Consider the following 69,176-nt stretch of genomic DNA (forward strand, 5'->3'; position numbering starts at 1 on the left):
CCTTTATAGTCCACCCAGTTACGGGTGACGTTTGACGAAACCAAAGTACATAACTCCTTATGTAGGGATCCATGGTGACTTCAGGTCCAAGGACTAATAGTCATACTAATAGCCACATGAGAAAGTATATGACACTCATATAACGATCCATGATACTTTCTCATGGCGGGTCATTCAGTATACATTCTCCAATGTATACTCATGTGTCAGCTTGATATCTCTATATCCATGACTTGTGAGATCAAGTTATCGAACTGACCTACATGCTAGTCTTATTGCATTAACATTGTCCCTGAATGTTAATACTCGACTAGGAATGATTTAGAGTAGTGTTCCCTATATCATCTCACTATCGATTCAACTAATCGATTGATATAGGTATGAACCTTCTACTCAAGGGCGCTATTATACTTAGTCTATTTGGCACTAATATAAATAAGTATAATAACCAAACAAATGCCTTTATTAATATACAAAAATATGATATACATGAGTCCATACAATCATCAAAATGATTGGCTCTAGGGCTCTAACTAACAATCTCCCACTAGCACTAGTGCCAATCAGTATAGGCTCTAAGGCCTAAAGACCTAGTGTGACCATCATGCTTCCTCTGTGCCAAAGCCTTGGTCAAGGGATCTGCGATGTTAGCCTCTGTAGGTACTCTGCAAATCTTCACATCTCCTCTATCGATAATCTCTCGAATGAGATGGAAGCGTCGTAGTATATGCTTGTTCCGCTGGTGTGAGCGAGGTTCCTTCGCCTGTTGTTGTCACAATAGAGCTCAACTGGGTCAGCGATGCTAGGAACCACCCCAAGTTCAGTGATGAACTTACGGATCCAAACTGCCTCCTTTACTGCCTCTGATGCAGCAATATACTCGGCCTCTGTTGTAGAATCAGCTATTGTGTCCTGCTTCGAACTCTTCCAGCTCACAGCACCACCATTTAAGCAAAACACGAACCCTGACTGCGATCGGTAATCATCCTGATCGGTCTGGAAGATAGCATCACTGTAACCCTTTACAGTTAGCTCATCATTACCTCCATATATCAAGAAATATTCTTTAGTCCTTCTTAAGTACTTAAGAATATTCTTGACCGCTATCCAGTGACTTTCACCTGGATCTGACTGGTATCTGCTCGTCATGCTCAAAGCATACGAGACATCAGGTCGAGTACATAGCATGGCGTACATGATCGATCCTATGGCTGAGGCATAAGGGATCTGATCCATGCGGTCTCTCTCCTCTCTAGAAGAGGGACCTTGAGTCTTCGAAAGACTCACGTCATGTGACATCGGTAGAAATCCCTTCTTGGAGTTCTGCATGGCAAACCGAAGGAGTACCTTGTCAATGTATGTACTCTGACTTAGGCCAAGCAATCTCTTAGATCTATCTCTATAGATCTGAATCCCTAGAATGCGGGATGCCTCACCTAAGTCCTTCATTGAGAAGCAACTCCCTAGCCAGGTCTTGACAGACTGAAGCATAGGGATGTCCTTCCCAATGAGTAGTATGTCATCCACATACAATATGAGGAAGACAACTATATCCCCTACAACCTTCTTGTAGACACAAGGCTCATCTTCGTTCTTGATGAAACCAAACTGTTTGATTGCATCATCGAATCGAAGATTCCAGCTCCGAGAAGCTTGCTTTAGTCCATAAATGGACCTATGCAGCTTGCATACTCTGCTAGTATGCTGTGGATCTACAAAACCCTCAGGTTGTGTCATGTACACATCCTCGAGTAGGTTTCCATTCAAAAACGCGGTTTTGACATCCATCTGCCATATCTCATAGTCATGGTAGGCTGCAATAGCAAGCATGATCCGAATAGACTTAAACATCGCTACTGGAGAAAAGGTTTCATCATAGTCAATACCATGAATTTGCTTGAAACCTTTAGCTACCAAGCGACCCTTATAGATAAGTCCATCCATGTCAGTCTTTCTCTTAAAGACCCACTTACACCCAATGGGTTTTACCCCTTCAGGTGGATCAACCAAAGTCCATACTTGGTTGGTGTACATGGAATCCATTTCGGATCTCATGGCTTCTAGCCATTTCTCGGAATCTGGTCTCATCACAGCTTCCTGATAGGTGGTAGGCTCATCCTCTATGAGCACAACGTCATCATGGTCAGACAAGAGAAATGAGTATCTCTCAGGCTGATGACGTACCCTATCAGACCTGCGAAGAGGTATGTCTACTTGAACTGGTTGTTGTTCCTCAACTCTTTGTGGAACAACATCATCCACAACACTTTGTGGTTCCAGTTCAACTTCCATCGAGGCATCAGTGCTATTGTTTGCATCTTGAACTTCTTCAAGATCGAACGCGCTCCCACTAGTCTTTCTAGAAACAAAGTCCCTTTCTAGAAAGACCCCAGTCTTTGCCACTATTGTCTGGGCATGTAGAAGTAATATCCCTTAGTTTCCTTGGGATATCCGATGAAATAGCACTTGTCGGATTTGGGTCCTAATTTGTCTGAGACTTGACGTCGTACGTAAGCCTCACAACCCCAAATCCTCATGAAAGACACCTGAGCATCTCTCCCAGTTCATATCCTATATGGTGTCTTTATCACGGCCTTGGATGGAACTCGGTTGAGAATGAAAGCTGCCGTGTCTAGAGCATATCCCCATAGATATGTCGGAAGATCTGTGTGACTCATCATAGATCGTACCATATCTAATAGGGTACGATTCCTCCTTTCGGATACACCATTCCACTGTGGTGTTCCAGGAGGAGTGAGTTGGGATAGAATCCCACACTCAACTAGGTAGTCACGAAACTCATGGCTTAAGTATTCACCACCTCGATCTGATCGAAGTATTTTAATACTCTTGCCAAGCTGGTTCTGTACTTCATTCTTGAATTCTTTGAACTTTTCAAAGGAATCGGACTTATGTGTCATCAAGTACACATAACCATATCTACTAAAGTCATCAGTAAATGTGATGAAGTATCTATAACCGCCTCTAGCAGCAACATTGAAAGGGTCACATACATCACTATGTATGAGTCCTAACAAATCAGTTGCTCTCTCGCTATGCCCACTAAAGGGGGTCTTGGTCATCTTGCCTCGTAGGCATGACTCGCATATCTCATATGATTCTAAATTAAATGAGTCCAGCAAACCATCCTTATGGAGCTGGGATAAGCGCTTGTCATTTATATGACCTAAGCGACAGTGCCAGAGGTATGTTTGGTTCATGTCATTTGACTTGAACCTCTTGGTACTAATGTTATAGATAGGGCTCTCAAGGTCTAGAATATAGAGTCTGTTTATTAGTGGTGCACTACAATAGAACATATCTTTCAAATAAACAGAACAACATTTGTCTTTTATTATAAAAGAGTATCCTTTCTTGTCTAAACAAGAAACTGAAACTATGTTCTTAGTAAGAGCAGGCACATAACAACAATCATCTAAATCTAGTACAAGCCCAGAGGGCAGAGATAGCTGATAAGTTCCTACAGCAACAGCAGCAACCCGTGCTCCATTGCCTACTCGTAGGTCCACCTCGCCCTTTTCCAATGCTCTGCTATTTCTCAGTGCCTGCACATCAGTACAAATGTGAGAAGCACATCCAGTATCTAATACCCATGATGTAGAAATAGATAGATTGACTTCTATAACATATATACCTGAAGTGGAAGTCTCACTTCGCTTCTTCTTAAGATCCTCCAAGTTTACCTTGCAGTTCCTCTTCCAGTGCCCGGTCTGACCGCAGTAGAAGCAGGTAGCATCCTTGGCGACCCCTCCTTTAGGCTTCAGTGCCTTGCCTTTGCCCTTGGTTTGGGACTTTCCCTTATCTTTGGGCTTGCCCTTGCCCTTGTGCTTCTGGACCATCAGAATGGGCTTAACCTTCTTAAGGTTAATCTCAGCAGTTCGTAACATACTAAGTAGCTCGGGCAGTGGCTTGTCAATCTCGTTCATGTTATAGTTGAGAATGAATTGACTATATCTATCCGGCAAAGACTGCAAGATCAAGTCAGTGGCCATCTCTTGGCCAAGTGGGAACCCCAGTCTTTGTAGGTTCTCTATGTACCCAATCATCTTGAGTACATAAGGACCTACAGGAGCCCCGTCTGACATCTTGCACTGAAACAGTGCCTTCGAGATCTGAAATCTCTCATGCCTCGCTTGTCCCTGATATAGTTGGCGAAGATGCTCAACCATATCGAAAGCACCCATCAACTCATGTTGCTTCTGAAGCTCTGAGTTCATGGTCGCGAGCATTAGACAGGACACATCTAATGCGTCGTCTTGATGCTTCTTGTAAGCATCTTTGTCTGCTCGCGGGGCATTGGCAGGAGGAGCCTCCGGAATGGGCTGCTCCAGAACGTACAGTTTACGTTCCTGGGTGAGAACTATTCTCAAATTCCTGTACCAGTCCAGGAAATTCGCTCCGTTGAGCTTGTCCTTCTCAAGGACAGATCGCAGGGAGAAGGAATTCGTGTTTGACGTCATGGTCATCTTTAAAAATCCTTTAAAGATGCTCCCACTGAATACTATAATTCATGTGGGACAAGATCCACATCATACTAACCCTTGAGTTAGCTTTGGCTAATACGCTCAAGGCTTAGTATGATCGGTAGGTAACGATTACCAATTACATCTCTATGCAACTCTTGTTTATAGAATCAATATCTGCATTTATATTAAAACTCGAGTTAGCTTTGGCTAATACGCCCGAGAGTTAATATAGATGTGATTTTGACCTATCTTTTCCAACCGTTGGAATAATGCCTATAGTTGACTCGATCCAACCGAGTAACTAGGAATACTCAATCTAATTGAGTTTGTATTCACCCATGCGTTGATAGGCGGGACCAAGATTGTCCCTCCGTACCCTACCAAGATAATATGTATTGCTCTGCTTTGGCAGATTCAACAATACATGTGATCGAGGTAGTGATAGGTATCACGGCACGGTTAGGCATTTAGAGTTGGTTCGATCTAGATCTAATCTAATCGAGAAGGATGCATCTTGTGCATGACTTAGATCTAATCTAATCGCAAGGGTGCATCATGTGCACGACTTAGATCTAATCTAATCGTTAAGGCACTAATTAATTAATTAATTATTAAACATGCATCATATACATAACAATTAATTAATTAATCTATTTGTGATTTAGTCATGGCCCTACTACGATCTTCTCAAGCTAATGAGAAGATCGATTGGTCAACCTAGGGTCAACAGCTTCTCCAAGCTCCTCCCTTTGACCACCTTGTGTTGCTCGTGCCCGCCTCGGAACTCCGTCTCGTGTGGACCCTCCACCGCTCTAATTTGTACATTACAATTTGAAACTCGAGTTACATTCGAGTCTAAATCTAATTTACAACCAGAATAAGAGAAAGGCACGACGCGCAGACCGTGGGAAAAAAAAATAAAAATACAGCACACACAATCATATGAAGGCACGCATGCCGTATTATGAATTACAACACAAATCCAATCTTATTGGGTATTTTGGGCCATGACTATCACAAATTAATATATAATTCAAAATTATATATTTTTATAATTTTTCTGTAATTTTAAAAATAATTTTTTTATAATTTTTATAAGTAAAATTTTCCGGCGGTCCCGTTTAGCGGTTTCGAGCACAATCGCGGAACGGATCCCCTTGCGGGGCCCAGGGGCAGCGCCCCTACCCGCGATCTAACCATCACGAGGGTTCCTTTGCGATCCAACAGCGCCTAAACCCGCTGTCCCAAAACGATTTGGGTCGAGACATTGCCGTTTTGGAAAAATCTTCCCGGCGGGTTCGTTTTTAGCGATTTCGGGTGCAATCACGGAGCAAATTCCCTTGCGGGGTTAGGGGCAATGCCCCTACCCACGATCTAACCATCGTGAGTTGCTCCTTTGCGATCTAATGGCACCCGACCCCGCTGTCCCAAACGAATTTGGGGCAAAACGAAGCCGTTTAAAAGAAAACTTTCCGGTAGCCGAAGCCTACAAGTGCCGAGACACTTGTGCTTCGCTTCTACGGAAAAATTACTCATAAAAACTCTAAAAACTCAATTTTTACAGAAAATCACAGAAGGTATATTTTTCATAAAAATACAAACGAACTCGTACAAGTCTTCGGGCCGCGAAAATCGCTTTTTCGCGTCGCGGAAACCCCGAGTCACCCAAAGCCATGGATCTCGTGCAAAGATTCGTAAACAAAACTTTTCAAAAAACCTTTTTCTTGTATGAGTTTGTAAAAACTTTAGATCTACACTAAAGTTAAGATCATTACCCTTGTAGCGAAGCCCTTCGCGTTCCCGCTCGTCCAAGGTGCCGGATCTCTAGACCGTCAAGTGTACGGTCCTCTAGAAGTATCCACACGAACAATCCTTGATGGAGAAGACCAAACAAAGGTGTGCTAGCACCTTGTCTTGTTCGGCCAAGAGAGGAGGAGAGGGAGAAGAGAGAGCTCTAGAGGAAGAAGATGACTTAATCACACTTGAATGAAAAATGAATATTTTCATTCCCCACTAGAGTGGCTGGCCACATCTTGGAGGTGTAACTCTCCACATTAATTCCAATTAATGTGGAGACCATTAAGAGTTGTAACCCCCATGAGGTGGCACTCTAGGATGATGTGGATCAACACTATTGGTCCACATCTTGCCACATCACTAAATGACATGGCAACAAGTGTAACATCCTCATTTAATGTGGGCCGGCCACATTAAATGCTATGGAGGCTTGTAACCTCCATGAGGTGACACACATTGATGATGTGGAGCAATCCTATTGGTCCACATCTTGCCAACTCACTAGTGATGTGGCAAAAAGTCAAGTCAAACATGACTTTTTTCTCTTCCTCTCAAATCAAGTCAAACTTGATCAAATCTCTCTCATGGTTGATCTAATCCAACCATATGATTCAAGCCAACTTAATATAATGAATCTAATTCATTAAATTAAGTTGATTTAATGAGTCATAATCTAAATTAGACTCATTAAATGCATGAATCAACTTGAGTCCAACTCAATTAGCCCAATTTGGATTACTCTTAATCCAATATGATTCATCAAATGAATCTAATCCTCTTGGTTCATCATATGAATCAAATCTCCATCTAATTGTCCTTAGTGTGTGACCCTATAGGTTCTTGTAACGTTGGCAATGCCCTAAACCCATTTAGGAGCATAAGTAATGAGCGGTATCTAGCAACACATCATTACTACCCAAGTTACAAGAATGTCAAGATCCGACATCACCTTGTGACTACCAATTGTGACTCCTCACAAAATATATGACATTGTCCTTCTATCCTAGACATCTAGATTGATCAATGTGAGGCATAGACCGTGTCATCCTCTAATCAATCTAAATCTTGAACTCCAAGTAGACTCACTCGATCAAATGAGCTCAACATCTAATGTTGACTCATTTGGGCATGGCCATGCACTTAGTGGTCTCACTCTATCAAGAATAGCGATGTCGCTCCCGTCATATGGGAGGGATAGATCCCATCTACATCACTCACATCCCTCTGCATAATTCGTTACATACCCAGTAATCGTCTTTATAGTTCACCCAGTTACGGGTGACGTTTGACGAAACCAAAGTACATAACTCCTTATGTAGGGATCCATGGTGACTTCAGGTCCAAGGACTAATAGTCATACTAATAGCCACATGAGAAAGTATATGACACTCATATAACGATCCATGATACTTTCTCATGGCGGGTCATTCAGTATACATTCTCCAATGTATACCCATGTGTCAGCTTGATATCTCTATATCCATGACTTGTGAGATCAAGTCATCGAACTGACCTACATGCTAGTCTTATTGCATTAACATTGTCCCTGAATGTTAATACTCGACTAGGAATGATTTAGAGTAGTGTTCCCTATATCATCTCGCTATCGATTCAACTAATCGATTGATATAGGTATGAACCTTCTACTCAAGGACGCTATTATACTTAGTCTATTTGGCACTAATATAAATAAGTATAATAACCAAACAAATGCCTTTATTAATATACAAGAATATGATATACATGAGTCCATACAATCATCAAAATGATTGGCTCTAGGGCTCTAACTAACACTTTTCACTGCGCATACTTGTGATTTTAAAATCGACAAAATGAGTTTTTAAAAATCACGTGATTCACCCCCCCCCCTCTCTCATGTGCGATCGATCCAACATGCTAGACACTTGGACTTACACCACTAGGGCTACATACTTGGACTTCATCATGTTGTACATGCATATTGTACACTCACAAGCACATATCAAATATAGCAATAACCTAAATTAAATCTTTGCCCAAACATTGAAACCTAGGGTCACACCGGCTGCTCTAATAAGTTAAACCCTTAGTCTCAACAATGTGTTTTCCTTGGTTATAATAATTTGCATCATAAGTATCGTTAGCTACATATATTAACTGAGCGGATATATATTTTTCAATATGTTACTTTTGATGAGTCTCTCTTTCCATTTACGGTTGTTCCCTCAGACACTCCCTCAAATAATCAAGGCATCTTTCTGATTTCTCCTAATAGTATAACAAAACTCTCATAGATTGCTCCAACAAGACATACTCAAAGTCCTGATTCTCATCAAATCTTGCAGACTCAACATCTAGCAATGTTTCACTCTTTAGTCCTGATTCTCATCAATCTGACCACTCTTCTCCCAGTAGTTTCGATGATAATACTCATCGTCGTATGATTTCTCTAAGCGAGATTTATGTTCAATGCCCACCAGTTTCCACCCGCTATCCTCTTCCACGGCTCTAATTGATTCTTCAAGTTTTGTTGAACTAACTAGTTTTACACAGGCAGTCAAAGATCCAAATTAGCATGCTGCAATGGCTACAAAGTTTGATGATCTTTTCTGTAATGAAACATGGATTTTAGTTCCTCGTACTCCGTCTATGAATATTGTGGGCTCTAAATAGGTTTACCGAATCAAGTATTACGTAGATAGATCAATTGAACGTTGCAAAGCTCATCTTATTACAAAATGTTTTAGTCAACAACCAGGTATTGACTTTAATGATACTTTCAGTCTTATCGTCAAAATTACAACTATCAAATTGTTACTATCTATAACTATTAGCTCTAATTGGTTGATACAATAATTAGATATTTCCAATGCTTTCCTCACGGTCAACTTGAAGAAACTATATTTATGGAGCAACCGCCAGGCTTCATTTACTTGCAACTTTCAACACATGTTTGTAAACTTCAAAAATCTATATATGGTCTTTGACAAGTTCCTTGTGTGTGGTTTCATCGTCTATCTAATTAGCTTCACATTCAGGATTTTTTTTGGATCAAAATCTAATTCTTCTCTATTTTATAAATGCAATGGAAAAGTTACCATATTTTTTCTAATTTACGTGGATGATATTTTAATCACTGCAGTGATCAAGAAGACATCACTTCTTTCCCTCATCTTCTTTTTAATCAAGAGTTTCCCATTCAAGACCTCGACAAGCCTCATATGCTATTATTATTATTATTATTATTATTATTATTATTATTATTATTATATGTCATATTTAATATTTCTATTATTAATTAAATAATTTGTATAAATAAGTCCTTTGGTTTTATCAATAAAATCATCTAGAAATAATTATTCTCTATTTTCTTTATTTCTATCACATTTATCACCTTTACTCGCCTAGCTAAGAAACGTCAACTACGATCGTCAAATCTGCACATTAATGTATTTGTTACACACTTAAGTAGGTAACAAATTGAATTTGGGTGGCAAACGTAGGTTTGATTCGTTTAAACAAATTTTACCACAACTGATTTAGTATTCAACATGTCGTGCTCGCAACCTAGCATACGTTGTTTATGACAAATTGAGCATGTACCCAAACATTATCACAGAAAGGTCCGTTGAGCGGAGGGCATAACAAAGAGAAAGAAAATGAGGGAATGGAGGTGAAAGACTTCTACATCTGCTTATTATCTTTTTCCCTGCTTGTGGTTGCAACCTCCTTATATAGGAGCTCTAAATAAAGAGTCCATCTAGCGAAGGGCACGACAAAGAGAATAAAACTTAGGGAACGAAGGTGGAAGACTTCTACATCTACTTGTTGTGTTTTTTTCTCTACTTGTAATTGCAACCTCCTTATATAGAAGCTCTGGATAAAGGGTCTATCGTCTCCGGGGCTATGATGTCGCAGTAGGACATCCAAATTGTCACCCAAGCACCCGCGGTTCGATCCCTAGCTATGTCGTATTTGCAGTAATTTTTCCTCCAAATAGGGGGCGCAATCAAAGAATGTCGGGTTTCTAGACTGGCCACCGTGCGTACTTTCTGATTTACCTTGGTGACGTGTGGAAAACTTCCGTGAGACCAGACCAGTCATCCCGAGAGAGTCAATAAGACTAATTGCGATTATCATTTTCTCTAAATAAAGGGTCTGTCGAGCAAAGGGCATGACAAAGAGAAAGAAAATGAGAAAACAAAGATGGAAGACTTCTGCACCTGGTTATATAGGAGCTTTGAATAAAGGTCATTTATCGCTTTACTCACTCGACTAAGAAATGTCAATCACCGACCATCATCAGATTGACTTATCATGTGACAAAGGTGATTCGTTCGCTCCCAGCGCCCCCGTCAACCCGTCCCTAGGCTAACAAGGAGGAGGTAAATCACGGGTGGCTACTAGCTATTAGTGCAAATGGCCAAGACATGGGGGAGGTTATGCTCAGTCACACCGAGTTTCGATCCCAAGACCACATGTGGCAACACCCCATGCCTTAACCATCGCACCGCCCCGAAGAAACTCAGATTGACTTATCATGCTCACACACAAGTCATCTTAATTTAGTACCATCTGAGCTCTAAATTTGTGCATCTCTCCTCCAGGCAAAAGCTTCATATATATGTTCACAACTTTAAGTATTGTGATTCAATATCAACCAACCTCATAGCTCTCATGTACATGGGAGACCTTTCCATCCTCTCTTATTTTCATTCATGCTTCCAACAAAATATATACGTGTGTGAGCACAAAGAAAACTTTGAAAACTGCTAATCTTGTAGCATCATCTGACTACGAACCCTCCTAATGAACACATCGGCGACGTTGTCGATCTCATCCTCCAAGATGAACTCGGCTCCACCATCCTCTCGTGAGCTCCGGACCAAATTGATCGCCAAGCACGCATCATGATCATCATCGCTCCGGCCCTCCTCACCGCCGTTGCCGTCGTCAGCGTCGTCTTCCAAGTCAAAGAGGCAGTGGTTCAGATACTCGTCTTCCTCACTCTCGTCAACATATTCCACCTTGCCGGGGATCCTGCCAGAGAACCTGCCGGAGATGGTCCTCATCAGCAGCTTTTTGTTGGGGAGCAGACCAAGGAGCGTGACCCTGGGCTTGGCTTTGAGCACCATTGCTGCAACCACTGTGCCAATCTGCTTGAGCAAAGAGACTGCCCCTTTCTTCATTATTTTCCTCAAGAAATTGAATATAAAGAATTGTATGCTTCATAGTTAGTATTTGTAGCAACCACAAGAAATCTTTTCTTTGAAAAAATTATAAGAAACTCGTGAAAATGGAGAAGGCACTAAAAGAAAGATGAAAGTGAGAGGGAAAGTAATTTGAATTTAAGCATGAGGACTGAATATGAATATAAAAACATAAAAAGGAGCATGAAAATTAGGTTCTAGTGGCATGTCTCTTAGTGATTGCTCATCTTGAGAGGCAAGTGGATATACCAATAGCACAATAATGAATCTTCTTTATTCGTTGAAACATCATCTAAATTGTCTATCATATATATATATATATATATATATAAAATTCAAATTGCAATTAATTAATGAATTTTACCCTTTAGGCATATAAGTTTAGTTGAATCATAAAAAAATAGGTTAAAAGGTGGTTAGACCTTTAGTGAGTAATAAGTATTTTCTTTAGAGATTTGATAGGGGGTTTAGTTTTCCGGTATGACAATTGAGAATATTGAATCAATGGATGTAGTAAAGTCTAGGTAGCACTTTAATTGGCGAGGAGAAAAACAAGTCATTGTATATCAAAGAAAAATAATGAAGAGATATGAAGATAAAAAAACAATTAAAACCACCAAATAATTCAAGAAAATAATGCCTTCCATATGACACAAAATGTTGTGTAAAAACTAGATGTTTATTTCTATACTTCATGACAAAAACTTTTAAGTAATCTTTGTAAAGGCCATGCACCTCTAAAGGCTATGTGGATTTTTATGTAATGTTTAATCCTTCCAAATTTTTGTGTATGTGTTCGATCACAAAATGTTTTTAAGATGATGTTTTCCACAAATATAAACTTCCTTTAATATTATGGTTCTTTAAATTTAAAAACGACTTGAACATTGTGAAGGACTTGTGATCTAAAAGGAATCTATGGCTTTTTCGAAGGCGCACTAAAGCCATGTCTTTGGCAAATTCTTCCTTTTCGACACACGGGATGGGAAAGCAAAGGAGATACTCATGTTAGAGTTATAATTAAAGATGAAAGAAAGTCACATTTGGGGCTTAAAGCATTCCATTAGGGTTGTTTACTATAAGTTTAAGTTTGGTTGGGTGATTAAATAATCTAAGTGGAGGTTTTCGTACGTGAAGATATGAATCATGAACTATTCAGTGATAATAATAACGATAGTCTAGAATTCATATTGGCCAAGATATTATACCTCTACTTTAAAAGTTAGAAATACTAATAATTAAGAGGAAATTAGTCTAATTATTTTTGCTAGGAATAACTTCACATAAAATTTAATGTAGCACGAAAAGATCTCAGTTCAACTAATAATAAACAAGGTTCTCCATGCACTGAGCTTTCGCATATAAGATTTATGTAGCCAACTTCGGACATTCATGACAAACATAATTTAATGATGATATATTCCTCCTAAAAAGCATAGAAGCACCCTATCGATCGAAACTTTGTCTGCCCTCTTGGTGTAAAAATGTTAAAATTGACTCTAATAGTACCAGTAATTGTTCTAGTTTTACAAATTCATTCCCAAGGGATTCAGTATCTTGAGTATTAATTGCATTGGTCAATTGCTGAGTTGCAAATTACAGTCTCTCAAAAGAATATGAAACATGTATGAACCTAAAGAAACAAAAGAGAAGCTATCTAACTATTCACGTATTGCTCTGAATTTTATATGCCCACAAGATTAGTTTGAAAACCCAATCTTCGAGAATAAACCATTGTTACTGAAAATATCTCCAATGAATTCTTTGAGACTCGCAGGCTCGTTGTGCATCATCATTAGTCATAGCATAAACCCGACGAGTAACAAGCTCCTGTGATGGTGCATGCAAGGGCATGTGTGTTAAAAGGGGTTGCATTAGGACCTGAGCATGCTGAGTAGAGTAGGTATATTGGGTGGTCAGATATGGTGGTGTGTGTTGCGGTTGGAAGTGATATATATTTTGTGCTCGAGGATGTTGCGGCCATGTGGTTGATGTCTCTGTTGACTCCTCTGTTGATATTCTAATGATTGTCTTTGTTGTGTCTGAAGTCTTTTAGACTCGTGTTGTGCTCGTAAAATGCAATTCCTACTCAGGTGTCCAGGTAGCATGCAGTAAAAGAAAATAATTTGATCCAGATGACATTGCAAAATTCCATGTCGGTTCTGTCAACAGCAATAACATCAACTTTGACCTCCAATCCTTGGATCACTTGGTGTCCTACTCTGTTGAGTTTTGGTTAGTATGAGGATTCTTGGAATGATGTATTTATGTTCCTAGCCCTTTTCTTAGGTTGAGAGAAGTTCATGGTGCTTCCTCCAGCCTGAGCCTGGTTCTGGGAGTTCTGTTTGTTGAGTTGGCCTTCTTTTCCGCGACATTGGAACTGAAATTTATTGTGGTATTGTTCCTTTTCCATATTTAGTCATTGTTGTGTCGCTTCAATAGAAATGGCCATATCTAAGGACTCCTTAAAACTTGTGAAAGTCAATTCAGACATCCTATTCTGGATATATGGAGTGAGCCCATGGATAAAATGGTTACAGCGATCAACATCAATGGCTACTAGATACAAACAAAACTCTGCCAACTTATCAAACTCTACACAGTGGTCAAATACGCTGAGATCTCCTTAACGAATGCGCAAAAATTCTTAGCGCCTTGCATCTCTAAATGCCTTTGGACAATACATGCTTTCAAATGCCTCCTTAAATTGATTCCACGAGATAGGTCCCGTCTCAAAAGTTTGTCTCATAACACGCCACCAAACCACTGCCTTGCGCTTGAAAAAAATAAGTGGCCAATTGTGTCTTTTCTCATCCTTAGAGGCTATACAGTCAAAAGTGTACTCAAAATCTTCTAACCATCCATGAGCCTCCCATGGATCAATGGTACCGTGGAAAGTAACAACTCGCTCTATCACTAACTTCGCAAGTTGTAATATTCTGGTCTTGTCAACTGAAAAACTTTCAGCGGGTGTGTCAAACTCAGTGTTGGGCTCTTATGTCAAACTAGTCTGCGACCCACCCCTTGCTTGGTTGGTTGCTCTAAAACTTGACCTATCTGAAGATCAGATGTAACATCTTGTACTAGAGAGCGTAATTTCCCTTGCTTGGGCTCTCTAATAGAGGGAGTACGTTTATGATCATCACCACAAACTCGAGAAGATCATCCTCGCACCATGATCTGCAATGAACCAAATGATAAGACACAATCTTGACATAAAATATATATACAATACAACAATATATGACTAAATTTTTGCTAATAGACACTCGACCATGTTTGAAGATGACTCTATCCAAAGTCATGATTTGAAAATAAAAACCATAAAATACAACAAACCATAACTTCTCAAATTCAAATAGTTAATCATGCTTTAATACCAATAAATTTATTGTGATGACTAGAAGAGGACTTCATCCTTCTATAAGGGATAGCCTCCTTCCTCATGACACCATCCATCTATGCATCATAATCATAGAATGACACCACTAAAGATGCATAAGGTTGTAATAATAATAAATACTAACAAGTATAAAAATATATCAACAGAATGTTTGACTCATAATGAAGACATAACTAGAACCATCTTGACTAACAAATGAGAAACTACACAAAATATAATTCATGAACACTAATGGAACCATTTCCAATATTTTCATTGAGTATCTCTGAGCAAGATGATCCTATAATACTATTCAACCTTTGATGATCGACTCAACTCTACGAATCTCGAGATCGAAGAAAAAGGGAGATAGCATATAAGTACAAAGTGGAGTAATAAAATATGTACATGATAAAATATCATAGGAGGCAACAACAAATCTCTACTAATTGTCTTCATGTTCTTTAGCATCACTAATAATTTTTCATTATACTTTTTTCATTTCCTTTTTAAATGGTTTCTTCAATTTATCCTATGTTATCTCTTTTACATTATTACAAAATTTTCATCTTATTTTAGAAAAGAATCAGCATAATTTATAAAGAGAGTAAATAACAACAATGCATCCATTAAGATATGCATCATATAAAAAAGATGAATAACTCATAATCCATCCACTTGATATCAGAATGCATCATATGTAAAATATAAAAAGAGGGTGAACAATCCATAATCCACCTAATAAGGTTATATTGTATATAAGAGTGGACGTACTACAATCAACTCACTATGAAATGCATTCTGTGTGTGTGTGAACGACAATAAATTACATAAATAGGTCTCCTTTCCCAACAACTTAATAATTATATCATCTACTTTTTAAACTTAGTCAATCACGAGGTAAATACACTGAAATAAGCAAGAAACACCCATGTGATCGAGAACCTAGATCACATCAATCCACCTTAGGAAACTCTACACTTCTTTTACAAATTACCCACTCGAAATAAAATATTCGTATAGAAAGAAAGAAAGAATAAACTACGAACACTATAATATACTAGGTTTCATACCAAATAAAGAATAGCACCCATGCTAGCCTTCCCATCTTATTGCCTTTAAAGCTACCACAATAATCCATTCAAATAGAACCATTAGCATTCATAATGTGACAACAAACAGTGAGCACAAATAATTTCAAAGGTCTTAGACATGGAAGTTGATCCTTTTTCCTCAATAATCAATCCATATAGCGAAACATACCTGTTTTGGTCTCAATATAGACAAGGATAAGCAGCGATACTGACAATAGATCTCTCAGTGTTTGTTTTTTAGATGTAAACTGACCTGATAAGTGACAAGGAAAGGAGGCTACTAAAACTGAAGCCTCACGGAGAAGATGGGATTGCTCGGCTGGGCTTTCAAGTGTAGGAATCAAATGTAAATAGAGCAGGCAAAACCCTATCCTGACTACTGGGGAAAGATTGCGATCAGGAAGGCTTTTACGAGAGAATGAGAGAGAAGGCAAAAGGGGCGTCAGCAACAACACTGGCCGCGACAGACGGCGGTGACGACGTGGGCTACGGCATTGGTTTGGAAGTAATTAAGTTCGCAAATTTGTAGAAATCACAACTAGGTCGTTTGAATAATCGACCTCATTGCTTCGAATCTACGATCGGAGAAAAAATTGCTCATCAATAAGCAGCAGGAAGCGGATTACTTCAGAAGAAGATACGAGGAAAATTTTTAAAAATACGACCTTTCTGGGAAGCTCCAGTTTGGCTTCGTCTTCGGCGGCGGAGTTGTTCTCGGAAGGCGAAGATATCGACCGATCGGAGAGAAAGAAGGGACAAGGAGCGATCCCGAACTATGGAGCCGTTAGAGGTAAACCGAAGCGAGTAGGGTTCCTTATTCGAGAAAATTCTCATTTTGATCCCATCATACTTTAGTAACTTTATTATTTCACCCTTGTACTCTAAAATATTATATTTAGACGCTTCAGTACCTCAATTACTAAACTCCTTTTGCTCGCGCTTCAACGAAGACGAAGCTTCAGAGATCGATGTCAGAGGCCACAATTCGATCCATTGGCTATATCCATGCACGTAAAAGCAAAAGCGAAGGCGACGCAGCCAGTGCTCGACGCTGCTGCTAGCAAGCGTGCGTGCGTGCAAAGGCAAGGCTGCGCCGCCCGTACGGCTCCATGCCCACGCCGGTACTCGCCGGCGCCGCTTGGAGTAGTTTATGGCGATTCAATTGGCTTTCGTCGTGGTCAAATCTGGATGAGTCTCCGTGATAGCTTCCAGACTTGCACTTTTCTTTTCAGTGCTGTGGATTCTCTTCTCTCGAACCATTCGCTTTCGTTGATCAACGCAGAGTCATCAGCCAAACGCTCCCCCCTCGCTGACAAGAGCAGAGATAGAATCGAACAATATTTGAATCTTTGAATGTTCAAGTTTCGTTGCGAAAGTTTTAATTAATACAAAATTTCAACTGCACGATTTCCCAAATTGCTGGAGAAACAATAAAAAAATTGAAATAGCAGCAAAGCATGCACGGCTCGCTGTGCCACGACCAACGATAAGGCTGGTAAAGGCTGTCAACGAATCGCCGTACAAGTTACGCATTAAACAGTAAAAGAACTGACGGTTCACTGTACAGTGACACTTTAATTGAGCCAAATCTAGGTTCTGTTAAACAGTATGCAGTACGCTGAGATTCAATGCTTAGTTGCAACAATGAGGAGCTAGCACAGGAATAGTGAAGTAGTGAGAATTGGAGGGTGCAGTGTTTCACTGCCTCCTCGCATATATAAAAACTGAAGGGGACGGCAGCAGGAGGGACAAGACAAGCCCACTCGGCTGCTCCCCCGCTGTCCCTGATACGCAGTTGATTCCCACGGCATTCCCATCCGGACAAAGGGACAACACCGTCAGCAGAATTCCGTGCGTGCGTGCTGTCGAAAGTGTGTGTATATATAAATGATGATGCACAACAGGGGCAGCCATTAGGAAACGAAGATCAGTAGAGACAAGAGGTGAGTGTAAGTCGCCAAATGCTCTCTTATGTTTTACTTAACCAAACTCTGGTCTCTTGTTTCTTTGCTACTTCTCCTCCACTTCGTGCCCATGGCGCACACAAAAAAAGTAAACGTGATGTGAAGTGAGACCACTAGCAGCGAGCTGCTGCTGCTGTCCATTCCATTCCTCGCTGACAAGCAAAGCAAAAGATGGAACGGTCCTTATCGGCATAAAATAACCTGTTAACTACCTGTTAAGTTGGCTTCAATGATGCACAAGCTCGGGTCTTGCAGGGGCGAAAGCAAGGAGGGAGGAAGAAGATGCTGGCCTGCATTGCTTGCGCGAAGCACGACCCGGACGGCGGCGGAGAGGACGGCGACGGGCGTCGTGCCGGCAAAGAAGCCGTCAAGAGCCTCTCGTCGCAGGTCACACTCACTCTTTCATTTAGCTGCTTAAGTTAATTAATTAGGGTGTGGCAGATCCCAAGAGACAGAGATGTGACGCTTTCTTTCGTTGTGTTCTGTTTCTGCGAACGACAAGTACTGTGAGAAGATTTAGACAGAATCCTGCTGGTTTATGCATAATTACCGGTGCAAACTAAACGCGATCTTATCGCTACAAAGAACCTTTGATAGCAAATCGCGTACAGTCGGCCTTGAAAGGAGAGCCTGACAGAAAGCAAAGTTTTGGATAGGAATTGTTCCTGTAGATGGCAGGACACGGTCGATTCTTCGATGAGTTTTCTAATCCCGGTCTCCATGCGCGCAGATAAAGGACATGGTGTTGAAGATTTCCGGCGCGACGCGTCAGGGCAAAGGGAGCGGAAGCTCCTCGCTCTCTTCTACATCGTTCAGGAGCAAGAGCTTCCGCGGGGATCCTCGCCGTCGGCAGCGGCAGCACGGTTCCTATACTTACGAGGACGCTGCCCACTACGCGGCGTGGGATTTGACGAAGGAGGAGGGCGTGGTGCTGGAGGACGACGGCGAGTCAAAGGAGTGGGTGGCCCAGGTGGAACCCGGAGTGCACATAACCTTCGCGTCGCTCCCCGGCGGCGCCGGCAACGATCTCAAGCGGATTCGATTCAGGTGCAGTTTTTAATAGCTGTAGATCTCTATGTTTTGTCCAGACGAATCGACGATCTTAAGTCATGATCGGTGCTGTCTGTAGTCGGGAGATGTTTAACAAGTGGCAAGCACAGAGATGGTGGGGGGAGAACTACGACAGGATCATGGAGCTGTACAATGTGCAACGCTACAACCGCCAGGCTCTCCAGACTCCGGCGAGATCTGACGACGGCGAGGTCAGTAATAGATTGATTTCTGCATGGTTTTGTAGCTTTAATTCCGACTTATTCGGGTGTCATTCAGGGAGAATCCTCATGGTCGAGGGTTGGCTCGACAAAGGAGAGCCCCATTGCACCGCCGCTCGCAACAGAGAGGCAACTCATTAGAGAGACCAACAAACAGCCCTCTGCGGGCGCCGGCGAAGGGTCTTCCGGTGTCAAGGCTGAGGCCACCACCCCATCGAGAGATGAGGCGTCCATCTCCGCCAGCAATGCTGGCGACCTCGAGATAGCGGAGTGGGTGGAGCAAGATGAACCCGGCGTGTACATCACCATCCGGGAGCTAGCCGACGGCGCCCGGGAGCTCCGGCGAGTGCGATTCAGGTACTATTTATACATATGTAGTTTTTAGCTCATCTCAAACTTCTGCGTACCTTCTTCTCGTGTCCTAATAAGAGCATGATTTGGTGGTTGGCAGCCGAGAGAAGTTTGGGGAGGTAGACGCCAAGCTGTGGTGGGAGGCTAACAGAGATAGAATCCAAGCACAGTACTTGTAGACAGTAGACCTCTACGTACGCACTGCATGAACAAAACTCCTGTATACTCCTAACAACTGCAATTTAGAAAAGAAAAACTAACTGGGAAATTGTGGGTCTTAATTTGTAAAAGTAGTTTCATCCTATCAATGTCATATCTGGTTGGATTTCATCTACATATTTCCTCTTCATGCAATGCTTACAGATATCCTAGATAGAGTTCATCCCTTTGAGGGACTGAAATTGCTGCAGTGCAATTTCTTTTAAAAAAATGCACAATATGTAAAAGAACTGGTAAATAACTGGCACCTATGAGGAGAATCAAGTTCCATAGCTGTCATCCAATCAGAAGAAAAGAATTCAGTATCATAATGCAAAGGTATGAAAAGAATAGTTAACTACATATAATCTAGTTTAACAGATAAATTACAATAAAACAGGATGCAGAAAGATAATAAATCACCTAAATTAAACCATCCAATCAACAAAAAAAACATCATCATAGCAGTCTTGTTGCGGCTCAGAACCTATTTGGTCTTTTTTTTTCCAATCTCATCTGATAATTTCATTAAAAAAATCAAACAAGTAAATATTTCCTCATTATTTCGTTATATTTCTTACTTTCTTTTTATCTTGCATTCTCCAATCCTCCAAAGGAATTACCTACATCCTGAGCTCTTATCTTTACACTGCAGGAGGACAATTCTGAAAAAGAAAAGAAAATGTCTGCCTAGAGAGTATCCATTGGTTCATAGTCTCTGCAATTCAAAAACTCAAATCAGATATCAAAATTAGGAATAGAATGGAGCTCCATAGTGTTATAGAAATTTGTGTGAGTAACTGGAAACAATGTCTGCCATGAGTATCTGAATTTCCAACTAACTTCATCAAAGAGATCAGAACCACCTTCGAAGCATATGCTTGGAATCAGTTAAAGGCTCAGTCGCCATCTAAATCACATATAACAGTTATCAAATAGAGGAGAAACAGAACGTATTTCTTAATGACTATTACCCAGACAATTGTGAACATGGATCAAATAGATGGAGTTTCAGATGTCTAAAATTACATGATCGAAACAAAAGGCAAAGACTAGTAATCTCATTTAGTATATCTCGTCATCAGGAATTTCTGGTGTCAAAAATTTCTCAGGATCTTTATACATCTCCTCGTAATCGAATCTAGACTTCACTTTTTCTGGCACTGGTGCAAGAGGAATTATAGAGTCTCGGTCAATAACACCATCAATGATTCCATACTCAACGCCCTCAATAGGTGACATGTAACGATCTCTATCAATATCTTTTTTAACTTGCTCAATTGTACGGCCTGTAAAACCTGAGATAATTTTTATAACATTGTCCTTACTATGCATAATCTCTTTGGCCTGAACCTCAACCTCTATGGCTTTCCCACTAGCTCCTCCAAGAGGTTGGTGTATCATTATCCGTGTGTTGGGCATTGCAAATCGCTTTCCCTTGGTACCACCACCAAGGATGATAGATGCTGTAGATGCTGAAATGCCAAGTGCAACTGTGGAGACATCGGCTCTCACAAGCTGCACCACATCATAAATGGCCATTGTAGCACTGAAAACAGATGAAGTAAACAGTTACAAATTAGAATGCCTTAAGAAAATATACAGTTTATGTATTTGGGAGGCAACAAGTGCTGATGAATAAGAGGGAAGAAAGGAGGGGGATGGCAAACAAGCGGAAAAAAAAAAGCACTAGTGGTCATTTTTCTTATGTGCAAAACTTGTTCTTTCCTTCATTCTTCTATTCATCTAACCAAGTAAACAGAAGAGACTATTATTATCCAAGTAATGCCATGTGCAAAGATCAACATAATAATAAAGCAGAATAAATGATGACATTCATCACGATCTGAACTTAATTATAAGGAAAAGAAAATATTTGTATACAACATGAAAGACTGGGCAATTTAAATCAAACATAGAAACTTGAGCAAGTTCAATGTTCACCCACACAAATACTAGCTGATCAGCTCTCTAGAAGAGCAAATTTCTAAACAAGGAAAGAACAGAGCAGTTAAAGATTTAAACAGGAAAATTTTTAGAAACTTATTATGTTTCATATATTCATCTATCAATTATCCAGTCAACCTGTTTTTGGTTCCTGGTGTGCAGTGATCCCAGAATAGAAGATCGTGGTTAGATGATTTCAAAAATGTGGAACCGCCACATCAGCGGCTCCCCGAGAACTGGGTGGTTGGATGATTTCAAAACATTATGGCTCGTGTTCAACCGAACATTACTTGGATATATACAGGAGAAATTAGTTTCAATTTCTAAGTTCCAGTGTAGCAATATATACAGGAAAAAATCGTCAATATCAACCGAACGTTTTATGAAACATTGGAGAAGGTTCCAAAGTTACAAATGGATAGCACTTCAAGTTTTTCATGAATGGGTCCACAGATCCAAGTGGAGAAGAAAATAATGGTCACAGATGACATCCAAAACAAGTGCCTTACCTAAACAACAAAAATCCTCTCTTATTCTGTGTAACAGGGGTCAATAAACTACATGCCAAGCACAACTAAGCAGAAAACACACACTCTAATTGTTGGGCGTTACAGGAGATGAAGGGAAACGGAGACCTTTCGTCTTTCTCGTTGCTGCAAACGCCTCTTTGCTGCAAACGCCAAGGAGACGAAGGGATGTCTTTTCCCCTTCGTCTTCCTTAACCTTCTTATAAAAGGAGCGTCCAAGCAATGAGAAGGGTGCTGGTGAAGCGAAGGTGATCAGAGAGAGGGCAGAAGCATAAGGGTGAGGCGACGGTGATTTGGTCGAGCAAAGGAGAACGTCCAGAGGCTGGGGATTTGGCTCGTGAACCTTGAAGCACTTTCCGGTTACCCGTGATCGTGCTTCCGACAGTCGCAAACGTCCGGCGGTTCTTCTTCGATTTCTTCGGGAGATCACTGTGAGTGATTACCGCTTTGATTTCGTTTTGTTTCATGCTCTCAAAGGACCAACAATGGTATCAAAGCACGTAAATCGAGTCATGTAAATCCCTGTGGCTGAGAAATCGCGAAGTTGTGTTTTCTGGGATCTCTGCCAGATCCCGTTTCTGCGATTTCTACCCGGAATCGCATAATCCTCGGCAGCATAGAGTCGCGGCAGAGGAGTGTCGGCGACCGTGTTATAATCCCGGTGAAAATCAGTGAAAATCAACGTGAGAAAGCCTCACGTTTTTTTGTTGCCGCTGTCGCCGCGAAGAAGATGAACAGTGCATTTTTTTTTTGTTTTAATCGATTACTCAATCGATTCATGCATTTTGAATCGATTGAGAAGGAAATTAAATCGATTAAGTTCACGGCACAGTGACTTAATCGATTCATCAATCGATTGAATGAGATGCACAGTGAATGAATCGATTGAAGAGAAATTCAAATACGTGAACAGTGCTTCATTTTTGACGAAGCACAGGGCTTAATCGATTTATGAATCGATTGAGAAAAAAAACGAGATACACAGTATGTTTTGACGAAGCACCGTGCATATTTAATTCGTTTTTTTTCTTCACTTATATAAACCTGCATATGTAAAACTTTAATTAAATACATAAGGAAATGTATTATTAATTAATAAATAAATATTTAATTAATTTATGGTTCAATTTACAGAAAATTGAACCAGACCAACTTGTCCAATCAAATCCAGGTCTGGTTTAAATTATTAGTTGATTTAAGCAGACCAGTTTGATTCAATAATACCTAGATCTGGTTCAAATTATTTGTTGGTTTAACCAGTTCGGATTATTATTGAATTAATTGGGGTGATCTTGATTACAGAAGTTGGGTTGATCAAATATGACCAGATTAGTTCTGTTGTGTCATATTTGATCAAAAATAGATTAGATTTATTCTAATAAGTCAGACTTAATCCAATGAGCAATTGGACGAATCAAACGAACCTTAGTTTGATCAATAAGTCTGAGATTGACTCAAATGGGCTTAAACAATAACAGAAGATAGGTCAAAAATCCATGTCCAATTAGATTAATTCTAATGAGGACAATAGACTAAGCTTAAGATCCGGATTCCTGATTGATCGGTTCAATGGGTCAGTCGACTTAAACTCCTGAAAATCGAGAAGATTTATTTTTCTTGATTTATAATGATGGTTGTATATCTGTATAAATTGAATTAAACTGGTTTTGTACTGGTTAGTCAGTTTTGTACTGACTTATTTAAATTCAATTTTTCAGATGGCTCGGATAATTACCACATTGACTCATCGCGAAGTGCGGCGAAACCAGCTCCGAGAGGAGATTCAGGAGATAGAGTATAAGTCTGTTTATGGAGTCAACGGCTTGAAAGACTGTTCTAGAAACTCGAGAGTTTCCAGCCCTAGACAGTTATAGGATCTGGGCATTGATGCAATCATTGCCAGAGTATCCTAGGGTAATAGCAGACTATGTATGGGGACGTCATGAAGGACGAGTCACATATTCAGAACTGTGTGCGGAACTACTTCACTATATGGGTGAAGAAGAGCCTGAAGAGTTTGAAGAGGACCAGGAAATATTCAAGGAAGATCCAGAAATGGGTCTAATAAAGAATCCTGAAGTCGCCCCATCTGAGATTATCCCAAATGAGTCCAGGGATAATATTGGCCGCTACACTAGTATTTGTCCTAGTGGGAGCAATATTAGCTTATCTAGCTTACTAGTGTTCTGTTTACTGTCGTTATGTACAAACAATATTAGCTCATTTAGTTTTTAAGCCATGTAATAATTTCTATCGCTATGTACGAACAGAATTATATAATGAAAAGTTATGTTATATGTTAACAAACTTGGAAATGATTAGTTCATTTCATGATATGATTAGTTCATATATATATGATTAGTTCATATATATATGATTCGTTCATATTAAATGATTCGTTCATTAGATGGGATGTGTAATAAAAATTGATCAATGTTGATTAGATTAGAACATACAAATGATGAGTGAAAACAAAGTTATCATTTGATTTTGTAAACTAATTCTAATTTACACTGGGTCAATAATTAATTGCACATATATGAATTACACTGAAATAATAAATAATGTGTTTATTTATGTAGATCATGGCAACTAAAAACATCATAGCTGAACTCAATAAGGGTGAGAAATTATATGGGGATAACTACAAAATCTGGCACCTCAAGATACGATACGTTCTTGAGGAACAAGAAGTTCTAGAGACTGTAAATCAATTCATGGAAGAACCGGTTGATGGTTCTACAGCACAGCACAGACGTGACCTTGATGCCTATAAGGCATGAAAAAGGAAGGACTCCATTGCTAATGGTATATTGATTAGTTCAATGGTGGATGACCTGATATTTGAGTATGAGCCATTACCATCGGCTCATGCTGTCTGGTCAACCCTTAGAGAGAAGTACAGTGGAATAAGTCTGAGTAAGCTCCGTCAATTAACTATCAAGTTTGATAGTTATAAAAAATGCTCGAATGTTACCATGGCATAAGGGTGTCAAAAATGAACCCGACCCGACGACCCAACCCGAGTCGACCCGAAAAAAATCAGGTTCGGGTTGGGCATTTTTGGGTTCGGGTTGACCCGGGTTGACTTAAATATAGGTTTTTGTGGGGTTTTTTGGGGTTAAATCAAATTTTATTTTAAAAATTTAGATGTTTTTATGTATATTAATATCATGTTTGTATGATAATGATGGAGTATTGAGATAAAAGTGAAGAATTATAGGGAAAATAGCCCAAAAAAGTCATTTTGAATCGGATTTTTGGGTTATATGGGTCGGGTTCGGGTTGATCGGGTTGGTCGGGTTGAGGTGTTTTGGGTTGAACTCGAGAGCTTAAGAGTGTTGGTCATGCGTTGACCGATGAACAACAGGTTCAAGCAGTTATCCGTTCCCTTCCTGATTCTTGGAAAACGATGAAATAGAATCTGACCCACAGTGAGACTATCAAGACTTTCACCGATGTCTCACGCTATGTTGAACTTGAGACGGAGAGGATTGAATCCGCAAGGATTTCTGATCAAGCTTTTGTAGCTGAAGGTTCTGGTTCCAAGAATAAGAAAAGATGGTTTAAGAAAGGAAAGGGAAAAGGAAAGGAGGCTAGTGATGTTGCTGTTAAAAACCAAATCAAGAAGAAAGGAAAGAGATATGGACAAAGACCTATGAGCAAGTTGACTTGCTTCAACTGTGGCAAGAAGAGCCATTTTGCTCGGGATTGTACTGAGCCTAAAAAGGTAGATCCATTTTTATCTTCTTTCCACAAGCAATATGTTGTAAGTACAGTGTCATTAGCTGATTCGTATCCTTTGTGGATTGTAGATTCAGGGGCAACGAACCACGTAACACGTGATCGAGCTACATATGTGGAGTACCGTCGGGTACCAACTGGCAACAAATGGATATATGTAAGAAGTAATACAATAATTGAAGTCAAAGGAATTGGCACTTGCAAGCTCAACCTACATGGTGGTCGTACCTTGTTTCTACATGATGTCCTGTATACTCCTGAGATTCGACGGAATATGGTTTCCGTCATTTGTCTTTTTGATTTAGGTTACAATGTAAATTTTTATAGCCGTTGTGCGGAACTTCGAATTAACTCTATGTTAATTGGGTATGGTTATATAACAAATGGTTTTATAGTTCTTGATGTAGAACCAAATAATAATGATGGTTGTTTTTCAAACATTGCTCTTACTAGTAATGTTGATGTTAATAATGAAATTTGGCATGCTAGGCTAGGACAAGAAGGAATTAATAGATTAGCTAAGGAGGGTCTTTTGGGCACTCATGCTAAGATTAACTTGTCTATATGTGAGCATTGTCTTGCTGGAAAAACGACTAGAAAACCATTTGGTAAGACTATTAGGACTAAATCACCATTGCAATTAATTCAGTCGGATATTTGTGGTCCAATGAATATGAAGGCTAGAAATGAGAGTTCTTATTTAATTACATTTATTGATGACTTCACACGTTTTGGTCATGTGTATTTGATTTCTCACAAATCTGAAGCATTGGATTGCTTTATTCGTTACTTGAACGAAGTTGAGAATCAATTGGAACGTAAGGTTAAAACCTTGCGCACTAACCATAGAGGTGAATATTTGTCTGATCAGTTCAAGACAATATGTAATGAGAAAGGGATTACTAAACAGCTTACTATCCCTAAAACTCCACAGCAAAATGGGGTTGCTGAAAGAAGAAATATGACTCTTCTTGAAATGGTTAGGACTATAATGGTGCAGGCTAATTTGTCAATCTCCTATTGAGGAGATGCATTATTAGTTGCGGCCTATATATACTTAACAAAGTGTCTTCAAAGTCAATTCCATCTACCTCACATGAACGTTGAACAAAAGCCGGATTTAAGTAATCTGAGACCTTGGGAGTCAGCTACCTACATTCATGATAAGACTCATAAACATGAAAAATTAGGACTCAGAGATAAGAAGTGTACCTTTATAAGATATTCTGAGACTTCTAAGGGATATGTTTTTATTGGTGAGCGACAATATGAAACCATCTCTGAAATAGAGTCAAGAGATGCTACTTTTCTTGAAACTGAGTTCTCAACACGAGGTAAAGTTAATAAGACAATTCCTCTATATGAGATAGAGGAGGAGGATAATATTTCTTTATCAACAAATCAGGAGATGCCTGAATCTAGTCAACCTAGTGGGAGTAATTTGCCACTGAATGAGTCAGTTTCTCAACAGTCTAACCTTCGAAGAAGTAGTCATTAGATTATTCCTCGGAGAAGATTTGATATTGAGAATGAGGCATTGATGATTCTCCCGGTTGATGATGAGGAACCTCGAACAGTTGAGAAAGCTTTGAGAAGCTCAGTTAGAAAAGAATAGAAAATTGTAATGGATGAAGAAATGGAGTCAATGAGAAAGAATCAAGTTTGGGATTTAGTCGATCTTCCTCCGGGCCGAAGGGCTATTGAAAATAAATGGATTCTCAAAGTAAAGAGGAAAGCAGATGAATCGATTAATCGATACAAAGCTCGATTAGTTGCAAAAAGATATACCCAAATAGAGGGTATTGACTTTGAAGAGACATTCTCCCTAGTTGTGAAATTTGTGTAAATACGTGGCATCCTAGCTATAGTAGCACAATATGACATGGAATTACATCAGATGGATGTAAAAACGACTTTCCTTAATGGTAATCTTAACGAAGAAATCTATATGGTACAACTAGAAGGTTATGTTGCTGAAGGCCAAGAAAAAAGAGTATGTAGACTTAGGAAGTCTATATATGGGCTAAAGCAAGCGTCAAGACAATGGAACATAAGATTCAATGAAGTTATTTTGTCTTATGGTTTCGAAATGATCAATAAGGATCATTGTGTTTACCTAAGAAAGGAAAAAGGAAAGTTTGTCATTTTATCATTATATGATGATATGCTAATAGCTGGAAGCGACATAAAGTGTGTGATAGAAGTCAAAAGTTGACTTTCATAACAATTTGACATAATAGATATGGGAGAAGCAGAGTACATCTTAGGAGTAAAGATCGTTAGAGACCGATCAAAAAGGCTTTTGGGTTTGTCTCAAGAAGCTTATATCACTAAGATGCTACAACACTTCAATATGTCAGATTGTAACATTGAACAGACACCTATAGCGAGAGGTACTGTTTTGAGCAAAAGTATGTATCTCAAGACTTCTGAGGAAATAGCCGAAATGAAGAAAAAAACCCTATGCTAGTGTTATTGGTAGTTTAATGTACACTATGTTGTGTACTCGTCCTGATATAAGCTATGGTGTTGGCTTAGTTAGTTGTTTCCCGTTAAACCCAGGATCGAGACACTAAAAAGCGGTAAAGAGGATATTTAAATACCTCAAAAGGACAACAGATTATGTATCGGTTTATTTTAAGGATCTAAGATGAGCCTGAGTGACTACACAAATGCAGATTGGACAGGAGACTTTGATGACAGAAAATCCACATTAGGCTATACCTTCTTGCTAAATGGTGGCGTCATCTCATGGAATAGCAAGAAGTAGGCGTATGTAGCCTTGTCGACATTGGAAGCTGTGTGACTTGTGCATCAGTTGTGCAACAATCTGTCTAGTTGAAAAAGGTTCCTAAAGTATTTGAAAATTACTGAGGACAGTGGGAGTCCTGTTACAGGTATTGTAAAGGCCAAGCTCAGGATTCCAAATATCACAGCAAAGTCAAGCATATAGAATTCAGTATAATTTTGTAAGGGATATTGTATAATTCTTGAATATATCCCTACACGTACTATACTTGCAGATCCTTATACTAAGTCATTGACTAAAAAGTCATTTCAAAGACACGTGAAGTCTTTGGGACTTCGAAGAATGTAACTAATTGTAAAGACATTTTAATAAATGAAAAATGTCATGATCTATTCAGTGTATATGTCTTTGTTATATTCGAATAAAAGTCTCGATAAACATGTTGTTAGATTAAAATTGGTCCACTCACATGGACAATCATCTCTATTTGTTAAGTACAAATAGAGGTAAGACCATTGCTTATGGGACAGCTTATGTAACTGTAAATAGAAACATACCCATAAGTTAAGGTCGCCTTGATAAGTGTGTCAAGATGAGATCATTTGTGTAATGATTGGAGCAAATGCACCCACCATTTACTGAATCTGCTTAAAGGCCAGATTAGAATTCATATGTTGAATTCAGGATTAGACATTACGTATGTCTAGATCGAAATCCGTACGATGTTAAACTTTGGGAAAAACATGCGCTCTTTTTAGTAAAGAGAATAACATCGTAGCATGTGATTCATACCACATGTGCTGTGGCGACAAGAAGGGAAGTAGGAGAATGGATCCCTGCTTCTCTACTATGTGAGACCCTTGAGATTATAAGTTAATCTCAATCTTACCCTAAGTGATTATTTAGCTGTCTACTTGAAGTTTTGATTAGTGTCTGCTACTTTAGTATGTTTCCTATTGACTATGGATGATTCGGTCTATGGAGCATAACTAGGAAAGTGATTTATTAGAATGAATAGATTCTAGTTAAAAAGGAAGATTAAGATTTATTTACATCTGTGGCATTTATTCACTAGTACCAGTTACATTTTTAGTTCAGTACATAAAATGTAATTGTGAATAATTTGTTTGATTGGAGATGTTGAACATGCTCTTGGCATATAGTCAATATGAGGGATTAGAGAAGTTCATGATGATGTAAATAATTTAATCTGGGGTAAAGGCAAACCATTTATGTCTCTGATTCGTTCTATGAACATTTATGTCTCTGATTCGTTCTATGGAGCAGCTAAGTAAGATGTGACAATCTTCTTAGCAGTTGAATGCTCAATGTGCTTGCTGTCGCACGAACCATTTTCCCTAATGTATGGAATGAATGTTCTTACTTGGTCTTTGTGACTAATTACTACTTTGGTCTTCGTGACTTGATCCTCATAAAGTCTACGTGACTTATTTGATCTTTGTGACTAATTTTGCTCTGGTCTTCGTGGCATGATTACCTTGTAGTCTATGTGACTGACATGGTCTATGTGACCATATAACCTTATGGATTGACTTGGGCGAGTGGAAGATGTTGGGCGTTACAGGAGACGAAGGGAAACAGAGCCCTTTTGTCTTTCTCGTTGCTGCAAACGCCTCTTTGCTGCAAATGCCAAGGAGACGAAGGGGCGTCCTTTCCCTTTCGTCTTCCTTAACCCTCTTATAAAAGGAGGGTCCAAGCAATGAGAAGGGTATTGGTGAAGCGAAGGTGATCAGAGAGAGGGCAGCAGCATAAGGGTGAGGCGACAGTGATTTGGTCGAGCAAAGGAGAACGTCCAGAGGCTGGGGATTTAGCTCGTGAACCTTCAAGCACTTTCCGATTACCCATGATCGTGCTTCCGACAGCAGCAAACGTCTAGCGGTTCTTCTTCGATTTCTACAGGAGATCACTGTGAGTGGTTATCGCTTTGATTTCGGTTTGTTTCATGCTCTCAAAGGACCGACACTAATATGTAACAATTAGCTGAAAATAAATTAAACTAGTCTTAATTATCACAAAAATATAGAGAACAAGTGGCCGCAGGACTTTCCATTAGAAATTGTTATGTTGTTAGAACACAGTATCACGTTGATTAAGTGAACACACATGTATTTTTTAATTAAAAAAAATCGCTCCGACAGTGGAAGGCGTTTATCCAAAAACGTTCATCGTTCTTGAGGATGCTAGGTCAGTATGTTGATCGTGGATAAAGATTAGGTTTAGAGCAATAAAATGTCCCAATTCCAGCAAATCACGCCACTCGAGATGATATTTAAGTCAAATCAACAGAAGAGGATACTGAAATTTGTAAAGATTTGTCTTAGAGCCTTTAACTACTACGACTCCATTCTGTACAAAATGAAGAAACATAGTAACCTCCAAGTGATTCAAGGGCGCACCTTAGGGAGCCACCGGAGGAGTTGATGAATAGGCGGATGTCCTTGGTTGGATCCACGGCATCAAGGAGGAGGAGCTGGCTAATGATGGCGTCGGCCACGAAATCGTCGATGCTGGTCCCCAAGAAGACAATCCGCTCGCGCAGCAGCAGGCCCATGACGTCGGACTCGGCGCCCCTCGTGGCCGAGGCCGGCGTCTGCGTTGCGGCCGAAATCGGCAACTGCAGGTCGAAGGACGAAGAGGACGAGAGGGCTCGGGGCCTGCCGTGGCAAGAGAAAGAGAAAGGGCGGTGAGAGGGAGATGTGAGGCGCAGAGAGAGAGATCGAGGGGGCTTTGGAGTGGACGGGGAAGAGGGGAAAAAGGAAGGCTTGAGGGGAGCGGACACGAAGAGTGAGGCCATGGCGTTGAACGGTGACGAAAGGCGGCGTCGGTCGGCAACTGTGCGAACTAGAGATAAAACTCCTCGAGGGCGATCTGCGAACCCTCACCTCTCCAATCTTCTTTCCTTTTTTTTATTAATTAATTTATTTATTTATTTATTATATACATAACGAATAATAATAATATATTTTTAAAAAATAATTTTAAGCGAAAATTCAATTTTACCATAACAAGAATTATTTCCGTACTCGCTGCTTCCTCACTCGCGTCCGCCCATGGCTTCAGCGACGGTATCGTGCTCTTCCTCTTCTGTTCCTTCAGCTCTGCATTGTTTCGAACGCCAATCATACTACGAATCGCATCTCTCCTTTTCCAGTTGCAACATTTCCTCCTCGATCTTCCTCCATGAGAGCTTTATCGACATCTACAGCAGTAGGATTCCTCCGACGGCGCGAGTTCCCCACAGCCATGCTCCATTCTTCCCCGGGCGCCGCCCATGTCTTCTCCGCCACCGCCTCATGCGCCACAGCGACCGCCTGTCAGTGGGATCCATCCCTCGACCTGAGGCTCCACCACCCCACGCTTCTCCTCCTCGAGAAGCACTGCAACTCCCCCGCCCACTTCAACCAGATCCTCGCCCAGATGATGAGGCTCCACCTCACCGCTGACACATTCCCCATAAGCCGTCTCCTCGCCCACTCCACCGCCGCCTCTCGCCTCTCCCTCGCCTTCCGCCTCTTCACCCACTTCGCTCCCTCTCCCAACCTCTTTATCTACAACCTCATGATCTCCGCCTTCTCCTCCTTCCCACGCCAATCTTGCGACCTCTACAAGTCCATGCTCTCCTCCTCCGTCGCCCTCGATGAGCGGACCTTCCTCTCCCTCCTCAAATCCGCTTCCAAAAACGCACTTTTCGGCCGGCAGATCCACGCGCACGTCGTAGTCTGTGGTTTCAGCTCACTTGTCTACTTGCAGAACACTCTGATGAAGATGTACTTGGACGCCGGAGACGCTGCTTCTGCACGTCATGTGTTCGATCATATGCCCGAACAGGATCTCGTTTCGTGTAACATCATGCTATCTGGGCTTGCCAAAGAGGGACGCTGCGTGGAAGCACTGGAGTTGCTTAGATACATGGAAGCTTCGGGTATTGAACTGGACGAATACACCATGGTCGGCCTGCTTGTGTGCTGCTGCCAGCTTAAGAATGCACGTCTTGGGAAGGCTGTTCATGGAATGATCACAAGAAAGATGGCTCTCAGTGGCGGCAGCAGTAACAGTTGCTTGATTTTGAATAATGCTCTCATCTATATATATATGTGTGGGGGGGGGCTTCGACCTGCAGTCAAATTGCACTGCAGCTGAGACTGGAGAGTTGAGTCATGGAAGGTGCATACATGGTTCGGTGCACAAGGGATATGGAGCCCTGGATGCCTTCCTGGGGTCAGCACTGATAGATATGTACAGCAAGTGTGGAAGCATCGAGAGATCTCTTGTCATTTTTAACCATGTTTCAAAGAAGGATGTCACACTGTGGACAGCCATGATCACTGGTCTTGCTTTCCATGGCTATGGAGCAAAAGCCATGGAGTTGTTTGTCAAAATGCAAGAAGAAGGTCTGATGCCCAACAAGGTCACTTTAGTTGCAGCCCTTACAGCTTGCAGCCATGCAGGCCTGGTGGATCAGGGGACTGAAATCTTCAAATCCATGAAGCAACGATACAATGTTGAACCTGGCAAGGAGCACTATGGGTGTATGGTTGATCTTTTCGCCCGAGCAGGGCAGCTGAAGGAAGCTCTACATGTGGTAGAAAGCATGCCGATGAAGCCAACTAGGTCAATATGGGGAGCCATCTTAAGCACCAGCAAGGCTCATGCAAACTTGGAGCTTGCAGAGCATGCTTTAACAGAACTTCTCAAGTTGGAACCTGAGGAAGAAGGAGGATATGTGTTGCTCTCCAATGCATATGCTGCTTGTGGCATGTGGAGCTCTTCAGATAGAGTCAGAGAGATGATGGAGAGAATGGGTGTTAAAAAGATTGGGGGTTGCAGTTCCTTGTTGGTTGATGGTGTTGTCCATGAGTTCATATCTTCAGATAAGAGGCATAGATTCTGGCCTGAGATTTACGACACCTTAAATTATCTGCACAAAATGATGAAGATAGATGAAGAAAGAGTACAATAATTTGGGTTAGAGACGTTCTACAAAACACAATTGACCTAGAGAAGTCTGACCTTTAAAGATGAATCCAAATTGACTTCTTGCTCAAGATTATCTTGTCTTCTTTTTTCACTGAGATTACCAATTTTTTCCTCTGCGAAGACCAGAGACCTTGTGTGAGTAGACTCAACATCATTCTTACACTGTAATCTGAGTTATTATAGACTTTTGCACTGTACAATTCTGGAGAAATTCTAGAAAGAAAGGATTTTATTTACCATTGCTGTTTAACCATACAAACTTCTAAAAATTATATCAAAATAATTTTTTATTATTATATTTTATTTTTGGAAATGAGAAACTATGAAGACGAAGGGTGATACCAGGCAAATTGTTAAAGAGATGTTACTCGTGGCAATCTTTCTTCTGTGCGGCATTTTGTCATACATCTGCAAGACAAGTCGCTTGCCGCCAATGAAAACAGTTGCATTTGACCTTGCAGTTCGGCTACACGCCATCCATCCGCATCACGAACACGCAGCATAGACGAAGCATCCAAATTAGTAAACCCTCCGTTGGATCCTTCTAGATAGCAGCGATCGAGACCTGGAAACATTTATATGAACCGGAGGAGGTTAGGGCACGACCAAATCGAAGCAAGGTCGGGGAAGGAGATGGGGAAGTTGAGTTCAATGGAAGTTTTGCTTCTGCTGCTGCTTTGCGTCGCCGCCGGCGGGGCGATGGCGCAGGAGGCGTCGAATGTGAGGGCGACGTATCACTACTACTACCCGGCGCAGAACAACTGGGATCTGTACGCCGTCAGCGCCTACTGCTCGACGTGGGACGGCGGCCGGCCACTGGACTGGCGGAGGAGGTACGGGTGGACCGCCTTCTGCGGACCCGTCGGGCCGACAGGCCGCGACGCCTGCGGCAGGTGCTTGAGGGTAAGAACCGGTTGAACCGTATTTTCAGTTAATTAATTAATTTAATATAACATTTTAATATTTTAAAAAATATATTAAATATTTGAAGTATTTTAAAAATTAATTTTTCTACGAGATGGTTGAGGCTTGATATGTGGCGGCAGGTTACAAACACAGCTACGGGGAGTCAAGCAACGGTCAGGATTGTAGATCAGTGTTCAAATGGAGGGCTAGATTTAGATCAAGGGGTGTTCTCTCAGCTGGACACAGATGGAAGCGGCTACGCGCGAGGCCACCTGAACGTTAACTATCAGTTCGTTAACTGCAACGATTGAGCGAGCTACCAATACAAATGCCAGCCGAATAAATATGTAATAAATAAATAAATTCGGCAGACTTTAATAATTATTAAATAAAATCTTTTGATAAAAAATGGATTTTTTTTCCTTCTTCTTCTTCGTTCGACGTGCCACCTGATACTTTGGAACCCGAGGGCTACTTTTCAGCGCGGCACGGAGCGACGAATCCGCGCTGCGAAACGTGCGTGAACCGCCGATCGCTGCTTCTTCGCCACCCAAACGTTTCCAATTTAGAAAGCGACAAATCGATCCGTCGTTTCAAAAGTCGATGAGATCGGACGTCCAATCCGGAGAAGGAAAGGAAGAGAGAGGGAGAGGAGGGAGAAGGACTCTGGCGAAGGCTGTTCCTGTTTCTTCTTCTTTCTTTCTTTCTTTGAATACGCGGAGAAGCTTCTTCATCGACGGTTGAACTAATTCCAATTTGAATGTTCGTTTTCGTTTCCTTTTTCTTCCGGAATTAATGCTTTTGATTGATATTTGATTGCTCAGATTCTATCTCCAATTCGATACCGAGAGTTCGCTGGAGCTGGTGAGTGAATCAAGCAAGATATTTGCGTGTTTTTTGGTTTATGTGAATCAATCGTCGGACATGGGTGCTGGAACCACAGCAGCACCGCCAGCGCCGGCGGCGGCGACGCTGTACTGTTACTTCTCGGTGCTCCTCGGGGCCGTCTCCGAGTGGTGCCTGATCGTGATCCTGCTGACCAACGCCGCTTTATCCTACACCGCCACAAGGTTCGCCCGCCTCTGCAACCTGCCGCCGCCCTGCCCTTTCTGCTCCCGCCTCGACCACGTCCTCGGCGGCGAGCGACGCGGCTTCTACCACCACCTGCTCTGCCGCGCCCACAAGCTCGAGGTCTCCGCGCTCGTCTACTGCCACGCCCACCGCCGCCTCGCCAACTCCCGCGGCATGTGCGAGGCCTGCCTCCTGTCCTCCCCCGCCGCCGCATGCCGAAAGCCCAAGCCCTCGATCACCCCCGGCGACGACCCTCTTACGTTCGACGGAGACGACCACCCAGGCGCCAGATCCTGCTCATGCTGCGCCGAGCCCTTCACTCTCTCGCGGGCGATCTGCCACGGGAAGAAGAAGAAATCCTCCGCCAAGATCGACGTAGCCGGAATCAACAACGTGCCGGCGGGCCGACGAGTCCAGCTAAGAAAGAGGCAGTGGAAGAGCTCGGATCGGCCGGGCGCCATGCCGGACGTAGGCTACAGCGAGCTAAAGATCACATCGGGGTCGGAGACGGAGATACCCTACTCCGACGACGACTGCTACGACGAGAACGAAGAGGGGGACTCGCCGATCAACGGCGTTAAGGACATAGAGGAGGAGTCGGCGTCGGTGGCGAGAGCGTGGCGGCCGTCGACGGCAGTGGAGGAGTTGGTTCCCGAGAGGCTCATCCATCCTAACCCTAACCCTGTTACTAACCATCCGCAGCGCTCGCTGCTGTTCAACTCTGAGAAGAAGCCGGCCGAGAATGATTCGAATAAAGTCGATCCCAAGAACACTGCTGTGGAATCGAAGGAGAGAACGATCGAACAGGTTCCTCATCGAGGTAATCTCTTCAATTTCGTACTTTACCTGTTATTTTATTTTGCCCTAATCGATCACTCCAACAGCGGCGGCGGCTTCCGATGCCAATCCTAGCATCAACGATCCGCCTACATCGGCGCGCGCGATCTTGCTGGAGCGCAACGAGAGCTTCAAGAACGCACTGGCGAAGAAGGGGATGATGATGTCGCCGCGGATCTCCGTTCTGGCGGAGGACTTGAAGCTCCGGCTGTCCCAGAAATCCTACCATGCTCTGGATCTGCCGTGGAGCGGCGACATGATCTTCAGCCCCCGCTTCGCGGAGATCGACGCCTCGACCTCCGCCGGGTTGCAGAGCATCGCGAAGCGGCTCGCCGTGGAGCGCAACAACTCGAGCCTGGAGAGCTACGACGCGTGCGTGGTCTCCGACGTGGAGGCGGAGACGTCGACGGAGCGTCTGCGGCAGCAGATCGAGCTGGACCGGAAGACGATGAGCGCGCTGTACAAGGAGCTGGAGGAGGAGCGGAGCGCCTCGGCGGTAGCGGCCAACGAGGCGCTGGCGATGATCAACCGCCTGCAGGAGGAGAAGGCCGGGATGCAGATGGAGGCTCTGCAGTGCCTGCGGATGATGGAGGAGCAGTCGGAGTACGACCAGGAGGCAATCCACAAGCTCAACGACCTGCTGACCGATCGAGAGAAGGAGCTGATGGATCTGGAGGCAGAGCTGGAGAGCTCTCGGAAGAGGCTCGCCGGGGAGGAGCGGAATCCCCGCAGCGAGGCTGAATTCAGCGACCTGGTGGCCGGATTCGACGAGGAGAAGGCGCAGATCTCGGCGTGCTTGAAGAATCTGCAGGACCAAATCAACAACACGTCGAGCTCAACCGACGCAGCGCAGATCGATCTGCAACTGCAAGACGAGGTCCTGAAGCTGAACGAGAGACTGCATGCGCTCGAGGAGGACAAAGCCCTGCTCGGCCACGCTGTGAGTGCGCTGAGGCATGGAGGCGACGGAGTCAGGCTAGTGCAGGAAATGGCGCGGCAGTTCAAGGAATTGAGAACGATTCCGGCGACATAAAGGTGGCGGAGGATCGGAGCAGAGGCTCCAGTTCCAATTCTGTTTTTGACTGACGTTTCTTAATTACACAACGAGATTTGTAGGCATTCGAATTTGGAAGGATAGATTTTGATTGCAATCACGGTAAATTTAGCAGGAAACATGGATGAAATATAGCAAGAAACACTGATGTTTACTAGCAGTGATCTGCTCAGTTGTTTACTAAACGATAATAACCGAACGATAAGTGGATAAATGCACTGCTAATTAATTCATGTTTACGCAGTGACTTGCAGTAATACAATCGCGTAATCCCTTCATGGACTCCGGCAACCGCCGCCGCCGCCGCTGCCGCCACCTCCTCCTCCTCCTCCACCGCTGCCATGATGACCCCGTCCACCACCTAAACCCACATGGTGCCCAAGGCCACCTCCATCCCCGGCGCCGCCGCCTCCTCCTCCTGCTCCGCTCCCACCACCGAGGCCACCCAATCCTCCCAGTCCACCAAGTCCCGTTCCTCCTCCCAACCCGCCACCGCCAAGGCCGCCGATGTCTCTGAAAAAGGGCACGCCGCCGAAACCACCGAGTCCGCCGATGCCGGCGAAAACGCCAGGCCCGCCGAACGACATAAAATTCTTCTGCTCTTCGACGCCGGCTGCCGGGCCAGCGGCCGGTTTCTCGGATCTCAGTCGTGCCTCCTCTTCCGGCACCTTCCTCGAGTGCGCACCGTGAGCCAAAGCAAAAGCTATCGCCATCACGACCAAGAAATTCCAACTCGCCATTTTCTACTTGCAAATTTTGGAGCGAGAAGCCTCTTATAGAGGTCTGCGGGCGGCGGTGGGAAGTCCAAGAAGTTCTTTAATTAATCTGTTCATGTGGATGCATTAGAATTCCTCGGCGAAGCCACGAGAAGAAGATGGCGATGTCTTGTTCATGCAAAACAAATGAAGGCATATAACGAAATCGGCGAAATGAACAATTACCGCCCACCGAACGCATTGACACCTTCTATTTTTGAGAACATAGACAGTTTGGAAGCTAGGAGGCAAACTGCAATTTAATCGAACGTTTTGGGATATTTTAAGTAAATATGTAAACTTTATGGAGCAAATCGGAATTTCCTTCGGTTATTATCGCACATCTTTAATGGGCCGTTTTGTCGGCCCATAAACCTGGCGGCCCTCCCCACTTCCATTTATTTAAACCAGGACCAAATCTTGACCCTGTTTACTCTCTCAAATTCGATCGAATGATCCAACGGCTGAGAGAGTCGCGTTCAAATGAAGCGGACCATGCGTGGGAAACGACGTCGATCGTAGCCAGACGCCTTTTTTAGGGTTCGCCACCGCTCGTTGAAATCGCACTTCCCGTCTTTTTCTGCTTCTTCCCCATCGCACTTCTCGGAAATCAATCTAATGGTAACGTCGCCGATCTACTTCCTCTTCTGCTTCTCGAAATTATTTTGGGGTTTTGATTTGCAATTTTTTGGGGGTTTTTTGTTGTTGTTTTTGAAGGCATTGCCGAATCAGCAAACGGTGGACTACCCGAGCTTTAAGCTTGTGCTTGTCGGCGATGGCGGGACAGGTAAAATGGTTCTTTCTCTTTTTTTTTCTCCTGGTTCGAGTGATCTTTGCCAGCATGATTTGGTTTCAAAACTCGCCGTATCACGAACTGCTTTGATCGTCGTCGGGTTAAGGTTATGAAGATTTGCTACTGTTGTTTTATCGATTTCAATCTCTTTTACGTGAAATCTCTGTCTAGGCTTTTCTTCTGCTGGTATGGCATCAATATTTGTCCATGTTGATAAGCGTTCATTGCTGAATGTGTAACGACGATATGTACAGAAGCTTTTCTTTGGCCGCTTCGTTTCCCATTTATTTTCTGTTCGTTTTAGGGCAACACAATACTGTACTTAAATTGCATCTAGTTTGTTTCCCCTTGACTTTTTGTGTAGAAAATTTATCCTTTGATTTCGTACCTCTGCGCCTGTAGTTATCTTATTCCTATGGTGTGATACAGGGAAAACAACATTTGTGAAGAGGCACCTTACTGGTGAATTCGAGAAGAAGTATGAACGTGAGTATCATGTTAATCTTATTGTTTTTAGTTGTTTTGTTTGGTAATATACTAATATGCATCGCAATGTCTTGGGGTTTTTTAGCTACAATCGGTGTTGAGGTCCATCCTCTTGATTTCTTCACAAATTGTGGGAAGATCCGATTTTATTGCTGGGATACTGCTGGTCAGGAAAAATTTGGTGGTCTGAGGGATGGATACTAGTATGTTCTGACTCGTGTTTATTTTTATCATTGCATTCTAGTTGATAAATGCAAGTTGATATAGTTTGTTGGCACCTGCTACTGATCATGTTGATGTTTCTCAATGATTTCTTCTTATTATTCCTTTTGATATGAAATAGGACATTGGCTTACCATACAGGCAGATATTGTGGACTCTCTATCCAATGAATACTCTTCATTTAAGATTGAAAACCATTAGCTGTTTAAAAATCTTTATTATACTCAATATTGCTCATTTTTCAATTCAGGGTTTTCCTTATTGTTTTGAATTTACTGGTAGGTTGATAGTTTTGATAGGATTAGTTCCCCATAATATATGACAAACTTGTGGTTTATCGATTGCATTTAGAGAAAAACAAACTGTTTATGTGGGATTTTTTAGATAATTGGATTTTCCATTTTGAAAAGCAATGGATGATAGCTTAGTTTTTTTATCTTTTCATACTCATGTTTGTCAAATTCTGTTTATTGTGAATTAAATGGGTATTGAAAGCTTGTTGCTTTTCTAATCTGGTTTTGCCATCTTTCTTTTACAGTATTCATGGTCAGTGTGCTATAATCATGTTTGATGTGACTGCAAGGTTAACCTACAAGAACGTCCCAACATGGCACCGGGACTTATGCAGGTTGCTACTTAGAACACATGAAGATGAATATGCAGTTCCTGACACTTCAAAATATCTAACAATTTTGTCTGCTTTTTTGGTGAAATCAGGGTTTGTGAGAATATTCCTATTGTTCTGTGTGGCAATAAGGTTGACGTGAAGAGCAGGCAGGTTAAAGCAAAGCAAGTTACCTTCCACAGGAAGAAGAACCTCCAGTATTATGAGATCTCAGCAAAGAGCAATTATAACTTCGAGAAGCCATTCCTTTATCTTGCGAGGAAACTTGCAGGGTAAGTAGGTGATAATTAGTTTCTGCAATTATTACTGCTAGAAAAAAAAAAGAGAAATAATAATAATGGTAAATGCCATGACAGGGACCCCAACCTTCATTTTGTTGAGTCACCTGCACTGGCGCCTCCAGAGGTTCAGATTGACTTGGCCGCACAGCAACAGTAAGTACAATTGATATATATGCTTTTAGATTTGTTTTGATTTTTTCCTTGTGGGTCCATTCTAATTGCTGCCTTAAGTAGACATATATAGTGAATAAGTGACCCTATTCTTAGCACCCAAATGTTATAAGAAATAAATAAGAAATAGTTTCACAATGATAAAATGAATGGCTTGTGTCTAATTCAGGGCATTCAATGTACTACTCTGTCTACTTGGCCCAAAGCAGGTACTGACTCGATATGCCCTATTCACCCGTTGGACTTCTTTGGCTTGCCTCTCCTTACCAATGTGATCGATAACCCCCCGTCTGTTTGCTAAGTGCTTGTGTGGCCCAACCAACACAATAGGTCAGTTTGATCCAAGCACTCGGTCAGTGTGGCTGCACTAACTCGTTTTGCTCTACCAGCCTGCTCCAACCAATTGGTTCTGTTGGTGCACTTTCGCCCAACCTACCTGATGATTGTGCAATAGACTTGTCTGACTTAAATAAGGTTGTATTATTTGAAGAATGAATAACTGCTTCGAAATATCGCCAGGAATTATTCCTTGATGATAGGATAGACCAAGGATGTATTAAGGAATAAAAAATAACCATTCTCATAAACTAAATTGATCTTTAGATTTTATACACGTAATGAGTGGCTTCAAGTTAAGTTCTTTATAAGATTTTGTTCATATTTATGACTTTGCTCTGTTTTATTTTCTTTTTCAGACATGAAGCTGAGCTTGCTGCAGCTGCCGCTCAGCCGCTTCCGGACGACGACGATGATCTGCTTGATTAGAAGCGTTATGTAGTGTGTTGTTTTCCAAGGTGTGCTATGATATGAACCAACGGACTTTGTTTTTCTGCCCATTTTTAGAATTGGCGCTGAATGCTTTTCATTAGTTTATTCAAGAATGTTTCTCCTTTGATGTGGAACATAATATGTGGATAACTCTGCTAATCTCAATGCCGTTTATATCATTTGGATCATTTTTTAACGCCGTTCATTTTGAAAACCTTTTCTCCTGTTTTACACTGTTTCCTTGAGCGGAAATGGGGGGATGGAAGAAAAGAGGACTTGAAAACATCCTTCCTGGAAAACGGAATTATAAAAAAAAACCAGAATTCATTAATTGCAATTGTACTACTTGTACTGCCACAAACCATGTGTACTGAACCCAATGGATATTTATTTCTTTTAAAATTTATTTTTCTTCTGACCCCACAATTTCCTGGATTTTTCTTTAAAAAATATGATTTCTCGTTTTCACTTTAATTTCCTTCCTTATTTAAAACTCCATTTCAATTTTAAAACCAGAATTACAATTTATTTACAATTTTTAAAAAATACATATTGTGTATATTTATCAAGCTACAAAGTAAAGCAATCACTTCTAAATCGGATCAAGCCCGGTCCAACCCCAACCGGAGGAGCTGTCACGTGCTCCCCAAACGCCGCGAACTTATTGGATCCCCGGCCGCCGGACTGTCGAGGGAGGTTCTCCGGCACGATGTTCTCCAAAGAATTCTCCCGCCACTGTGGGCACCTCCGCTTGTCGCTCCACCGCACGATCTTTCCCGCTCCCGACCCCACCGCCTCCGCCCTGACCTCGCCGGCTAGCACCTCCCCGTCGCCGCCCAGCCCGATGGCGGATCCGATCAAGACGCACGCCGCCGTCGACACGCACTGTCTCCTCCAGCTGACTTCCGTCCTCTGAGACCTGCCATCGAACGCGTTTAGATCAAGAGGGAGAGATCGTATCGGGAATACTGAATCACGCATCGAGCGCTTACCACGGAGAGAACAGCGTGGGGGAAGGAGGAGGAGCGGGAGGAGGGAGAGCGGGCGGCAGCGGAGTCGGCCGGAGGCAGGCGTGGATCGAGATCGCCATTGCTTTCGCTCGCAACCCGTTCGATGAAACGTCCCAGAGTCGATGCGCGTGCCCTGCTCGGGCACGATCGACGGCTTCTTAAATTGTACAAATAAATAAACGATAACCGTCAGATAAAGTGGGACTATGACACGGACGGTCGATACTTTCCCAGCTTGCTTGCCGTCTAAAGTAACCCAGTAGCGTGCGAGCTCCCGCGACACGTCGGATGAACTGGGTCCGGCTTCCGAGATATTGTTGCACCCAGAACGAATCTTCACTCGGTTACTCATACCGAAACTTACCCGCAGAGTTACTGGACCAATGTCTAACAACGAAGTTGGTAGCTAAGGGGAAACTTTAAGACGCTATTTTCCTTTTGCACGACATTGGACGTTGCTGACCTTTGATCGCTTAAGAACCGTCGGATGATGATCGGTCGGTGGATGGAAGAGGCCAAAGGAGAACACGAAACTAGTGTTTTTCTTCGTTGAGTAGGTAGAGCAGCGTACGAGAGTGGATTAATGTTACGCTTGTTTTGACCTCGAGCGAGCTTTTTTTTTCTTTTCATTTTTCCTTATTTTGTTCTCTTTTTTTCCCACTTTGCAACGATGACAATAAAGTGTTCTTGTTGGTATTCGTATTTTTCTCATTTGTTTCCAACAGTTTTTGATCCGTGAGGAACATGTCTCTCTGTAGAGATTCTTACACATGCAATCCATGGAAAATGGAAGCTACAAGTCACCTCTATCAAATGCATGAATTCCGGGATGTGAACTGGAAGATGGAAAAATAGAATTGTCAACAAATAAGGCACACTTAAAATCGAGAAATTGCTAAAAAAAAAGCGCATCTAATTTTAGATTTACCCAACAGCGTATTTATTTTCCAATTATCACTCCCACCAATTACTGTGTATTAATACTATCATTATGGTAATTTTTTTAAAAAATACAGCAGTACTGAAGCTGATTTTAGAATTTACATAGTACCCATATTGTTGTTGGCACCCCAATGGTTGATGGAAAGGGTAAAATGAAAAATAAATACGCTCTTTGATAAATTTAAAAGAAAGAGTAAAAAAAATAAAATGAAATAAATCTTCTACCAGTCTTTCTTATTTCATGCCTAAATGTTTTTTGTTTTTTTTTTTTTATTTTGTTAAATTCTGAATCCTGTGGTAATGAGCGAAAGAAGACCAAATTTTACGGAACACAATGCTAGTGTTCCTGGTCCAAAGCTTGATCCGAGAACACATGTACAGAGAGGCCCTCAACAAGACAACCAAAGTCTATATTTGTCACAATGCAGCTCCCCTATAAATTGTACGAGGTAGATAGGAGAAAGAGTTGCCTCCATTGCTGAATAGCTATTTGTTCTGTTCTGTTCCTTGAAGCAAAAAGGTTAGCGCGCATAGATGGAAGGTGAAGGAAATGTGAGTCATGCAAAGAAGGAAAAGGAGAAGACGAACGATCCGGTCAAGCTTAGGATGAAGGTGGAAAAGCTCGATGCCAAGATTGATGCATTGAAAGCCAAAAAGGAGGAGATCATAAAGCAATTATATGATCTTGAAGGAGCTGGATCTTGAGCAATTGTTGACCTCCATGAAGATCGATCGATGACACTATTCTTTATTGTTTTGTTGTTTCATTTAACCGAAATTTCTGTTTTCATCCTTGAGTGGGCAATAAACTTTAACGGGGTTTGGATAAAGGGTAACATAGAAGCTATAATTCTACGGCCGATACTTTGCAATCGCATTCAATGTTCCAGAGTGAAAAGGATGAAGATGGCACCCCATTGCATCCTTTGACCGTGCCAACTGTCTAAGACAAAGATGTTAACCAAGGCAATACTTTACAATCGAACGCAATTGGCATTAGTTCGGACGGTCATAGCATCCTCGTGATGTGCAGAGCACCCTTGAAATATAATCTTACTTGTCCGATCGGCAAAGGGAGACGGACACAGATATCTCAGGACAGCATGCACACATCTTCAGATCACCAACGTCTCATTTGACACCCACCCACCAAGATGAACTGCATAATTCTTGAAAATGTGCATCTGCAAGTAATGGATTTGTCCCCCATTTCTTTCACGCTAACCGACTTCTTTTCGGCGTTATACAGTAGAAAAACAAGTAGCAACCGATCGCCAAAACATAACACATGGTTAGTGCAGGGCCTATTTAACTTCAAAATATAACTGTCCAAGTTAGATGATTCAAGAACAGGTCTCTTGTCAATACAAATTACAATGGAAGTTTTTCCTATTCTGTGTGGTGTTTCGAGTGACCGACCGCATCATCGTACCGTTTGGCTACTTCCAAAGCTTTACAAATTTATCGTGACTGGCTGATGCAATTACTCCGGTCACATTTGAAGCCGCCAAAGCTGCAATCAGACCTTCATGAGCAGTACGAGTCATGGTCTTGTTCTTCTCCATGTCCCAAAATTCTAGAGACTGCAATGAGAAGAGCAACTTCAATCAGTACGAATTAGTGGAGAGAAAAAAGGGAAACAAAAACACCACAAAGTCCATACAACTATTAGGGGTGCAAGTTAAGAAACGAAGCTTCGATGATTTTTACTATAATTCTCGGTATACAAAAGCGAGTTCGACGCAGCCAACTTGCCTGGTAGCAACCAATTATGAGCACCTTAGGATAGTTAGGGTGAAAAACACATGAATGGAACTTGCTGCCATTGCAACTCAACTCATGCACACATTCTCCTTCGCTTCCCAAACCAAAAGACCAAACTCTGACAGAGTCCTCGCTAACAGAAGCAAGAAGATCACCAGAAGAGTTCCAGCAGATGGAATCAACATGTTTTGTATGACCCTGAAGTTGAACGCATGTTGATAAGCCATATTAACTGTTCAACTTTAGAAAAATAGCTAAACATAAAGGAGAAACAACATGACATGAAGAACTAAATATTAATTCCTGATGTTAGTCAAAATGCTCTTATGCACATTTAGTGAATGCTTAAGATTTCAGATAAAAGCAACCGACCTGCAGCGTCTGCCTGCGACCTTGTGTTTCAACATCTAGTACACAGATGGTGCTCTCTGCAGCAACGGCTAGATACCTACCCTGACGGGGTTGAAACCTCATTTGAGTAGTTCCACCCTGAATGCAAGGAGAAGAATAAATTCGTTGAAAATTAGAAGGGTATACTTTTAGGATCAGCAAATTCATAGCAATGTTTTGTGTACCTTGAAAACTCTGGCACAGTTACCATTGTTTATACTCCAGAAACGCATTTCACCATCACTATCACAAGAACAGATAAGATCCTCTTTACTTGGGTGAAAGTCCAAAGACATGACAGATGCAGAATGACCAGTGAAAGTTCGAAGTGAATAGCCTGGCTGTGCATCAGAAATCATATAGCAAATTCCAATGTTTAATGACCAATCATGAATGGAGAAGTAACAGATCAATTTGATTGTAGTCCTCAAGTTCCTGATTAGTGAAATCAATGTAGTGCATTCACATAAATATTGATAATGCAACAATTAGCAAATTTGCTCCTAAAAAATAATACATTAATACGATCATTCAGGGGATGAGGAACAAGGTCCCTGATATTGTTGATATATTTAAGTGATACATGAAGACTTATCCTCTAATGGAAAACGACATTTGATTGTGGATAATTTCCTCCATTAACTGATGTTGGGCTACTAGACAAATGAGCTTTTGAGAACAATTCCTTGAGATCTTCTCAAGGATGATTAAAATATAAAAGCCATGAATTGTCGGGATAAACAATTTAATGGACATCACTCTGCTTAATAGGAAGAACAACTGCACTTGCTGGCTATAATATCTAATTTGTACAACTACAGAGCAAGAGAGACTACTGATATGAAGTTGACCTAGCTGTTCAACTATTGCTTGTTCTTGATGAACAAATCCTCTTTCTTTCAAAAATATAAGCAGCAAAATCCACAGATCATACATAAAATTCGACTAAAGACACTAAAAAAGAGCTGGAGGTTTTTTTTCATTATAAGGAAAAAACAATACCCATGTAAACACATGCCCACACTTGATATTGAAATACTTGTTTACAGTTCTTTACGGAAAGATTATTAGATTATGACAACTGAAAGATAACACATCTCGCAAAATCCCCCTAACAACAGCAGAATTATTCCATAACGCTGAGGATGATGGTTTAGATTAACTGACTCAAGACAGTCTCACCCTATGAGCTAGCTAATTACCCAATCATGTATGCCAAAAATATACCATTAGCGATAGAATATCAGGCAAAAATGTCGGTCTGCACTTGCAAATCATGAGTAAGACATTTCACTTGTTCAGCCTTATCCCGAAGAAAACCCTTTGCTTTTTTTTCTTTGCATAAATACGACTTCAATTTGGCTATCCAAAATAAATTCAAACATCTAAATGTTAGCACATTGATGGCCTTGGCATATGATCATAATGGTCATTCTTAACTGAACCAGATGTACTGGTCAGCAGAGTGCAAAATAATATTGCTTCAACCAAAGTTTACCCATTTGCCAAAGCATGCAAATATCTGAGCAAAGCATGCCTTGGCTAAGGTTGTTGGAACAACTCCATAGGGTAACCTATGTGCGCATCATCTCTTCCTAATTAATTATTAGGACAAAGTGGTGGAAATAGTCTGATTCTTTCAACTCAATACACAATCTTCTGGAGATCATCAATTCGAAGATTGTGGCACATGTAATTGAAATCTAGAAGTAAATTTTTTAGACAAATAAACATGGACCAAATGAGTGTTCCAAGTCCAACTATAAGGTATTATTGATTTGTACGTAACTCAAACATTGTTAGGTACCACATCTTTGTATCTTCCCAGATAAACATCTAAACACTCTCCTGCATGTGATGAGATAAAGATACATACTAAATAAGATGGATGCAAGCAAACATTGAAAAAGATAACTAGCTATAAATGAGCCCAAAATGATTAGAAGTTTTTAAGAATGAAAGTTGATCACTAAATACTAACATTATCAGCATCCCACACTCTCACAGTCTTGTCAAATGAGGATGTAGCTAGACGAGGCAAGCTCGAACTAAACCGAACATCAGTAATCAGCAAGGAGTGCTCCTCCAGTGAAGATTTGAGCTTCAAAGAGTCAGCATGCCACAAAACTGCCTGCACAACAAAATCATATCAAGGTTTAGAGAAGTGGGAAGTATTGGATTATCAGTGACAATTAATTGGCGAGCCATTATATTACAATTAACCTTTTTATCATGTCCTCCAGTTGCAAGGAGTTTCCCATCTGATGAGAAGTGGCAACAAACAACTTTATTTGAACTTGCTCTAGCCGCTACAATCTCAGTAAATGGGAAACCTAAAAAGCAATTACTGACATCAAATAGTGCAATACAACCAAGAAGTTCGGCTTTGAAGGCAATCAATGTTAGAAACAGGAAAAAGGGTTAAGCAAAAAAAAAGATAGGTAATTCTTCAAATGTTTTGAATGGGAAATAATGAACAAGCAAAGGCTGGAAAAAAAGTAAAACCTTTTGCAGAATCCATAGAGCGACCAACATCTCTTGGGTCCATATCATCATGAGATAGAAAGGACTCTACGTTATCATCCAAAGATGCATCTTCCACAAAGCGATCCATGTCAGCCTGCAAGTAAAACGTCATTATCCTCCTTTCATGAAAAAGTGCCAATTATGAAATACAAAATTTCAGATTCATGGCATAGCATCAGTTAATAAATGACAAGCAATCCTATATAATTACCAATTGGTTGGTAGGAGATGTCAGAGGACCATTCCCATCACCAAACATCATCAGAGGCTTAGATGAGCCACCATTATGTTGCAACTGTGCAATTGACATTACATCTCCTGGTGTATGAGTCGATGGTGTTGAGGGTGCAGAGCTTGGAGAAGGCCCAGTGGTATTTGCTGTTCCAGAGCTATTTGCAGGTCCAGAGGATGAAACAGCCTGCTTTCGTTTCCGGCCATTTTGATTGTTTGATGTCTACAATTCATTAACAATAGTTGTCAAGATTTGCGGGAAAAATAGGAAACCAGATGTTTTTGTTTTACCTTTTGCTGATTTACTATGAGGGAAAAGAAAAAAAACACTCAGTAGTGTTGCATAGAGCTCAATGCAGAGATAAGAATTGTGTAAACGACTCCAAATAATTGGAATAAGCACAGCTTAACCATGATGACAGTGCGACAAAGGCAAAAATTCACTTCAATACCAAGATAAGGTGAAATAATACCTGATCAGCCCCTCTAAAGGAATTTGACATGCTTCCATCAACAGTCATACTAGCTGCTGCAAGTTTCTCTTGAAGGAGATGATTAGAATTTTGAGATTGTTGGCTTGAAAGGACATGCTGTTGAAGCTGCTGTTGCTGTTGCTGACTGCTGCTTTGTTGTTGTTGAGGTTGCAACTGAGCTATTTTCTATTACAAGCACAGAAAACTTTTGAGCAAGATGTGCAATGTGGCATAAAACCATAGAATAAAAGAAAAAGCTGTGAACCTTCATCAATAAATCAGAATCAGTACGAGGCATTAGCGGACTTGGAGATTGCATGGGAGAACCTACATTGGGTATGACATCATTAAGAACATTTGACTGGCCATCCTTCCCTGGAACCATGTTCCTGCTGTTCAGAAGCATTCTTAGCCTTCTGTTATCAATATCTGCAGCCGTTGGTGAGTTCATATTTTGCTGTGCCTGGAGAAGCAACTGCTGTTGATGTGGACTTAGAAATTGCAGTTGCTGAAGTGATTGAGGTGATGACTGCACAAATGACTTCTGCTGTTGTAAAAGTCCTGAACGAAGTTGATCAAGACCCTATAAGATAAAGAAATAAGCACAATAAGATATTTTGCTTCAATAATACTTCCCAAGCCCAAATCAAAATTTCCTACAGAGACTGAAAGAATGAAAGAAATTCATATTCATAAAAGGTTCAGCATATTGAACTACCAAATGAATGTAACTGCAAATACCTCTCAAATTAAAGAACCTTTTTCACACACAAAAAAAAACATATAAAAGCAACAATAATTAGGATCTTCCTATTCAGCTATTCCAAAAGGTAATACTTACTGTCAGTGGCCAGCCTTTAAGAGTCAGATTGTTACCAACCTGATTGGGTCCTGCTAACAAAACACAAAGAGTTGGTGAGTCTGCTGAACACAAGGTTAGTGAGTCTACTCAAATGCAAGTACCATTAGGTAAAAAACTAAATAAAAAAGAAAAGTGGCTTCTCCCACTAAGCCTGCCCCTCCATAAGAAAAGTAAAAGAATGATTTCTCCTTAGGTCAGTAGCATCATGCATAAGAACAGCACAAATAAAGGATATACAAACAAAAGTCAGCCAGGAGGCATAAAGGAAACAAGTAGTAAAATTCTTGCAAACTCAAACTTCTAACCGATGCTACCTGGCACTCCAATTAATGAAGCATCAGGACCAGCAACTCTCGGATTCAAAATTGGAATAATCTCACTCTTTATTTCCTGTAAATGATACAATTATAGAACAAACAATAGATAGCTAGAACAGCAACATTTCAGTAACACATACCTGTGATGACCCAGGAACTTGCTGATTCCTGGTCTGAACCTGCTGAAGAGGCCCTGATAGACCACCAGCTGACCCATGCAAAACATGCCTGTATTTAATGCATTGGATCAATGATGTCAATTTTGATTGAGAACACATTATGATTGAAGAATATCCATAATAACTTACAGTTATGTTCAGGAAACATGCTAAACAGAAAGAGTTGAAAAACAATATATGTATAACCATGTCAATATATACAGGCCTTGGATTCTATTTTAAGTTCATATTTCAAATGATATGCACATTATTGAACTGTCACAAAATTCTAGAGCTAACTGAGCACAAGAACATTCAGCCATGTCAAGCAAGCATACCCTGAAGGTTGAGCTGAAGCTGCAGCCGACTTCAGTATGGATGCATGGTTAGGATCCATGACCTGGCCCACATTATCACCAAACCTCTGAACATAGAAGATGAGTGATCAATTAAATCAAATACTATAGAAGACAGGCTAGTTATATCTCTTAGGGTAAAACAGTGGTATGTCAATAGTAGTACTTTAACTGTAGCTTCGTCCAAGGAATCTCGTTGCAGGGGCAACTTTAACCGTTCTTCATACATTTTTGTTGCCAATGCATTAGCAGTTCCAGGATTCTGCCGCATCAAAGAATCTGTACTAACAAGCCCACCAGCATTCCCATTTAATAGCTGAGCTCCCTCTCTACGTTGTGGTTGGTGTTGTTGTTGTTGTTGTTGTTGCTGCTGCTGCTGCTGTGCCTGCCTCTGTAACAACAGTTGCTGAATTTGAATATGTTGTTGTTGCTGTTGTTGCTGTTGTTGCTGCTGCTGCTGTTGCTGCTGTTGTTGCTGCTGCTGCTGAGATGGTTGCTGCTGTTGCTGTTCTCTTGCTTTTATAAGTTGAGTCTAGCATAAAATTCAACATGAGTGTTTAGACAAAAAAAAACTTATCCCAGGATTAGAAACTTACATAAACAAATATAGTCATATGTCAATTTGTCAAGTTCCAGTGATATGTAAACTGTAAGATCTTTCTCAATCACTTTGTCGCTGCAAATTAGGTATGTAAACTCATTGCAAAATGACCTTTTACTTTTGTTCCTGTTGCACTGAAATGCATTAGCTTTTGTTGCTGCTGCCCTGCTACAATGTCATGGAAAAAAGTGACTGGATCTTCTGAATGAAGAGCAACAGCAACCATGGGCCCATCTCAATGTTAGAATATGCTAATAAATAGTTCAGTCCCAAGTATCAATATGCAAGCCAAGTTCCAGACACTGATAACGACCACATGAACCTTTCTCGTTTGTTCAGATAAAATCAAGGAACCAAAGTTCTTCTGCTAGTGAAGAACATATACCATCAAAAATTTGTTTGCAGAGCATTGGTCTCAACCCTAAGGCTCTTTCATAAAGAAAAAATCATAATGCATTGTCATTACATACTTCAAGCATACTCCCAACTTATAACTAAAGATAGAAAGGCATTGGTATGAACAGAGAGCTAACTTCAGAAGAAGAATGTTTTGCAGTAGAAATAGAGAATCTTACCTCTATATATGAGGCAGCAGCATCTGAGTGCTTTTCATTTGTCCTAGCGATAAATATATCCCAAAACACAGACCACCACTCAAACAGAAACCCACCAGGAGCATCAATAGCTGAGACAAAGGACAAAGAATCCAATTTCTAGAATAAGCTTGAAATCCTAGGCAAACACGCTATAGAACTATTTGCAACATACCCACTGGATCAGATGACACCTTGGCTTCAGCTTGAAAAGCCTTGGCAGTTGCCTGCAAGTTCCTCTTCACCAAATAATCATAAATGTACACATCCAGCCTGGTCTCAACAGCACAGTGAACAACTCCAATATCAGAAAAGATACCATTTTTCACACTCGTAACTGAGAAAAAGGCTATGCAAATGCACGCGTAGAACAAGAACTACAAACTAAACGACTCGCAACCAAAAACAAGCTCAAAAGAAAACGAACGCAGGAGAAAGCCAGTTACTCAAGCTGCCATCGAAAGGAAGCGATCTAAAATCCAAACTTCGGGAACAAAAAGTAACTAAACAAACCGTAAGACCAAACGGACACCTTTCAAACAGATAAAGAGGAAACACTTCATTTCCCAAAGAATAACCGAAATACATCAAGCTGCTCACAAACCCTAGCAATTAATAGCTCAAAGGCAAGTGCACGAGCAGGAGCACCTCCAAACACCCATAAAATCAATCAAATCCCCCAGAAATACAGCCAAACTACAGAAAGCTCACATCTTGTCGGCTTCCCAGTTGGTGTGCGACATGATTCCAAGAGTCACCAAGTCAGTCCCTCTGGATCCTCAAAATCTTCCCCAACTGCGAGAATCCCCTACGAGCTCAACCTCCGCCTCCGACGAGAACCATCATGTTAACAAATCCCTGGCACTTCCTGCTTCCGGCCAAACCCTAGAGACACCGGAAAACTCTCGCCGAAGAAAAGAGATATAAATAGAAGCCGCACAACGCAACGTGGAGAGTGTTTAAAAATCAAAGGAAATAGAAATAATATATTGCTCTAATTTATTATTATATTAACGCACTTTATTATCACAATATTCGTTTTTTAATAAATTTATTATTTGAATAAAAAAATATTTCTTATGTAATATTTTATATTCAACTAAATAAAAGTTCAAGGCGGCTAAAATAGTAAAATCCGATAGAGAAGAAGCATTTTGTATTAATATTTAATTGTTAACCTTTTTTTTATGTGGTCAATAACTTCCCTAGTACGTGAGAATTAATATATATAAATTTAGGAATATTTCAATTTACCTCCTGATTTTTTGTTTTTTCTAGATTTGGGACCAGTATATAGACATTTTTGCACTTGTATTGCTTTATCCGTTTATCGTGTTCTTTAAGTTTTTGGGGGAGGGTTCATCTAGGTATATGGGTCCGGTCCAACCAGTGGTCCCACAAATTGATCGTCAGATAAACCCGAGATGTGCAGATAACTTTTAGCATGGCACCCAATGTCATTAATAGTTCAAATTCTATAGGCAATTGAAAATGTCCAATATGAGATTTAAATCCTAACTATATGAGAATCATCCTTATCATTAATAGTTCAAATCATTTTATCTAGCATGCTCTTTTTATAATTTATTTTATATATACTAGATAGTCAGATCTTATCATCTGACTAATTTTATAGTATATTATCTGATTTAAAATTCTATCCACCAAATAAATTTATCCTTAATTTATTTGTTGATTTTGTAAATTATTTAGAATTTTTTTTTCCATAAACTTCAGGTCAATTAACAAAGAGCAAAATTTAGGCATAAAAATAAGAATGTATAGTATTTTTTTTTAAAAAAAATACTATTTCAATTGACTTTTTCTTTGATTTTTCGTGCTTAATATATAACCTAAGGGGCATTCTGGAAATTGCGTAACTATGGAGAATAAAGTGAAAAAAAAAAATCTCTGAAGAATATGGTAAATGTCGTTGGAGAAGTTGGATGGATTACGGAAGGGGGAATAAAATAAAGGGGGGAAATGAGAATGAATATAGTTCTTATTATTTCAATCACAATTAGTACGAGACAGCGACACGGCACGATGAATGATATCATAGTTCAGTGGCTAAAGGAAGGCCAGTCCTTTAATGGGAATATTTGGTCTTATCTTGGATTTATCTAAATATTGAGATTTGATGGATTATGTGGAATAATTTTTTTTTCCTTTTTTAAAAATAAAAATAAAAATATATTTTAAAAAAAAACATTTCAATGGATTTCCATCATTTATATGGCCCAAATTTACGATCTAACATTATAAATAATTTGTACCCAGTACCATAATCTTGACGGTCTAAATTTATTATTATTTAATAATTCAGATATCTAGTTGTTTAAATTGATTGTCAAAATTTATTCTTCATTCATGATTTGAAGTGATTTTAATTGATATTTCATGTTCCATTTCCCTCGAGATGTTGATCGAGGATGGGAAGGAATTCCTACGGAAAATGCATCTTTCATTGAATGAAGAGTATAGAAAAGAGAACGAAGGGGGGAGAAATGTATCCCGTAGAAAGCACGTGGAAGGAAGAAGAAAAGGAAGAAAAAATTATGAAGAAACAAAAATAATGTAGGGGGAAAACGACTAAGGGAGGTGTCGGAGAAGATCGACTGGACACTCGGCGGAAGCGACCGAAGCCCTTCGTGCACGACAATTCCCTGAGCGTCTTCATTCTCGTCGTCGCCACCCTCATTCTCCTCATGTTGTCGCGCCTCCTACACTCAAGTTGCTACGGCCTCATGGTCCTCCTAAACCAAACCCTGCTGGCCACCATAGGGCGGAAGGAGAGAGGGTTGTGCAATTGGTTTGTTAAGTGCAATGCTTAATATATATGTTTGTTAATTAACAAGTCTCGAAATAAAAAGGATGAGTTTTCTTATCTGGAGCTTTCTACATAAATTTCATATGCAATGTGCAAAACAAAAAATGTATGGACTAAGATAGGAAAGGAATCTCCTAGGGGAAAAAACCCTTCAAAGCGAAGGCAAAGAAAAGAAAGGAAAGAAAACAAAAGAGAAGAGAATCCATAGAAAGAATGAGGTAAATAAAAAATAGAAGCTACACAATGTTGCCATCGCACGAGCAGCTCCATGCAACGCCATCTTGCACGATGCCCTACGGTGTTGCCTGCACGGCCGCCTCATTAAGTCGCACGATGCCGCCCTACATGAGCCGCGGTCGTGCAATGCTGACTGTGAGCATGGTTGCCTCATCTTTGGTATGTTAGTCCAAATATCAAAGATATCTTGTAAAACAGAGTTAATACAATATAAAATAATATTTATTAATTAATTTGATAGTTTCAGGATTGTCTGATTTTGACTTTCAAATTTTTCGTGAAATCTTAGGTCGATGCTTACTGTTCCCTCAATGGAAAAACACGTCTTCACCTACTCATCTCAAGAGAGTTACCTTTTGTCAAACATCCATTTGATTTTTTGCTTAACATCTGACCTTGACCTCTGGAACTTCCGCTAGACGTCTGATCCTCAACCCTCCTAGACTTCCGCCTAGTGTTCATGACCCCAGGACTTCCACTCGATGTCTTGATATGCTAAGTGTTAAATCCCTTGATCAGGACTTCATGCTCAGTCCCTTGATAAAGACTTCATGTCTAATCTCTTGACTAGGGATTCTTGCTTAATCCTCTCAACCAAGACTTCGTGTCCAATCCCTTGACTAGGACTTCGTTGCCTAGTCTCAACTAAGTCTTGTACGTACATTCAGGTAAGCTTATTAGATCACAACACATCTTATCTTTAAACATTTTGTCATTATCAAAAATCATATTCAATTAAATGGTACTTCTAGTACCAATAATTTTTTCCTTTTTATTTATGACAATATTGAAAGTTAAATAAAAACATAACACTTAAAAGAAATTTAACACAAAAGAAAACTCTTAAAAAGTAAGTTCCAAGTATTAAAAAACTTTAAAAATTTTAAAGTAAGGATTTAAGGATTTATAAATTACTCACTAAAATTTAATATTTTCAATATTTTTTTAAAAAAATTACTTTTGTAATTTACTAAGGTAATTTTCAAAGCAAATAAAGAAGTTTTTGCTAAGGAAAATAAAGATATTCAGTTTGCTAGAAATTAAGTATGTGATTTATTTACTAGAATAGATAAGTAAGGATGTGTTTGGTTTGTCCATTTTCATTTTCATTTTCTGAAAAATGAGTGTTTTTCATTTTTTAGAAAATGACTTTTCCGCGTTTTTCGTTTTCTTAGAAAACGCTCTCTCATTTTCTTAAAAATGAACGTGGAAAACACAAACCAAACGCGTTTTCCATTTTCTCAGAAAATGAAAACAAAAAATAGCGTGGAAAATACAAACCAAACGCCCCCTAAAATTTCTAAGTATTAAAGATTGATTCTTAGTCCAAGTATGCATATCATTTTTGTTTTACATTATCCTTTTTATGTATAATTTATTCAAGTCTAAATTTGTCATTTCTCAATTTCCTTAATTTTCACAACTTACTATATTATTCAGATATTTTATAAAAACTTGACAAATTATTAATTATAATTGAGTATTATTAGATCTACTTAGTTTTAACTCCTTTTGGAAGTCATTTATAGAGTTGGCTTAATTAATCTTGAGTTAATTAAATTAGAGTTATTCAATTTATCTTGATTAACCTTTTTGGATTAATTAATTATATTCAATTAATTAGATTGAATTAAATTGATTAAGTAGATTAAGTAACTGTTAAAAAAATTAATTAAGTTAAAACTTTGTAAGATCAAATTAAATTTTAATTAAGCTCAATTAATTTATTAAGAATTAAAAGTTTTAATTACGTTTGAAATTAAGTTGATTAGTTCAATTAATAAGTTTAAATTTAATTGATTAAATTGGTTTTAATTTGATTACGCTAGATTAACAAAATGAATTTGATCAATTAAGGTATAATTAAATAAGATTAATTAGATTGAATTAATTTTAATTGATTAATTAATTAAATTAATTAAGTTAGATTAATAGTGTTAATTAGATTCAATTAATTATTAGGCTATATATTAAATATTTAAGTTGGGTTTGTTTTTAAGTTATTAATTAAATGTAAGTTAATTGAATTAAATACGTTAAAAAAATTTGAATTAAACTATGTTATTAATTGGTTTTAATTTAATTGATTAATTTGATTTTCTGTTAATTAAGTTTAATTGAATTAATGAACTAAATTTAAATTAATTAATTGTGTTTTGATTAATTAAGTTGATTAATTAGTTTTAGGGTTAATTAATTAGATTACTTAATTAATTAAATAGTAATTAACTGAGTTATAATTAAATTAATTAGGTTAATTAGATGAACTAATTAGATTAATTAATTGGCTTGAATTAACTAGATTAATAAATAATTATGTTGAACTAATTTGAGTTTGATTAATTAATTTGAGTTTGAGTTTGATTAAGAGGTTTTAATTCAATTAATAGATTAAGTTTATTTAATTTATTTATTTAGATTGATTAATTAGTTTAGATTAATTATATTTAAATTTTAAGTTAAATTAACTTGAGTGATTTTAATTTAAGTTGAAATAATTAAGTTAATTTTAATTTGACTTAAATCTATCTCATATTTTCTAAGTTTTCGAACAGCCTTATAGGTTTTATGAGATGGTTATTAATTTTATTTCTATTAATTTAATTTGAAATCTTTGAACTAATTAACATTTAAGTTAGATTCAGGTTTAATCATTGGTCAATTAAATACACATTTCAAAAAGTAAATTTCAAGTTGTAGCGAGACACACGGGCCTTCTTAGGTATTCGAATAACGATTACTTCTAGACAAAGCCTTTTAAGAAATTGTATATTTAATTTTCATATTAAAAGACCTTGGTTTAACTAGTTAAAGATGTGGCGAGGTAACTTCGATTAATTCTACTAAGCTAAGTAGACCATATAGGGTATGTCTTATCCTACTTGACTCACAGACTAAGTTTTTCTAACGTACTATCATCTCGCCTCATCCTGGTACTAGGTTGAGCAAGTGCCAAACAAGCCTAAGTCTTTATCTAACCGTTCTAAAGTTAATCATAAAAATAAGTAAATAAAGTGGTAAATCAAACAAACATACAAGTTTATTTAATAACAAAAATAGTTTTTCTATTGACTTCCCTGTATCATAGCCTTGATACGGTCTATCTAGATAATGAATTTGATCCTTGGGCATCCAATATTGATTTGGGCCAACTTGATTAATCAAGTTTGATTTAGGGACTCATGCTTGGACTTTGTTTCTAACGTTTTGATTTATAATTGACAAGTAAGATTTAAATCTTGTTTTAACATTATATCCAAGTTCGGATCGATTGTATATCATCCTTTATTTTTTAAGAATCATATTGAGAATTTTGGAACCTAAAACGGACTATTCTAATGAATCTTTAAGTTCCTTGATTTGAATTTTTAGAGCGGAATTATCTTCCTCAAGTTGTTGGACTTGAGTTAAACTTCCACTTTAAACTGGTTCAGTCAAAGAACTTAGGTTAGTCTCCTCTTTAAGAGCTTTTACCTCCTTTTGTAGTGACTTGATCTGGGCATTAGACTTGGCTAGCTTGTGCATCAAACAATTTATTAAACTATACAACTTATCTACTGGAGGAGAACTTACAATGTTGTTTGACTCTTCGGAAATGGATATAGATCCGTGGCTTGACTCAAACTCGACTTTGGATTCAGTCTCGAACTCAATCTCTGATTCAGTCTCAGCAATGTGAGCTTGTATTGGTAGAGCAAGGAAGCTCGCTTGAGCTTGTTCTTCTTCTTCTGAGTCTTTTGACGACTCAAACCACGTTGCTTTTAGGACCTTCCTTTTTCTTTGCTTCTTTAGCAATTTTTGAACTAGGTTAACTAGTTCAGAGGTGTTGGATCGAGATGCATGTGAGAGGGGGTGAATCATGTGGCTTTTAAAAACTTTTTTTTTAATTTTGAAATCAAAGTATATGCAGCAGAAGATTTAAACACACAAACAGAAAACACGAAAACATGACTCGGTCGGTTTGACATGGTTTGAAGCTTTTGACGACTTCTACTCCAAGACCCAAGTCTCATAAATCTATCAATGGGTAATCCACTAAATATCTCTTCCAAAACTACCAGAAGAGGGGATAAAGTATAAAAAGAATTGGAACAAGTGTAACACGTTATACTTTTCCTTTGGCAAAATGTAAGTACAATACTTAACTTTGTTATCCAACACTTTCGAGGATGATCGACTTAGGCTCGGTGTCGGGCGACTCCTCAGCAGTAGTCAGACACAACAACGTCGTAGCAGAGCAATATTAGGAAATTAGGGTAGTGGGAACTTTAAATGGACATGTAGAAGCTCGTAGAAGAGTTGGTGTTGAATGCTTGGTCGAGTGCACTTTTGTAGAGTGTGAAAGGTGCCTTCTATAGTCTTAAAGGTGCCTCTAATGTGCAAAATATGATCCCGAACAGTTCATTCCTTATCGTTGATGAAGTCTATTTTTATTTGTTGTAAGGTGTCTTCTATAAACAGTACTGAAGGCGTCTTCCGCCGAATAGAAGGCACCTCGGGTACCATTCACCTGAGGTAATTTTTGCTCCTTTTGTCTTGCAAAACATGTTAGTCCAACACAACAAATAATAACCTATAAAATAAGATTAGCACAATAATGATTTAATTAATTTATGACTTAGACCCTATTCTCCAGACCAAGATCTAGTCAGAGTCTTAATTTAGATTTCTGAAATGGATCTAAATTGGACTGACACCTACTGTCCCCTCAACCGAGACACGTCCTCACTTAGTCACTCTCCTCCAATGACTTACCTTCACTTACTGAGTGTCGAGTTACATTCTCGACGTCCAATCTAGCCCACCAGGTCTTCTTGCCAAAATCGCACACTCGGACTTTACCAACCGAGAATTGAACATCTCGATCTCCTATCGAAATCACACATCTGGACCCCCTCCTGCCAGAATCTCATATCTAGACTTCACTAATTGGGAATCGTACATCCCGACTGGACTTCCTACTTAGTGTTAGGTCCTCTTGACTCATCAAGTTAGTCAACCCTATACATTCGATAACAAAGTTATATCAACAATAGATCTAACTTTTATTCATTTGTCATTCATCAAAACTCATGTTTGATCATTGGTGTCAAATACACCAACATTCTCTCACTTTTTGATGCAATGACAAGCTAAGTTAAAATTATAAAAATATGCAATAAAAGTAAATAAAAATAACATGATTTAAGAGAAATAAAATCAAATAATTTCAATTTCCATTTTATTACTTTGATCATTTTAGGGTTAAGAATTTCAAGATTTAGTTTATTTTTTTCTTGTTTTTTTCTTATTTAACTCTTACCCTTCTCTTTTGACATTCATCAAAAATAATACATATAAACATAGAAGATTGAAATAAAACTTTAGATTGCAATAACCCTACACATCTCATATTGTTCTAAGTTTTTGAATAGACAATCAAGGTAGACATAGTGTATTTATGAGATGCTCATTATCTAGATCTATAGGATCAAACTTTCTATGGGTGTAATCTATGCTAAGGCCAAAATTAATTTTGAAATACTAGAGAAATGGAAATTTTTTTTAGAAAATATAAGTAAAGATTTTTTTTAGAATTTGTAAACTATTTGAAAATTATTTTGAGGAAAAACATATTCTACTCTAAAAAAGAATTTCCTAGATTATCCAAATAAAGTGATTAAAAAGTAGCTAACTGTATAGATTATCAGAGGCGCCTTCGGTGTCGGCTCCCCCTTTCATTTTTTTTTAAAAATTGATTCTACTTTAAATTAAATTTAAATGTGATTTAAAGTTTTAAATTAATTTTAAGTTTGATTTTACATTTTAAGTTAGGTTTAGATTTTATTCTATTTTAACTAATTTTAATTTAATTAATTTAAATTTGTTTTTATTTAATTAATTTGAATTTGTTTTTAATTTAATTAATTTACTTTAACTTAATTTAATTAATTTGAATTTAATTTTAATTTAATCCTTATTCATTTCACCCGATCTATTTTCAATCAGGGAATCCTATAATTTTGTGAGATGAGTTAAGTTGAATTTTAGGATTTGGGTTAGCTTGTGTTAAATTCAAGTTTAGCTTTGGGTTCAGCAAATAGAAATTCTTTGGATAAACGTCTAAGCTATGGTGAGTCACATTGGACATTATTAGAGTAACCACGCCTTCAAAATCTTCTAAATAGTCCTATCCACTGAACTTAATATAAAACTTTGGTTTAACCAATTAGGATTAGTAAGGGATAGCTTCAGTCTGTTCCACTAAGTCAAATGCACCAGATCGAAGCTATATCTTCATAGGCATGCATAGTTAGAGCTTTCTTAACCTACTATCATCCAAAACTTTGCCAATACAGTTTATCAAGTTAAACTTTTATCCCCATTTATCCTAGTCCTACTTACCCAGCCGAGTAAATTATTGTTTGGATTTTAGGTTTGTGTCAATTTACTTTATAGTTATAATAGACTTGGTTATAGTTTAAGTTTAAATTAATTTTATATTTATTTAATTTAGATTTAGTTTTTGATTTATTTGATTTGATTTTATTCTTTAGGTTTGAATTTAGTTTTGAAGGTTAATTTTAGAGATTAAAATTGAGTTATTTTGATTTGATTTTAGATAGTGTATTTTATTTTTTTTACATAGTATTGATTGAGTCTTACTTACGTGAATAGACACACTTTTAAAACCCAAGCTTTAGTAGTTTTTTATTTTGAGTTAGAGTTAGGAATGATTTAAAGATTGAGTTAGACTTGTATCTAAGTCTGGATTTATTGTACACAGCTCTTTGGGATCCAAATATCATGTTAAGATACTTGGATCCTGAAGTAAACTTTTCCAACTGTTCCTTTAACTCTTTAACTTGACTTTTCAAGATAGAATTTTCTTCCTCAAGATTTGTAGCTTGAGTTGAATTTCTATTTTGAACTTGATCAGTTAAAGAGGTCAAGTTTAGTTGTTCCTTAAGGATGTTATTTTCCTTAAGGAGGAGTTTAGCGTGTTCCTCAGTTTTTGTTAGTTTTTTGTTTAAGCAAGAAATAATTTTAAAAAAAATTGTGGTATAATTAAATGCTACCCCAGTTTGTTTGTCTTAACCAGATGTGGATCCATTACTCATCTTATATTCGGATTCTTCTTCTTGATATGTTTCACCTTCGGTTGCCATCAACGGGAGGTAGCTAGTTTGCTTTGGTTCGTCAGCTTCCGATCCATCCGATGAAGACTCATCCCAAGTTGCCTTGAGTGTTTTCTTTTGCTTTATCTTCTTGATCTTGTCTTCATTTAGACATTCATGTTTGAAGTGACCCTTCTTATTGTAGTCATAGCACGTGATGTTCACCTTTGAATTGTTAGATGCGGCCTTGGAAATTTTCTTCATGTCACGTTTGGTGAAGTTTCTTTACATCTAGTGAACATCTTCCTTACCAAGTTCACTAGTTTCTCTTCTTCATCTGATTCTGAGTTGGACTCAGTTTCTGCCTCAGGTTTAGCTCCCTTTAAAGTATCTACAAGAAATGCAATTCCTTTCTCGACCTTTGTAGCCTTGGTTTGTTCGTGCAACTTTAATTCACAAAATAATTCAACATGTTTTAATTTTGAAAGGTTCCTCGAAATTTTATAGGCATCTACGAACGATGCCCATAGTGAGTTTCGAGGGAATGAGTTCAGAGCATACCTGATAACGTCACAGTTCTCGAGTTGATGTCTGATCATGTGTAGGTTGTTGCGGATATCTTTGATCCTCGCGTGTAACTAGCTTGTGGTTTCTCTGTCTTGCATTTTAATGTTAAATAAGCAATTTAGAAGTAGGTCTCATTTAATTACCTTGGCATCATCAGTTCCTTCATATAAATCGATGAACTTGTCCCATAGCTCCTTTGTGTTCTCATACGGAGTGACTCGGTTGAGTTCTTTTGTGAGTCCGCACTGGATTGTGTTTAATGCTTTTGAGTCGATCTGAGCTTTCTTCTTATCTTCTAGATTCCATCTTTTTGGATCGAGTAATACTTTAGTTTCTTCATCTACAAGCGCTCGGTATCCTCGTCAGATAGTGAACCATTGCTTGATGTATATATTCAAGTAAACCTCCATTCTCTTCTTCCAATATGGAAAGTCATTTCTATTGAAGAGAGGAGGATGAGTAGTGCTAAATCCCTTAAGTTAGGTCATTGATTACTGAAATAGAAAACTAGAAAGAGTACCAAGATCTGGTCTTGGATTAGTGACTCGAGTGGTATTGCATCAACTTCGAGTAAAAATTGAATTAGAAATAATTATTTGAAGAGGGTAAATTTTACCAATTCAAATAAGATATGAAAAACTGAATTCCGAAAAGAGAAATGGTTCTCCCAACTTGATTGGTGGTTATACCAATTCAGAGCATAACCTTACTCTAATACCACTTATTAGATCGAGATGCACGTGAGAAGAGGGTGAATCATGTGGAATTTAAAACACTTTCTTTTTCAGTTTTGAAATCAAAGTATACACAGTGGAATATTTAAACACGTAAACATAAAACACAAAAACACAACTCAGATTATTTTACTTGATTCAGAGCCTTTAGCGACTACTACTCCAAGACTCAGGTCCCGCAAACCTATCGATGGATAATCACTAAATACCTCTTCCAAAACCGCCAGAAGAGGAGATCGAATACAAAAAGAATTGGAACAAGTGTAACGCGCTATACTTTTCCTTTTGCAGAAAGTAAGTACAATATTTAACTTTGTTATCCAACACTTTCAAGGATGATCGGCTGAGGCTCGGTGTCGGGCGACTCCTTAGCAGTAGTCGGATGTAGCAACGTAGTATCGGAGCAACAGCAAGAAGCTAGAGCAATCGAAACTTCAAACGGACGCGTAGAAGCTTGTAGAAGAGTTGATGTTGAATGCTTGGTCGAGCAACACTTTTATAGAGTGTGGAAGGTACCTTTTATAGCCTTAAAGGCGCTTCCAATATGCAAAACTTGATCCTGAATAGCTCGCTCCTTATCGTCGATGAAGTCTATTTTTATTTGTTGGAAGGCACCTTCCATAGTGTTGGAGGATCTTGCGGCCGGCTAGAAGGGGGGTTGAATAGACGGCGCCCCCAAATCCTTGCTTCCTACGATGTTAGCGCAGTGGAATACAAACAAACACAAATAGAAAGCTAAACACCAAATACAAGAATGGAAATGCAAACCGCTAACACGTTCATTTACGTGGTTCGGAGATAACTTGCTCCTACTCCACGGCGTGTCCGTAAGGTGGACGATCCCTCAATCTGTCGGTGGATTAGTCCCCGGCAAACTCCGGCTAGCTCAACCTCCTTGTGGGTGGAGAAACCTCACCACAACACTCACCAAAAATACTTGGACACAAGGGAACCTTTGAGCACTTAGTGACTACTAATTAGGCTTTAACCAAGTCTAATTTCGTCAACCTTTGCTGGCCATCCCAAGCTCCTTCTTATAGAGCTTGAGGAAATCAACCTTGCTGATTTGCCCATTACCAGTCGACTGGTCCTTGCACCAGTCGACTGGTGCCAACCCAACGGCACTCCAACGACTATCTATCAGTCGACTGGTCCCAGCCGTTTTGGTCACAGAAGCTCTCTGTGCTCACCATTAGTCGACTGGTACAACCCTAAACTTAGGGTTCCCATCCCGAGTACATTTCTCTCAGCACTCTGACCCTCACGACTCACTTAACTCTTCTTTGCAGCTTTGACCACTTGCCTTCAAGCCTACTTCCTTTGGCTCTCGTCCCTCGGATGCATCCAAGCCCGCGGCTCGTCCCCAATGCCATCCTTCGCGTATGCCTCGAAGTCGCTTCCATCGGCCCTTGTCCTTGCTGCCTTGTCCACGGTCCCTCGAATGCTCCATCTTTCACTGGACCCGAAGCCGTCAACCTGAGTTACATGTGTCACCTGCAGTCCTGCACAACTCAAGTACACATATCAAATAACGAGGGTAAACCTAATTTAAATCCTTTGCCCAAACACCAAAACACATGGTCCCGCGGACCATTGGGATTGCTCCAACACATAGCACCGAAGGCGTCTTTAGTACTGTTCATGGAAGGCGCTTTCCGTCGCATGGAAGGAGCCTTGGGTATTGTTCACCCAAGGTAATTTTTGCTTCTTTTGCCCTGCAAAAAGTGTTAATCCAATACAACAAATATAACCTGCAAAACAAGATTAGCACAATAATGATATGATTAATTTATGACTTAGACCCTGTCTTCTAGACCAGGATGTAGTCAATGTCTCAATTTAGATTTTCAAAATTGACCTAAATTAGACCGACGTCTACTGTCCCCTTAACCGGGACACGTCCTCACTTAGTCACTCTCCTCCAGTGACTTACCTTCACTTATCGAGTGTCGAGTTACTTTCTCAACGTCCAATCTGACCCACCAGGTCTTCCTACCAGAATCGCATATCCGGACTTCGCTAACCGGGAATCGAACATCTCAATCTCCTACCGGAATCACACATCTAGACTTCCTCCTGCTATAATCCCACATCTGGACTTTGCCAATCAAGAATCACACATCCCGACTAGACTTTCTGCCTGGAGTCAGGTCCTCTTGATCCGTTAAGTTAGATCAACCCTATACACTCGATAACAAGGTTAGATCAACAACAAATCTAACTTTAATCTATTTATCATTCATCAAAACTCAGGTTTGAACATTGGTGTCAAATGAACCAGCAGGAGGTGATCTCCTTGTTGTCTTCGAAGTCCAATTCAAATTTAGTTTCGAGTCAAAATTTGGGCTTCAACTTCTTAGTCTTGAAATTTCCTATAAGCAAAGCAATTCCCTTCTTGGAAGAGTATGCATTAGTCTGTTCATGCAATTCAAATTCGAAAAATTAGTTCATTTAGTCTAATAGACGAAAGACCTTGGAAACCTTATAAATGTCTACTATAGATGTCCACAAAGTATTCCTTGAAAATGCATTAAGGGTATACCTTATAATATTCGATTCTCCACTTTCTGTCTGATCGAGTGGAATTCGTTGAGCAGATCTTGGATCCGACGTGTAGTTGACTTGTTGATTTTTCATTCTGTATTTTTATATCTTTCTTACATACCTTAGTGTCGAAGGTTCCTTCGTGAAGCTCGATCAATTTTTTCTAGAGATCCTTTGCACTGTTGAACGGTCCTACTCGGTTCAACTCCTTTTTGGTCAGGCCGCACTGTAAGATATTAGTGGCCTTTGAGTCCGCCTCTATTTCCCTTTTTGTTGGTTCATCCCATTTGTCGTAGGCGAGTGGTTCTCCATTTTTAGTGGGGAGTGTGAATCCAGTTTGGATTATGATCCACATCTCCACCTACGTCTTGAAGTTGTACTCCATCTGACCCTTCCAGTAGCTAAAATCCTTGCCGGAGAAAAGAGGTAGGCGGGCGGTACTGTACCCTTTTTGATCGGTCATTTCATATAATCGAACTCGCTAAACAAAAATAAAAAGGAAAATATACCAAGATTTAGTCATGGATTAGTAGTGCGGAAGAAAAGAATATCGAACTTGAAAAAAATATCGCTCGAGTCGTGTTGCTCCAACTTTGAGAAATTCTGAAAAATAATGAGAAATTTGTTAGAAGAGGTTATCACATCAATCCTGACTTATGACAAAAATTAAAAAAATACAAATCGAAAAGAAAATTTGAACAAATATATTAAGGATATTTTCATCTAAAATAATTTAGACGATGTCCAAGTTTTTTATCATATCACTTTCTCTTTTCTTGTTCTCTTTCATTATACTCTCTCTCTTCATTCGCTCATCACCATTTCTCTCTCATCATACTTTCTCTCTCTCATCACACTTTCTCTACCCTTTTCTCTCCCATCACACACTCTTTTTTCTCATTTTCTCTCATCACACTTTCTCTACCCTTTTCTCTCCTGTTATAAACTCTCTCTCTTCATTTTCTCTCATCACACTTTCTCTCTTTTCATTCTCTCTCATCACACTTTCTCTCTCTTCATTATCTCTCATCACTGTCTCTCATCACACATTCTCTATCTTTTGTCTTTCTCATATTTTTCTCTCACATCTATTTTTTTCTCTTATTTTCCTATAAAGGTAAAAAAGGAAATTTTGGTTCAGTCCAATAGAAAATATTCAATTAACCAAATATTATTTTTAAAAATGATATTAATGCTCATACTCATTTCCATTCCATAATACTATCATTCCCATTTCTATTCCGATTTCTAGGAAAGAACAAAATGCCAATATATAATATGAGATCAATTCACGGCAAGCATATGCACTCAGGAAAAAAATTTCTCCCGCCCCTCTAGCTACTTGACGGTCAGCTATAAGTTGACTCCGTGATTAGCCTCCCTTCACATAACTTGGGGGCGAACTACGAGGGACATTTGAAATGAGCATATTCACCTTACTACAATATGCTATATGAGAAAGAAAACATATCTATATGTTCTAGCTAATATATAATGAATGGTCACGAAATCGGTCAACGAACCTGTTAACACACGTTACTACTCGGAGATCATTAGGAAAGATAAAGAAAGGAGCTCTATCTGCGGGGGCCACCAATGAGGCATCGATGATGTTAACGAAGTCCCAATGACCTAGAGGAAGTTGGTGTCGTATGAGATGCCCGCGGAGCTTGGTCTATGGGGCTGGATTTTCTATAACATAGGGTGGGGGTGAACCAAAGCGCCGAATTAGGCGGGCAACAACACAATGACTAGGGCTCGAAAGTTGGAGGGCTCAGAAAGTGGAGAACAGTCGAGGTGTGCGGCGACAAGGAGTTGAAGGCTAGAGGGATCCAGGAGGTGGAGCACAATAGGGATGTATAGCAATGACTACTTGATGGCCACAAGGCTCCAAGAGGTGAAGCACACAACGCAGGGTGCATAGCAGTGATGAGATTTATCGTCGGAGGTGGCGACGGAGGGAAGTTGTGTTGGAGCAATTGGTGTGACCCTAGGTTTTGATGTTTGGGCAAATGTATAAGTTAGGTTATTGTTGTATTTGATATGCGCTTGTGAGTGTGCTGGATGCATGTACAATAAGGCAAAGTCCAAGTGTGATCTTGCAAAGACAAAGTCCAAGTGTGAAGGTTTGGTAGTATAAGTTCAATTGTGTAGTCTTGACAACGTAAGTCTAAGTATAATTTAGCAAGATTAAAGTCCCAGAGCAAGGAGCTCTTGGCAAGATGATGTCCTGAAGGTGAGGAGCCTCTTGGAAATGGAAGACCTGACAACAAAGGATAAAGCTGAATGTAAAGCATAAAGGATGGGGAAGCATCTGAGGGACACAAGGCTGATAGAGGAGGCTAGAAGGCAAGGTTGAGGTTATACGGGCGAGGACGAGAGCATGAGAGATTGTACTCGGGGTAAAACCTTAGGTTTAGTTGCCAGTAGAACCATCAATTTGGGTTAGACCCATCAGGTTGGCCCACCCCGCCAAATAATTTAAGCGGATTGAGTTGAAATTTTATCAACCCAAGTCCACCATAGGCCAACCCGCCTAGGCCCACGACCTGTGCGGGTTGGCCCACCACAAGCTTGAGTTTGTTCACGAGTTGAGAAACACATATAAAATAAGTTTTATGTCAATTTATTATCTTTCTTTGTTATAATTTTGATATAAAAATAGTAATTTTCATCAAACATAAGTATAAGTTTAATGTCCATTTAATTTAAAATATCTATTTTTGGATACATTTGATTGATGAAACTTTTTTGAAGTAAAATATTAAAGATATAAAACTTTTTATTTTTTTTAAAAAAAATTGATGAACCCGCGGGTTGGTCTGCCTAATTTGCAACCAGTCTTGGATTGGGTTAGAGATTTCCCAATCCGCCAAGAAGATGGGTTGGCCAGCCTCTCCATGGGTTGACCTGTCTGATAGCTCTATTTACCAGTCGACTGGTGGGAGTAAATAGAGGGCTCTGTTTGTACATCCGATGTGGAGTAGTCGACTGGTGACTTTATTAGTCGACTGGTATCGAAACATTGGGGTATAACGATCGATTTTTCACAGAGGTCAGTTGACTGATGACTTTATTAGTCGATTGATAGTAGAAAAATAACTTGGATATTATTTTCCCAAGCTCTATATAATGGAGCTTGGGATGACTGCCTTGGGTGATGAACTTAGAGGTGCTTAACCCCTAATTAGAGTTTCCAAGCTCTCATGTGATCGTCGTGCTCCTGATCAAGTTGTGGTGAGGTTTCTCCACCAATAAAGAGTTTTAAGCTAGCTGT

The 69,176-nt window shown here is 39.8% G+C and overlaps 9 protein-coding genes and 1 long non-coding RNA gene across 12 annotated transcripts; 5 read left to right on the forward strand and 5 right to left on the reverse strand.

Annotated features, from left to right (window-relative positions):
• Positions 1-10,911: 10,911 nt before the first annotated feature.
• LOC121987655 lies at positions 10,912-11,539 on the reverse strand. Its single transcript, XM_042541390.1, has one exon. It carries the CDS (start codon positions 11,450-11,452, stop codon positions 11,036-11,038), a length of 417 nt encoding a protein of 138 aa, XP_042397324.1. The 5' UTR covers positions 11,453-11,539; the 3' UTR covers positions 10,912-11,035.
• Positions 11,540-13,030: 1,491 nt separating this feature from the next.
• Positions 13,031-16,749, reverse strand: LOC121985076. Its single transcript, XR_006113056.1, has 3 exons — positions 16,615-16,749; positions 15,929-16,524; positions 13,031-14,653 (listed from the first exon to the last, which is right to left on the reverse strand). It is a non-coding gene; the product is annotated as an uncharacterized LOC121985076 (long non-coding RNA).
• Positions 16,750-17,596: 847 nt separating this feature from the next.
• Positions 17,597-19,849, forward strand: LOC121987656 (protein BREVIS RADIX-like). The gene is made up of 6 exons (XM_042541392.1): positions 17,597-17,892; positions 18,169-18,300; positions 18,644-18,960; positions 19,043-19,175; positions 19,243-19,541; positions 19,636-19,849. Exons 2-6 carry the CDS (start codon positions 18,196-18,198, stop codon positions 19,712-19,714), a joined length of 933 nt encoding a protein of 310 aa, XP_042397326.1. The 5' UTR covers positions 17,597-17,892; positions 18,169-18,195; the 3' UTR covers positions 19,715-19,849.
• Positions 19,850-20,669: 820 nt separating this feature from the next.
• On the reverse strand, positions 20,670-31,627 carry LOC121985079 (ATP-dependent Clp protease proteolytic subunit 4, chloroplastic-like). Its single transcript, XM_042538347.1, has 2 exons — positions 31,118-31,627; positions 20,670-21,282 (listed from the first exon to the last, which is right to left on the reverse strand). Exons 1-2 carry the CDS (start codon positions 31,513-31,515, stop codon positions 20,799-20,801), a joined length of 882 nt encoding a protein of 293 aa, XP_042394281.1. The 5' UTR covers positions 31,516-31,627; the 3' UTR covers positions 20,670-20,798.
• Positions 31,628-31,722: 95 nt separating this feature from the next.
• Positions 31,723-33,914, forward strand: LOC121986853 (pentatricopeptide repeat-containing protein At5g56310-like). The gene is made up of 2 exons (XM_042540787.1): positions 31,723-32,817; positions 32,858-33,914. Exons 1-2 carry the CDS (start codon positions 31,902-31,904, stop codon positions 33,679-33,681), a joined length of 1,740 nt encoding a protein of 579 aa, XP_042396721.1. The 5' UTR covers positions 31,723-31,901; the 3' UTR covers positions 33,682-33,914.
• Positions 33,915-34,084: 170 nt separating this feature from the next.
• On the forward strand, positions 34,085-34,959 carry LOC121985080 (pathogenesis-related protein PR-4-like). Its single transcript, XM_042538348.1, has 2 exons — positions 34,085-34,601; positions 34,745-34,959. The coding sequence occupies exons 1-2, from the start codon at positions 34,278-34,280 to the stop codon at positions 34,913-34,915; spliced, it is 495 nt and encodes a 164-aa protein (XP_042394282.1). The 5' UTR covers positions 34,085-34,277; the 3' UTR covers positions 34,916-34,959.
• Positions 34,960-35,180: 221 nt separating this feature from the next.
• Positions 35,181-37,697, forward strand: LOC121985077 (myosin-binding protein 1-like). Its single transcript, XM_042538346.1, has 3 exons — positions 35,181-35,343; positions 35,429-36,495; positions 36,560-37,697. Exons 2-3 carry the CDS (start codon positions 35,529-35,531, stop codon positions 37,543-37,545), a joined length of 1,953 nt encoding a protein of 650 aa, XP_042394280.1. The 5' UTR covers positions 35,181-35,343; positions 35,429-35,528; the 3' UTR covers positions 37,546-37,697.
• A 1,087-nt stretch (positions 37,698-38,784) lies between these two features.
• LOC121985081 (GTP-binding nuclear protein Ran-3) lies at positions 38,785-41,846 on the forward strand. The gene is made up of 8 exons (XM_042538349.1): positions 38,785-38,942; positions 39,039-39,108; positions 39,544-39,600; positions 39,686-39,803; positions 40,361-40,450; positions 40,540-40,719; positions 40,804-40,881; positions 41,595-41,846. The coding sequence occupies exons 1-8, from the start codon at positions 38,940-38,942 to the stop codon at positions 41,662-41,664; spliced, it is 666 nt and encodes a 221-aa protein (XP_042394283.1). The 5' UTR covers positions 38,785-38,939; the 3' UTR covers positions 41,665-41,846.
• Positions 41,847-42,134: 288 nt separating this feature from the next.
• On the reverse strand, positions 42,135-42,833 carry LOC121987657. Its single transcript, XM_042541393.1, has 2 exons — positions 42,660-42,833; positions 42,135-42,586 (listed from the first exon to the last, which is right to left on the reverse strand). Exons 1-2 carry the CDS (start codon positions 42,755-42,757, stop codon positions 42,238-42,240), a joined length of 447 nt encoding a protein of 148 aa, XP_042397327.1. The 5' UTR covers positions 42,758-42,833; the 3' UTR covers positions 42,135-42,237.
• A 2,078-nt stretch (positions 42,834-44,911) lies between these two features.
• LOC121985082 (transcriptional corepressor LEUNIG-like) lies at positions 44,912-52,853 on the reverse strand. 3 transcript variants are annotated; one of them, XM_042538352.1, is made up of 18 exons: positions 52,602-52,853; positions 52,066-52,163; positions 51,873-51,982; positions 50,863-51,228; positions 50,679-50,764; positions 50,323-50,410; positions 50,180-50,255; positions 49,845-49,894; positions 49,269-49,586; positions 49,004-49,189; positions 48,511-48,753; positions 48,279-48,393; positions 47,997-48,106; positions 47,755-47,904; positions 45,959-46,114; positions 45,756-45,872; positions 45,375-45,581; positions 44,912-45,202 (listed from the first exon to the last, which is right to left on the reverse strand). In XM_042538352.1, exons 1-18 carry the CDS (start codon positions 52,631-52,633, stop codon positions 45,059-45,061), a joined length of 2,652 nt encoding a protein of 883 aa, XP_042394286.1. In that variant the 5' UTR covers positions 52,634-52,853; the 3' UTR covers positions 44,912-45,058. The 3 variants fall into 3 exon arrangements, with proteins under 3 accessions (XP_042394286.1, XP_042394287.1, XP_042394285.1); XM_042538353.1 differs by having other exon boundaries at positions 49,335-49,586; positions 49,845-49,897; XM_042538351.1 differs by having other exon boundaries at positions 49,845-49,897.
• Between the last annotated feature and the right edge of the window lie 16,323 nt (positions 52,854-69,176).

The sequence above is a fragment of the Zingiber officinale genome, chromosome 5B, assembly GCF_018446385.1.
Source record: "Zingiber officinale cultivar Zhangliang chromosome 5B, Zo_v1.1, whole genome shotgun sequence".
Classification (NCBI taxonomy): Eukaryota; Viridiplantae; Streptophyta; class Magnoliopsida; order Zingiberales; family Zingiberaceae; genus Zingiber; species Zingiber officinale.

What these genes read in the sequence shown, in the direction of transcription:
- LOC121987655 (XM_042541390.1), bottom strand. Translation starts at nt 11,452, where the DNA reads ATGAAGAAAGGGGCAGTCTCTTTGCTCAAGCAGATTGGCACAGTGGTT.
- LOC121987656 (XM_042541392.1), top strand. Translation starts at nt 18,196, where the DNA reads ATGCTGGCCTGCATTGCTTGCGCGAAGCACGACCCGGACGGCGGCGGA. An exon ending in CTCAAGCGGATTCGATTCAG is followed by an intron (nt 18,961 to 19,042) that starts GTGCAGTTTTTA and finishes TGCTGTCTGTAG; the next exon opens with TCGGGAGATGTTTAACAAGT. An exon ending in CTCCGGCGAGTGCGATTCAG is followed by an intron (nt 19,542 to 19,635) that starts GTACTATTTATA and finishes GGTGGTTGGCAG; the next exon opens with CCGAGAGAAGTTTGGGGAGG.
- LOC121985079 (XM_042538347.1), bottom strand. Translation starts at nt 31,515, where the DNA reads ATGGCCTCACTCTTCGTGTCCGCTCCCCTCAAGCCTTCCTTTTTCCCC. An exon ending in TCCTCCGGTGGCTCCCTAAG is followed by an intron (nt 21,283 to 31,117) that starts GTGCGCCCTTGA and finishes ATCTGTTTTCAG; the next exon opens with TGCTACAATGGCCATTTATG.
- LOC121986853 (XM_042540787.1), top strand. Translation starts at nt 31,902, where the DNA reads ATGAGAGCTTTATCGACATCTACAGCAGTAGGATTCCTCCGACGGCGC. An exon ending in TCTCATCTATATATATATGT is followed by an intron (nt 32,818 to 32,857) that starts GTGGGGGGGGGC and finishes ATTGCACTGCAG; the next exon opens with CTGAGACTGGAGAGTTGAGT.
- LOC121985080 (XM_042538348.1), top strand. Translation starts at nt 34,278, where the DNA reads ATGAACCGGAGGAGGTTAGGGCACGACCAAATCGAAGCAAGGTCGGGG. An exon ending in CCTGCGGCAGGTGCTTGAGG is followed by an intron (nt 34,602 to 34,744) that starts GTAAGAACCGGT and finishes ATGTGGCGGCAG; the next exon opens with GTTACAAACACAGCTACGGG.
- LOC121985077 (XM_042538346.1), top strand. Translation starts at nt 35,529, where the DNA reads ATGGGTGCTGGAACCACAGCAGCACCGCCAGCGCCGGCGGCGGCGACG. An exon ending in CGAACAGGTTCCTCATCGAG is followed by an intron (nt 36,496 to 36,559) that starts GTAATCTCTTCA and finishes TCACTCCAACAG; the next exon opens with CGGCGGCGGCTTCCGATGCC.
- LOC121985081 (XM_042538349.1), top strand. An exon ending in TGTCGGCGATGGCGGGACAG is followed by an intron (nt 39,109 to 39,543) that starts GTAAAATGGTTC and finishes GGTGTGATACAG; the next exon opens with GGAAAACAACATTTGTGAAG. An exon ending in ATTCGAGAAGAAGTATGAAC is followed by an intron (nt 39,601 to 39,685) that starts GTGAGTATCATG and finishes GGGGTTTTTTAG; the next exon opens with CTACAATCGGTGTTGAGGTC.
- LOC121987657 (XM_042541393.1), bottom strand. Translation starts at nt 42,757, where the DNA reads ATGGCGATCTCGATCCACGCCTGCCTCCGGCCGACTCCGCTGCCGCCC. An exon ending in CCCACGCTGTTCTCTCCGTG is followed by an intron (nt 42,587 to 42,659) that starts GTAAGCGCTCGA and finishes GTTCGATGGCAG; the next exon opens with GTCTCAGAGGACGGAAGTCA.
- LOC121985082 (XM_042538351.1), bottom strand. Translation starts at nt 52,633, where the DNA reads ATGTCGCACACCAACTGGGAAGCCGACAAGAT. An exon ending in GGTGTCATCTGATCCAGTGG is followed by an intron (nt 51,983 to 52,065) that starts GTATGTTGCAAA and finishes CCTTTGTCTCAG; the next exon opens with CTATTGATGCTCCTGGTGGG. An exon ending in CTCTATGGATTCTGCAAAAG is followed by an intron (nt 48,107 to 48,278) that starts GTTTTACTTTTT and finishes ATTGCTTTTTAG; the next exon opens with GTTTCCCATTTACTGAGATT.